This window comes from Cricetulus griseus, chromosome 9, assembly GCF_003668045.3.
Source record: "Cricetulus griseus strain 17A/GY chromosome 9, alternate assembly CriGri-PICRH-1.0, whole genome shotgun sequence".
In the NCBI taxonomy this organism is placed as follows: Eukaryota; Metazoa; Chordata; class Mammalia; order Rodentia; family Cricetidae; genus Cricetulus; species Cricetulus griseus.
The window spans coordinates 10,569,367-10,630,314 of record NC_048602.1 but is presented as its reverse complement, the minus strand read 5'-3'; the positions used below and the strand labels follow the sequence as shown (position 1 = coordinate 10,630,314).

Sequence of the window (60,948 nt, the reverse complement as noted above, 5' to 3'; positions counted from 1 at the left end):
CAGTGCTAGGAGAGGTAGAGCCAGGGAGATCAGATCATCCTCAGCTACATAGTGAGTTCAAGTCCATCAGGGAATACATGAGACTCGGTCTCAAAAAGAAAAGACTTGAAATGGGAATAATGATGGAGCCACCTGATAGAGTCATGAAAGTTAAGTGAGCTAGCACTGGGCTGAAAACTGTGACTCAGCTTTAGAATCCCTGCCTAGAATCCCCCAGTGAGGGGCTGGGGGTGTGGCTCAGTGATAGAACCCCTGCCTAGAATCCTCCAGTGAGGGGTTGAGGGTGTGGCTCAGTGATAGAGCCCCTGCCTAGAATCCCCCCAGTGAGGGGCTGGGGGTGTGGCTCAGTGGTAGAGCCCCTGCCTAGAGTCCCCCAGTGAGGGGCTGGGGGCGTGGCTCAGTGGTAGAGCCCCTGCCTAGAATCCTCCAGTGAGGGGTTGAGGGTGTGACTCAGTGGTGGAGCCCCTGCCTAGAATCCCCCCAGTGAGGGGCTGGGGGTGTGGCTCAGTGGTAGAGCCCCTGCCTAGAATCCCCCAGTGAGGGGCTGGGGGTGTGGCTCAGTGATAGAGCCCCTGCCTAGAATCCCCCAGTGAGGGGCTGGGGGCGTGGCTCAGTGGTAGAGCCCCTGCCTAGAGTCCCCCAGTGAGGGGCTGGGAGCATGGCTCAGTGGTAGAGCCCCTGCCTAGAGTCCCCCAGTGAGGGGCTCAAGTATGTAGCTTAGCAGTATTGTGTTTGTGTAGCCTGCTCAAGGTTCTGGGTTCCATTCTAGTACCACACCCCAAATATGAGCTGGTGCAGTATCTGGCTTATACTTAACCCTGTTTCTTTCTCGTGTCCAAGGCTTCTGTTGACTTGGGTGCACCTAGGTCACCTTTGCAGCCTCACGTCTCATCCTTCTGATTTTGTGTCCCTACCAGACCAATTCTCAGCTCCCAGCACCCAAGAGCCTTTGGAGCCTTGGGTCTTTGCACATGTCAACCTCTGTCCAAGACCTGTTGTCTTGCCTGTCCTTCATAAAGAAGCTCAGGAGTCACCCTTGCCCTGACCTTTGCTGACCCTGTGATCAGCATGCCTGCCCCCATGCCTGGAATTTTGCAGGCATCATTAAGTGTTGGGTGCCCAGGTCCTCAGTTGGGGGCTCTGCCTCTATGGCTCCTTTCTTGGGCTCCTGCAGCATGGAGTGAAAATATGTCCGACAATGGGCGTGTGAGGTAATGATGAGTGGATTTGGAGAAAAAAAACAGAGTTTCTTTGGCTGTGGGACCTTTTGAGATAGGGTCTTACATGTTGCACAGGCCAGCTTGGAACTTGTGATTTTCCTGCCTCAGTTTCCCAAGCGCTGGCATTACGGATGGTATGGATTCGACCCTGTCCAGCTCAGGGATGCGTCTGGCCCCTCCCGCCACGCAGTTCCGGCCTTTCCTTTGTTTCCCGTTTTGTTTTCTGCCTTACTTTCCGTCCAGACTAGCCCCTCTCCCTCTCCCCATCCATCACCGGGTTCCGCTGCTCCCCGGCCTGTCTCTGGTCATTCCCTACCAGTCTTCCATGATGTCCCCTTGTCTTCCAGCAGGTCAGCTCTCCACCCTGTAGTCTCCTTGGGTAACCCAGCAGGCATCGAAGTCGCCATGTTCAGCTGGCTGAAGAAGGGCGGAGCTCGGGGCCAGCAGCCTGAGGCCATCCGCACGGTGACCTCATCCCTCAAGGAGTTGTACCGCACAAAACTTTTGCCCCTGGAGGAACATTACCGCTTCGGGGCCTTCCATTCACCAGCCCTGGAGGATGCTGACTTCGACGGCAAACCCATGGTGCTGGTGGCCGGCCAGTATAGCACCGGCAAAACCAGCTTCATCCAGTACCTTCTGGAGCAGGAGGTCCCCGGCTCCCGAGTGGGACCAGAGCCCACCACCGACTGCTTCGTGGCTGTCATGCATGGCGAGACGGAGGGCACCGTGCCCGGCAATGCTCTCGTCGTGGACCCGGAGAAGCCCTTCCGCAAACTCAATCCTTTTGGAAACACTTTCCTCAACAGGTGGCGGCCCCCAGCCAGGAGGGGGGTGCGAGGGACATCTTCTATCCCGGAACGCTCCTGTCCGTCTCAGCTCTGGTCCTCTTCTTTCTGCCTACTTCTTCCCCTCCTCCCTGCGTCTGCTGCCTCCCCTATGGGAGCCTGGGTTCCAATTGTGCCTCGGCCACTGAATGCTGGGCAGCCTTAGTGGAGTGATTTAACCTCTCTGTGCCTCTCTGGAAAATGAAGGTAACCCAGGGTTATAGTGTTGACTTGGGTTAGCCCCAAACCCAGACCTGGCTTTTTAATAGATCCCATGATCCCTCTGAACTTCCTTCTTTCCGGGGCTTCTGCCCTCTGCACCTGCCTCTCTCTTTGTGGTACCCTTAGTGTCCCTTCTTATTCTGCCTTTTTTTACATTGACCTCTGACCCTCTGTCTCCACCCCCCCCCCCAGGTTTATGTGTGCCCAACTCCCCAACCAGGTTCTGGAGAGCATCAGCATCATTGACACACCGGGTATCCTGTCGGGTGCCAAACAGAGAGTGAGCCGGGGTGAGTGAGTGAAGCCTGGTGTGCCGGAGAGGCTGGGCCTGGACCCCTGTGTCTGAGGGAGGAGGCTGGGGCTGGGGGGCTCCAGAGTCTACAGGAGATGGGCTGGGCCTGCACCTCTGGGATTAACGGAGGAGGCTGGGGTCTGCTTTGGTTGTCCCGCTGCAGGCAAATGGAGCTAGAGGAGGCTGCCATTCCCTCCATTGGTGCTGGGGGGCGCGGGGGGCGAGCGGGGGGGGCACGGGGCGCGCGGGGGCGAGCGGGGGGGGCACGGTGACCAACCACAGGTGAACAAGCTAGAGCCACGTGTCTGGGCGTGCCGGGGGGGTTGGAAAAGGAGAGATGAAGAGGGCCAGAGACTGGGGATGGGGCACAGGAGCTGCTTCTTTGAGAGTTCCAGGAAGAGACAGGGCTGGGCCACAGGGAGGCCCTGGGCCCCATGCTTATTCCTCTGAGCTCCTGGCTTGGAGGCTGGGCCACAGATGGGGCTGAGAGGGAGAATCTGGGTGGGGGCCAAGGCCTGGGCCTGGAATTTATAAACAGCTGTGCAGGGGGAGCGGTGGGGGGTAAATTCCAACGGGGCCTCCAGTGAGCCCGTCCCTCCCACCCTGCCCAGCCTTTTAGCCCCACTCGTATCCTAGGCCCCTCCCCAACTTCTCCCCCACCCCATCATCTGGACCCACAGTCTTTCTGTCTGTCTGTCCCTGCCACCACCCCCATCCCTAGGCTTCCACCAGGGAACTGGGGCAAAGGAGGCAACAGTGTGGGGCAGAGGGGACCCAAGACCAGGCAGAAGGCGGGGCCAGGGCAGGGCTTTGGCTCCGACAGTGCCAGTGCCCCTGGCCGCTGTCCAGCAGAGCAGCCCCGAGGGAGAAACACAGGAGGCAGCTGCAGAAGTGATCACAGCTCTGCCAGCTGGAGGTGGGGGGGGGCAGGGGAGGGAGGAATTCCTGGTGCGCCTAGCCCATGGGCTGGGCCTAAAGGATGGAGGGAGCCCAGGGCCCCAGCTTCCGCAGGAGATGATGAGGGGTGGAGATGGGGATCCCCTTCCTCTGGCCCTGGAGACATAGGAGGTGGAGCCTGTTTGTCCAGGGGGATTTGTGAGTGTGGGGAGAACTGGCCAATCCCGGGGAAGTACTGAGGGCACATGTGTGTCTATCTGTGATGGGCTGTGCCAACAGGTGTGACATGGAGGCCATGACTCTGAAGTTGTATTAACTGGCTGAAGTGTGTGAGTGGCTGGCTCCGTGGGCTGTGTACCAATAATTGTGACTAGTTGTGATTTTATGTGATTCTGAGAGAAGGTGCGGGACAGGGGGGCATGGAGGGATCTTGTGAGGTTGTTTTATTGCAGTATTGGTGCCTTACACATAGTAGGCAGGCATGCCTTGTCCCCAGCCCCTCACTGGGGGATTCTAGGCAGGGGCTCTACCACTGAGCCACACCCCGAGCCCCTCACTGGGGGATTCTAGGCAGGGGCTCTACCACTGAGCCACGCCCCCAGCCCCTCACTGGGGGATTCTAGGCAGGGGCTCTACCACTGAGCCACACCCCCAGCCCCTCACTGGGGGATTCTAGGCAGGGGCTCTACCACTGAGCCACGCCCCCAGCCCCTCACTGGGGGATTCTAGGCAGGGGCTCTACCACTGAGCCACACCCCAGCCCCTCACTGGGGGATTCTAGGCAGGGGCTCTACCACTGAGCACACCCCCAGCCCCTCACTGGGGGATTCTAGGCTAGGGGCTCTACCACTGAGCCACCCCCAGCCCCTCACTGGGGGATTCTAGGCAGGGGCTCTATCACTGATCCACACCCCCAGCCCCTCACTGGGGGATTCTAGGCAGGGGCTCCACCACTGAGCCACGCCTCCAGCCCCTCACTGGAGGATTCTAGGCAGGGGCTCTACCATTGAGCTACACCTCTTTTGTGTGTTATTCTATGCAGGTGTGTGTGTGTGTGTGTGTAGGTTATGCTGTGCATCTTGAGAGGTGTATCATTACCAGAGAGAAGTCGTGTGGCGGGGCACGTCTGTCATCCCAGTGCTGGGAAGGCTGAGACCGGAGGATTGTGACCAGTTGGAGGCCAGCCTGGACATTACAGTAATGTCTCTGCCACGCAGCTTGTGTTCGGACAGGCCTCCGTGCTGGAGTGTGTACTGATTCCTGCATCTGTAACGCCGTGTGGGTCCTGGGCATCTCTGTGACCATGTGTGCCATGCATATCTGCGCAAGTCCCAGACTCTGACACACAAGTATGTGTCTGGGAGCCTGGGTCTGGCTGCAGGAGGCTCTGAGGCATCCAGCTGTATGGTGATGAGTGTGCAAATCTGAGTGTGCACTGGCCTAGGTGTGGATGCCTGGAGATACCTGCCCTGGTGTGACTGTTGCCTTTGCCATCTCCTTAACACACCCCCAGACTGGACTTTGCTAGTTTTTTTTCCTTGTTATTTTGACACAAAGTCTTTGTTCTATAGTTGAGGCTGGTCTGAAACTCACTCTGTATTCCAAATTGGCCCAGCTGGTGGCAATCCTCCGGCCTCAGCTGCTCTTGCACTGAGATGATGGGCATGCCAGGCCTTGTTCCCTGAAACTGTAATGGCTTAAGCCAGCTGCCTTGTATCTCTGTGTCTCAGTTTCCCTCCTGCGAATAGGGAGCAAACCGTAGGAACTTCTGAGAAGGGTTCAGTTGGCTGCATGGAGCAAATAGGTGCCTGGGAGATGGGTAACCGGGAATGTTATTCTTGGGGGAACATCCCGTCTCTGTGCCACGTCTCCATTCCCACACTGACTCAACCTCCCTGCCTCCCTCTCCCCTCCCTTTCTCCGTCCCCGCCCCCCCTTCCTTCTCAACCCCATGAGACAGACTTTCCAAATCCAGGCCAGGGTGTATGTAGATACAAGGGAGGGAGGAGAGGCCCAGCTGCTGCCCCTGCAGTGACCTAGTCCTTCCTTTGCCAGAACAATGTCCCTGCCCCTTTCCCTCCTATCAGCAAGGAGCAGGCTGCCTCCTGGGCCCATGTTAGCGTGAGGGTGCCAGGTGGACGGGCAGCTGCAGCTACTGAGGCGACTTCTCTCCTGTTGCCTGGAGCCTGTACAGCTTATGTGTCTCAGTTTCCTCAGCTGGAGAATGGGGGCATGAAACGGTGTTCTGTGGGATGAGTGAGTCAGTTATACTCCCGAGCTCAAGGCAGGACATCAGCGATGGCCCCTTATCCTGCCAGCTGCTGGCTCTATATTCCCTCCTCCAGAAAGTCCTCCTTGATCTATGCTTAAGCCGGGTCAGGCACCCCCACCCCCCACCCCACCGGGACTCTTCACAGTTTCCATGACCCCCATATTCTAACTTGACCACTCTGGGGACAGATTTGTCCCCAGGCTGTAAGGACAGAGCTGGGATTGCATCAGCCTTCCCTCCTGCTGGGAGCAGGCAGGTAGAGATGAGTTCCAAGTCACCCCTGTGTGTCTGGTGGCCCTGTGGCTAACATTTGTTGAACACTTGTTCTGCCCCTGGTTGGTGCCTTGTTTTTTTCTCTAATAGTTTTCTAATTGTGCTTCATGGGCCCCAGGATACATGCTGTCTTCAGCTTTTTCTATAGATGAGCTCAGTTGTCATCCTTTAGTTTGTCATGATTGTTGCTTTTTTTTTTTTTTTTTTTTTTTTTTGGTTTTTCGAGGCAGGGTTTCTCTGTGGCTTTGGAAACTGTCCTGGCATTCGCTCTGGAATTTAAATATATCTATTCAAAGGTTCAAAGGTTCAGGCATGATGCTGGCCTGCCCCTGTTACCTGGTGGAACAGGCAGTACCCTGGTCAGCCCAAGGTTCCATGGGAACTGAGTCTCAGAGGACCCCTTTAAAAGACAGATCCCTGCCCATTTGCGCTCTCTGCTTTCTCTCTACTCTGTCTCTCACCTCCGCGTTCTCTCTGCCTCTCTATGGTGACCGGCCATGGCGGTCAGCCATTTACCCTGTTCCTCTCCTCTTCTTAGTCTCCCTACTCTTCCGGGCCTTATAATAAACCTATAGTCAACATGTCTCATGTCTCAGCATTTCTCTTTTCTTCTTTTTAAACAACAAAAAAATAACATCTATGTCAAAACAAATCCCTAATGTCTGCCTAAGGAGTGAATGAAAAGGCCAATGATGTGGGAACCAGGAGGGGGGAGGGGTTGAGGGCTAGAGGGCGAGGTGGTGAAAAGGGGAGGGGGGCATGTTGCCTCATCCCAGAAAGCCAGATGGCTTGAGGGTCTGGGGCAAAATTTAGGTCCTGAAAAGTGACAGTTAACACACAGAGTAGCTCCGAGATATTTGGCGCACGCAGGATTTACACGGTTAGCAATGTGAACCTGCGTGCCATCCAGTGTCAGTCCACAAGAACGGTTGCTAAGGCGTGGGGTGTGGGAACCTGACTTGCTGTGCTCCTGTCCCCTGCCTGCTCCAGGCTACGACTTCCCAGCTGTCCTGCGCTGGTTTGCAGAGCGCGTGGACCTCATCATCCTGCTCTTTGACGCCCACAAGCTGGAGATTTCCGATGAGTTCTCAGAGGCCATCGGTGCCTTGCGTGGCCACGAGGACAAGATCCGCGTGGTACTCAACAAGGCGGACATGGTGGAGACGCAGCAGCTGATGCGTGTCTACGGGGCGCTCATGTGGGCGCTGGGCAAGGTGGTGGGCACGCCCGAGGTCCTGCGGGTCTACATCGGCTCCTTCTGGTCCCAGCCGCTCCTTGTGCCGGACAACAGGCATCTCTTCGAGCTGGAGGAACAAGACCTCTTCCGTGATATCCAAGGTCTACCACGCCATGCGGCCTTGCGCAAGCTCAATGACCTAGTGAAGAGGGCGCGGCTGGTGCGGGTGAGCAAGGCAGGCCGAAGGCCATGAGGACCTGGGGAAGCTGAGGGAGGATTGAAAGGGAGATCAGGAGATGGGGAGGGAAGTCTGGAGGCTGCAGGAGGCTGGGGAGGACTTTGGGAGGCTACGGAGGATTCATGGAGTCACAGGAGGCCTAAATTGATGAGGCCTTGAAGACGTGGGGCAGCCTTTTCTTTCTTCTCTACTTGTGCAGCTAGCTAGGCATCACCTAGCTCCCAGAATAGTTGATTCTCCTGATGGTTTGGTCTGGTGCAGCCTGGGATGAAGGAGGCCTGTGCGGAAGGTCCCTTTTCCACCATTGCCTCGAGTTCGCGTGTTTCCCTGTCTGTCTCCATCCTATCGCTGGCCTCCTCTCCTTCCTTCCATCTCACTGAACAAAAGCTGAGTCCTCTTGGTGGCTGTCTTAGTTACTTTTCTACAGCTGTGAAGAGACACCGTAACCGAGGCAACTTATAAAAGAAAAGTTATTGGTGCTCATGGTTCCAGAGGGTTAGAGTCCATGACCATCCTGGCAGGCAGGCAGGCAGGCAGGCAGGCAGGCAGGCAGGCAGGCAGGCAGGCAGGCATGGTGCTGGAGCAATAGCTGAGAGCTTATGCCCGGCACAAGGCACCAACAGAGCAAACTAGGAATGGTGTAGCCCTTTTAAACCTCAAAACCCACCCTTAATGGCAAACCTACTCCAACAAGGCCACACCTCTTAATCCTTCCCAAAGAGTTCTACAAACTGGGGACCGAGTAGTCAAATACACGAGTCTATGAGAGTCTCTCTCATCCAAATCACTCCCTTTGCACCAACCATTGCACTACATGCTGGCCACCTTAGGCCTACTTCAGGGCCTTTGTACTCACTGTTTGCTCTTCCTGGCAGCCTTCTCTTCCCCTGACTGCTCATATGGCTCACTCAGATGTCATCTTCTCAGGAAGGTGCCACTTTTTTTTTTTTTTTTTTTAAACAGGGTTTCTCTGTGTAACATCCCTGGCTGTCCTGGAACTTGCTTTGTAGACCAGGCTGGCCTTGAATTCACAGAGATCTGCCTGCCTCTGCCTCCCAAGTGCTTGGGTTAAAGGTGAACGAACACCTGGCAGATGCCTGCCTCTTTTTTTTTTTTTTTTTTTTTGAGACAGGGTTCCTCTGTTGCTTTGGAGGCTGTCCTGGAACTCGCTCTGTAGACCAGCCTGGCCTCAAACTCACAGAGATCGGCCTGCCTCTGCCTCCTGAGTGCTGGGATTAAAGGCGTGAGCCACCAATGCCTGGCTAGGTGGCTGCCTCTTAATGAACATACCTACTCCAGATGTACCCCTTACCCTGTTGTGACCCCTTCAGTGTCCAAACCTTGTGTGAGCCTGTCAGGGGCCCCCTGTTTACTCTCTCTGTACTCAACTCTGTACTCAAGCTCTGCAGAACCTGGCACCTTAGAATTCCTTCATTGAGTGTCCCTAGCTCCTGGGACTGAATTGCTCTGTAAATATTTATGGAATGAATGATACTCGGCAGAACTTCAGCTTGAACAAAGTCACCTCTGTGCCTAGCCTTCTGCTGGGACATGCTCCGGGTGCAGCCATGGCCAAGGCTGTTCTTGCTTTTTCCCAGTGGGGCTCCAGGTCTGAATGCCGGGAGGGGGGCAGTCTGAGGACACGCCTTTTGCTGGGGGAGAAGACAGACCCATCCCACAGCTGTGATAGCCAAGCCAGGTCCAGTCTCAGGGGCGGAGTCAGGAAGGCTTCTCAGAGGAGAGGGCATTAGGAGGGAACATGGTGAGACTCAAGACTGCCAATCCTATGGGCTACATCAAGGCTCTTGTGCTTTATTTTAAGGGCACCAGGGAGACATGGGAAGGTTTGGAGCAGGATGACAGGGTTGCGCTCAAGCTGCCTTCTGGAGAGCGGATTCAGTCAGGGCTAGGAAGGTCTGAGGGGGCTGGAGGACACGGCCTGTTTCAGGCTGGGCCTCGGAGAGGAAGAAGAGGGCAAGCAAGGGCTTTGCTTTCAGAGCCAGAGATGGAATGGAGCATTCACAGGGGAGGCCGCCAGGGTGGAGGTGGGGCAGGAAGCTGGCAGGAGCAGAGGCCACGAAGGTTCTAGGTGGTGGAGGCATCCGAGGTGTGTTTTAAAGGAGCTGGAGAGGAGTGAATCACCGCCTCCAAACCCACCGCAGGAATTCTCTTTAGAGGGGAGTACTGGGTACCCAAGGCACCTAGTCCAGGAGGCCAGGGCTGTCCTTTGGTCAGTGTGTCCCCATCAACCTCTTCCTTTCCCTGTTCTCTTCTCTTGTTCATACCCTTTTCCTAGTCTTCTCTGTCTTCCCGCCTCTCCCTCTCTCCTTCTCAGTACCCCCTGGCTCACCCTCACTCCTCGCTGGGAAGCAGAAGCCAAACCTGGGCCTCCGCGGCACAGGGACCAAGGGGCCGGGCCGGACACCTGGCGCCCTAGCCAGGCGGGAGGTGGCTCCGGAAACCCGGGACAAACCCCGGAGTCCGACCCGCTCCCCGGCCCAGCCCGAGCCGCCCCCTTATCTCTTCCTGCCACCTTTCCATACTTCCTCCCTGGAAAAGCCATCAACGCTACGGTCCTCGCAGACCTCGCCCCTCTCCTTTGGGCCACTCCCCTGGAGTAGCGGACAAGCCACGCCTCTCCCATTGCTCGCCCTCGCAGGCCATACCTCTTCACGCTGGTCGGTCCCCTCGCATGTCACGCCCCTTCTCATGGACCCTCCACAACAGGCACAGCAAGCCACAGTTGCTTTGGCCAGACAGGCCACACACCTCCCAGTAGACCATCCTCAGGCTACGCCCCTCCTTACTTGACCTCTCGGGTCAATGCCTCCCCACTAACTCACTCTGGCAGGCTACACCTCCTGCCCACTGGGCCATTCTCACTGTCTGAATCCCCGCAGGCCCTCCCTGGCGGGCACCCGTCGTTCCCTAGTGACCTGGTGTCTCAAATCCTACTCTTCCCCACTGACCATCCGTTTCGGACCCTCTCCTCCCTGCCTCTCCCGGCAAGCCCTGCTCTTCCTTAGTGGGTTTTCTCTGTTCAAGCCTGAATCTTCTCCATTGACTCCGGGTAGCAGGCGGTGACTTTCATCCTGATCGCACACCCCTACTCTGATTGGCCTCTCAAAACCGTAGGCTATGCTTCCCTCTGGTCCTGAAAACTCATGCTAAGTCTCCCAGTGCCTCAGTGCCCGGGATCCTCATCTTCAGGGTTGGCTCTGACCAAACTTCATTATGCCATCCACTTCGGGTGGGCACAATCCTCGCCCACACACCCCTCCCAAATGACCCAGACACGTTTGGTCCAGTCACCAATAACAGCGCACGTGGCTCTAACCGCCCTTGAATGCGCTCCTTCGGTGGCACAAGGCTGTTAAGGACTGTCAGAAAAATGTACTTGAAAAGGCCAAGAAGCTGCTCATTACGGGTTCTCCGTAAGCCACCCCGTTAGCTCCGTTTCCTATCTGTACAAGGAGGCAGTGTGTGGATGATTGCTCTGTCTCTGCCGTGGAGGTGTAAGCCACAGGAAGGGGTGATTCCAGAATGCTGTAGTGCTTGTGGCTGGGACCTGGGAAGAGTCGATTCTTTCGTTACTCTTGGTGCTTGTTTTATTTTATCGTGTGTGAGCATGATGTGTGTGCAAGCATTAACATGCTACATTGTTTTAAACTTTTTTTTGTTTTGTTTTGTTTTTTTGAGACAGGTTTTCTCTGCATAGCTTTGGAGGCTGTCCTGGCACTCGCACTGGAGACCAGGCTGGCCTCGAACTCCCAGAGATCCGCCTGCCTCTGTCTCCCGAGTGCTGGGATTAAAGGCGTGCACGCCAACGCCCAGCCACATGCCACATTCTATATAGTGAGGCCAGAGGACAGGGTAGGTCAGTTCTCTCCTTCCACCACGTGGGTCCCAGGGACCCAACTCAGGGTCGGCAGCCGCAAGTGCCTTTACCCCTGCCCAATCCCTATCACTGGCCTTATCTTTATCTCCATCTGAGCATGATATTCAATGATGGAGCTGCCTATAGACAGCGGTTATCATCCTACCCTCCTCATTTATTTCTCAATAATTCAAAGGTTCTCAAGTTCAGTGGTTTATCCCACAACGATTTCCTGAGTGACACCGAGCATATTGTCCCGGGACTACAGACAGAGGAAACAGACAAGGCTTGACCTGGCAGAGCTTGTAGTTTGAAGGAGGGAAACAGAATGGTCAGATAAAATAATTGATGACTCCAGCTCAGCTGTGAAGAAGACGGAAAGGCTAGAGATAACCAGATGGCAGTGATAAGGGCGCTTGGTTTTCAAGGATAGAGCTCCTGGTAGAGAGCATGGCCACGTGCAAAGGCCCTGGGTTGGGGGAAAGGTTGGTGTGCTGGTCACTAAGGAGTGCTAGTGAGCAGCATTTGGAAGGGAAAGATGGGAGAGTGTGAAGCTGTCCGTCAGAATTATGAAGGCATGGCTGGAGGGATGCTCAGCTGTTTTGGGGTTCTTTCTGTTTGTTTTATTTATTTATTTTTTTTTGAGACAGGGTTTCTCTGTGGCTTTGGAGACTGTCCTGGAACTAGCTCTTGTAGACCAGGCTGGTCTCGAACTCACAGAGATCCTCCTGCCTCTGCCTTCCGAGGGCTGGGATTAAAGGCGTGTGCCACCAATGCCCCGCTGATGCTCAGCAGTTAAGAGCTCTAGCTGCTCTTCTAGAGGATCCAGGTTTGGTTCCCAGCACCCACATGGCCGCTTACAACCATCTCTAACGCTATCGGTGGATCTGATGCCCTCTTCTGGCACTGTACACACGTGGTGCTCAGACACAAAACACCCGCACACATTTAAAAGTTTTAAAATGCAGACAACAAATTGAGGTCTTTCTACCGTCAGCCATTTGGGAGGTGGAGGCAGGGGGGCCTGCTAGTTTTGAGTCCAACTGGACTACATAAGGAACCAGAGTGTCCAGTTTCTGGCTTCCCGTGGGGGTGGGCAGAGCTTGGCCATCCCTTTCAAGAGCTAGGCACAGCTAAGGGCAACTCACTCTGGGCTGAGCCCAAGTGCCTTGGAGAGCGTGAGGCTGTGGAGCCCGGTAGGAATGTGACAGGAGATAGGCAAGTCCCAGCTCAGGGCTGGTATTTGGGTGAGGCCAGCTTGTGGGAGCTTAGAGCTGGGAGTGGCTGCCATGGCTTAGCAGAGAGGGGAAGCTTAGGTTGAACCCCACTGGATAATACGCTGGGGTTCACCTGCCTGTAACATATTAGAAAAGGAGGCTCCAGGCAGGCATGAGGGCTTACAGCTGCAATCTCAGCATTGAAGAGGCTGTAAGTCTGAATCCAGCCTGAGGTACACAGTGCAACCTTGTATCAAAAGCCTGGGAGAAAAGCTGTGCATAGTGGCTCACGCCTGTTATCCCAGCACTCAGGAGGCAGACCCAGGAGGATCAGGTGTTCCGGGCCAGTGTGAAAGGAATGCAGGTCCCCAGGCCCTGCCCAGCCCCGTCTCCTCCTGGTGTCCTTCTGCAGGTGCACGCTTACATCATCAGCTACCTGAAGAAAGAGATGCCCTCGGTGTTCGGGAAGGAAAACAAAAAGAAGCAGCTGATCCTCAAGCTGCCTGTCATCTTTGCCAAGATCCAGCTGGAGCATCACATCTCCCCTGGGGACTTCCCCGACTGCCAAAAGATGCAGGTGTGTGTGGCGGGGGCTACTCCCCACAGGGTGGCAGGGTCTCCAGTGGGGTTCCAAGAGGGAGCCTGGAAGGCTGGAGGGTCGAGTGGCATTTCCGTCCAGGGGAAACCTGGCTTTATGAGTTAGGGTAACTGAGCGGGAAGAAAACCCATAATAATAGCTAACAAGGAAGTTACTTTCTTTCCCTTTAGGGCCCTAGGTATACTCAGGGTGGAAGGGCAACTTTCTGCTTATGAAATCAGGGGCTCACAATATTTCTGTGTTCCATGCTTGCCCATGGCTGCAGGCACTCCAATCATTGTGTGTGCATTCCAGACAGCAAGAAGGTGTGTGTGTGTGTGTGTGTGTGTGTGTGTGTGTGTGTGTGTGTTGGGCAGATGGGGATGGCTCAGAGCTTAAGAGCACTTACTGCCCTTGCAGGGGTCCTGGGTTCCTTTCCTTGCGCCCACATGGCAGTTCATAACCACTTATAACTCCAATTCCAGGGGATCCAATGCCTTCTTCTGACCTCCACGGGCACACCCGTGGTACACACACTCACACACATAAAAATAACAATAAATATTTTAGCACAAGGAGAGAGAGAGAGAGAGAGGAACTAGGCAAGGTCTTGTAAGCCTGTAATCTGAGCAAAGTAGAGGCAGGAGGCTCAGGAACTCAAAGAAGCCTTAGCTCCAGAAGGAGTTCAAGGCAAACCTGGGCTACATATGACCCTGCCTTTATAAGGGGAGAGGGGCAGATGAGTACAGCCTCTCTCTTGAAGGATTTGGCCCAAGTATTTTACTTTGAAGGAAATGGCCCAAGCTGTGCTGCCAAACATGGTAGCCATTGACCATATTAAAGTTGAGTTACAGTCAGGTATATTGACTCATGACTGTTAATCCCAGCACTGGGGTGCGGAGAGGGGGGACTCGGCAAAGACAGAACAATCACAAGTTCAAGGCCAACCTAAGTTACATAGATGAGAGTTCTAGGCCAGCCTGAGCCGCATAGTCAGACGCTGTCTCAATAAAAAGGGTGGGAGACTGGAGAGGTGGCTAAGTGGTTAAAAACACCCACTGCTCTTTCAAGAGAACCAGGTTCAATTCCCAGCATCCCACAAAATGGCTCACAAGCATCTGTAACTCCAGTTCCAGGGGATACAATACTCTCTGTGAGCCTCTGTGGACTCCTACATGCATGTGGTGCATATGAACTCATGCAAACACACACACACACACAAACACAAAAGTAATGAATTAAAAACAGCACTCAAGAGGCAGAGGCAGGAAGATCTCTGAGTTCAAGGACCGCCTAGTCTACAGAGACTTTCAGGGCAGCCAGGGCTACACAGAGAAACCCTGTCTTGAAAAGACGGTAACAACAAAGCACAAACAAAAACAAAGCAACAACAACAACAACAACAAAACCCCCCAAACAAAAATGGAGTTATCGATTATGCTACTTTACATAACCACTTGTGGCTTGTGGGTTCCATATTAAACTTGGTAATTTTAGAAGTTGCACGTTCAACTTGTGCTTAAAGACAATTGGGTGGGATTAGTCACAAGGCCAGCTGGCTGTCCTGTATGCTAAGAAGTGTGGCCTTTCTTGGGGGCAGACAGGCTTCCAGATGACGTAGCATTCAGGAAGAAGGGAGAGCGGCTGGCTGGAGAGATGGCTCAATGGCTATGATCATTTTCTACCCCAAAGGAGTCGAGTTCAGGTCTCAGTACCCGTGTCAGTCCACTTACAACTACCTGTAACTCCAGCTCCAAAGAATCCAGTGTCTTCTGGCCTCTGTGGGCCTCTGTGAGCGCGCGCGCACACACACACCAAAATAAATAAATATTTATTTATTTATTTATTTATTTATTTATTTTGAGACAGGGTTTCTCTGTGTAGCCCTGGCTGACCTGGAACTCACTCTGTAGACCTGGCTAGCCTCAAACTCACAGAGATCCGAGGCCATCCTTTCTTACACAGTGAGTTAGAGGGTAGCCTGCGTTACACGAGACCCTAGCTCAAAGTGGAAAAAAAAAAGTAAAAGAGGACTGGGTTCATTAGTGATAGAGCCCCTGCCTAGAATCCCCCAGTGAGGGGCTGGGGGCGTGGCTCAGTGGTAGAGCCCCTGCCTAGAATCCCCCAGTGAGGGGCTGGGGGCGTGGCTCAGTGGTAGAGCCCCTGCCTAGAATCCCCCAGTGAGGGGCTGGGGGCGTGGCTCAGTGGTAGAGCCCCTGCCTAGAATCCCCCAGGGAGGGGCTGGGGGCGTGGCTCAGTGGTAGAGCCCCTGCCTAGAATCCCCCAGTACTGGGGGGCTGTGGGCGTGGCCTTGTGATGCTCCCCCTGACTTGGGAGCTCCTCCTGCCCCCTCCCAGGAGCTGTTGATGGCCCATGACTTCACCAAGTTCCACTCGCTGAAGCCGAAACTGCTGGAGGCTCTGGACGAGATGCTGACCCACGACATCGCCAAGCTCATGCCGCTGCTTCGGCAGGAGGAGCTGGAGAGCGTGGAGGCCGGCGTGCAGGGCGGTGCGTTTGAGGGCACCCACATGGGCCCCTTCGTGGAGCGGGGCCCTGACGAGGCGCTGGAGGACGGCGAGGAGGGCTCGGAAGACGACGCTGAGTGGGTGGTGACCAAGGACAAGTCCAAATACGACGAAATCTTCTACAACTTGGCGCCGGCCGACGGCAAGCTGAGCGGTTCTAAGGCCAAGACCTGGATGGTGGGCACCAAGCTTCCCAACTCCGTGCTGGGGCGCATCTGGAAACTGAGCGACGTCGACCGAGACGGCATGCTGGATGACGAGGAGTTCGCCCTGGCCAGCCACCTCATCGAGTCCAAGCTCGAGGGCCACGGGCTGCCCACCAACCTGCCCCGACGCCTGGTGCCGCCTTCCAAGCGACGCCACAAGGGCTCGGCTGAGTGAAGAACACAGCCGCCGTTGCCGGGCCTCCCTCCCACTTTGCCCTGCTGTGGCTCCCCAGCTCCAGTTGGCTACACTGGCTACACGCAGATCCCGGCTCTGGCCCACTCACCCTGCCTGCCCACCCTGCCTGGCTGTAAGGACTTTTTTTTGGGGGGGCGCCACTCCCCCACACCAGACATTTCAGTCAAAGCACTTATCGAGGACGGGGGTGGGGTGGGGGGGGAGTGACCAGTCTTCTCTGTCCCGTCCTTCACACCTCCACGCTCACAGACACCTGGGCTTGTATCATATAAACACACAGGGCATCCATCCACCCATCATTCACGTATAGCCTTTTCCCCCTGTATTATTATTATTTTTCTTCATTTTTGAAACAGTGTCTCAGATAGCCCAGGTTACCCTCGAACTTCCTATGTAGCTGGGGATGGGCTGCATGTTTCACCTTCCTGGTTTACGCAGTGCTGGGGTGCGAACCCGGGGCCTCCGGCATGCTAGGCGAGCACTATCAGCTGAGCTGTGTCCACAGCCCCATCGGGATATTTATTGAGCACTGACTGCATGCTGGGCCCTCGCGGAGGAACTGACTCTCAGGAGTGTGGCGTCGACACAGCCACGCAAACACTGATACCAGCAAGACCCCCCTCCCCCTTTGTCCCTTTTGATAGCTACTTTTTGCACTCAGCCATGCTAGGGCTCCCTACTCCCATTATGTCTTCAGGTCACAGGACCTTGGGGGCTCAGAGGTGTGTGTGTGTCTGGGGGGGCGAACCACACCTGACCTCCTCTTTCCTCAGATGGGACCCTCTTTCTTTCGCTTTCCTTCCCCACAAACCCTCAATTCTGACCACACCCTTTTCACAAAGATAGATAGAAAAAGCCCAACTTCCCAGCTCCTTCAAGAATGGTTTCCATCCTCTGCCCGGAGCCCCAAGCACCCTCTGCATGTGCGCGGGGGTTGGCGGGGGGTCATGGTAGCCCGTCCCTCTTTCCACCTTCAGGTCATATTTAAATAGAGTCCCCACCAAAGACAGAGCCCCCCCCCGCGGGGGGGGGAGCGGGCTTTTCGCGGTTGGTTATTCTGGGGGATTGGGAATTCTTGGTGCTATAGCCTTTCCTCCGCCCTAAAGGGACCCCCCCCCTCGCCTTGTGTCTTCACCACCCCTGGTGGGCAGGCATCATGGAGAAGATGTGTGTGTGGGGGGGGGCGCGGGCAGCTGGAAGGGGCTGGGAACCCAAGAGTGTCCCCTACAGGGTCAATAAAGCCGAGGCTGCTGCTTGTGACGCTGCTGTCAGGCTGTCTTGGGGGCAGGAGACCGCCCCCCCCCCGGGAAGAGATGGCCTGGGGGACCATTCTGGCTCACAGGGGCGGGTGCAGCCTGTGACTCAACACTGCGCTGACTCAGTCTCGGGCTGGGGGCCAGCCCTGCATATTTTCCGAAGAAAAGTTACTCGGGGGCCCTCCCCATCCCCGGGACATCCCTCCCTCCCGCCTCCTGCCTCGGGGCCTGGGAACCCGGTCCTGGGCGTGGACCAGTGCCAGTTTGGGAACAGCGAGCTTCCCCAAAGCGCCCTCCAGTGCGCACTGACAGGCACTAGAGCAGATCCTGTAGCCCCGGTGCCACCGGGGGCTCGGGGGTGGTGGTGGAGGGATTAGTGTCCGAGTGCACAGGACACACTCCGGCCCACACCCACCGCGCCCGGGACACGCTGGCCTGGAGAGCCTCTCGCCCACGCTTTGGCTCTGCGGCCAGGGACGCCCTCTGGCGCAGTCTGGCGGGAAGGTGGTTAGTGACTCAGTCCAGGCCATCGCCTCAACACCCCGTGCAAGGACTGAGTTGAGTTCCGCTGTGTGACCCTGGAGAGATGTGTTCCCTCCCCGTGCCTTTTTCCTTTTAAGAGGCTGGTGTAGTTAGTGGTCCTTTGCGAACCCAGCACATCGGCAGCAGGCCAGCCTGAGCCTGTCTTGGGGTGGGGGGCGGGGAGGTTGGATGGGAAAGCGAAAACCTTTGTAGACCTCTTTGGATGACTACCACTCCCCAGGGACTCCTGGGGGATGGGGTGGCCCAGGAGCTTTTGGGGGACGGGGTGGGTGGGGGTGGAGGCAGTGGCAGTAGCTGGCACTCAGATGCTTTACACTTTACACGTGTTGACTTTTATCTTCAGAATAACAGCATTATTGCTCCTGTACTATGCCCAAGAGCAATGACTCTGAGTCTCTTTCCTAAGCCTGTGAATAATGCAAGCAACTGATATTGCTTGAATATCACATTCTCTGTGTCCAGCTTAGACCTTCCTAAAGATCTTCCGTTTCCAACACGCTAGGATTGGAACTTTAAAAAAATTACCTTTTCAGCTGGGCGTTGATGGCGCATGCCTTTAATCCCACAACTCGGGAGGCAGAGGCAGGTGGATCTCTGTGAGTTCGAGGCCAGCCTGGTCTCCAGAGCAAGTGCCAGGATAGGCTCTAAAACTACACAGAGAAACCCTGTTTCCGGGGGGGGGAAAAAAAAAAAAAGAAGAAAAAATAACCTTTTATTTTCATTTATGTGTATGTATGTTTCTATACATGCACACACACACACACACACACACACACACACACGTGTGGTGTGTGTGTGTGTGTGTGTATGTGTGTGTGTGTGTGTGTGTGTGTGTGTGTGTGAGAATCCCGAAGAGTTGAAAATACAGGCAGCTGTGAGCCACCTTGGGAATCGAACCAGGGTCTTCTGGAAGAGCAGCCAGTGCTTTTAACAGCTGAATCGTCTTTCCAGGCCACATAGTCAGCTTCTTATATAAATTCAGGTCTTGACTGATTGCCCAGAAAGCCCTTTTACCCATTGGGCCATCTCCTGAGCCCTTGTTTTTCATTTCCAGGCAGTCTCTTAAGTCACTCATTCTGCAGTCCAGCATGGTCCATGAACTTGTGGTCCTCCTGCTTTGGCACCTCTTCAATAGACAGGGTTAGAGTCAGGAAGAACACTACACAACTTCGTCTTCTTTCTAAAGCATGTATGTAAGTGAATATGCCACAGCATGCCCTGTGAAAGGCGTGTAAACAACCTGCATGCAGAAGTTTGCCCTTTGCTTCCATCATCTGGGTTCTGGGGATTAAGCTCAGGGCACCAGGTTTGGTAGCAACAGCCTTTACCTACTGAGTCATCTTGGCAGCCCCACGCCCGGCATATTCTTTAATAAAAAAAATTAGAGAAAAATCAACCCAACTCCACCCTTCTAAAGAAAAATTGGCGGATTCCACCCTTATGGCAGTTACTGTTTAGAAAGGAGGGGTGTCCCTCAGTGGTGTAGGGGCTGATCCGTTGCCTCTGACTAACCCTTCACTCATCTCATGAAAAAAATTCTAATAAATCCAGTGTGTCACAAAACAACGAAGACATGAAAGGAAAGGAACTTTTGAAAGAATCGTGACGTAGCAGGAGCTGCAAAGGTCTGAGAGAAGGCAATGAGGAGTGAAAACGGTCAAGGCACGCATGAAATCTGCCAAATTAAAAACAAGTAGTTTGGGGGCTGGAGAGCTGGCTCAGTGGCTAAGAACACTGACTGTTCTTCCAGAAGACCTGGGTTCAATACCCAGCACCCACATGACAGCTTACAACTGTCGGTAATTCCAGTTCCAGGGGACTTGACACCCATGGCAAAAATACCAATGCACATAAAATAAAAATAAATCTAAAAAGTATTTTTTAAAAAGTAGTTTGACCAAATTCCAGGACACTGGGTAAGGTATATAGCTCAGAGTGAGAACCAACAATCTACATAACCTACTCTCCACCAGCTGGAAATTGCAGGTCCCAGCTGCAAACATAGGAGCTTGGTATGGTGGCATTAGTTAGAGGGTCAGGAATTCAACGTCATCTCCTACTACATGATGAGTTCTTAGCTTTCTTGAATTACACGTGACTCAGCCTTATAGAAAAACTGGGGCTGGAGAGATGGCTCAGAGGTTAAGAGCCCCGGCTGCTCTTCCAGAGTTCCTGAGTTCAATTCCCAGCAACCACATGGTGGCTCACAACCATCCGTTATGAGATCTGGTGCCCTCTTCTGGTGTGCAGATAGACATGGAAGCAGAATAATGTTGTATACATAATAAATAAAATCTTAAAAAAAAAAAATAGAGAGCACCCACTCTGCTCTTCCAGAGGATCGGGGTTCAATTCCCAGAACCCACATGACAGCTCACAAGTGTCTATAATTCCAAGATCTGACACCCTCATGCAGACATACACATATGCAGGCAGAACGCCTATGCGCATAAAACAAAAATGAATAAATTTTTTTAATTAAAAAACGAAGAAGAGGGTCTGGAGAGATTGCTCAGCAGTTACGAGCACTGGCTGCTTTTCCAAAGGATCTGGGTTCAATTCCCAGCAATCACGTAGCAGCTCAGAACTGTCTGTAATTCCTGTTCCAGGTGATCCATCACCCTCCACAGATACACATACATATATAAATATATATGTAAATACATATATATATGCAAGCAAAATATCAATGTACATAAAATACAAATAAATAATTTCTCCGGGCACTGGTGGTTCACAGAAAAAAAGAGAAAAGAAGAAAGAAGAAGAAAAGGAGGAGAAGAAAAGAAAGAAGAGAAGAAAAGGAGAAGAAAAGGAAGACGAGAAGAAAAGAAAGGAGCAAGGCGTTGGTGGCGCATGCCTTTAATCCCAGCACTCGGGAGGCAGAGGCAGGCGGATCTCTGTGAGTTCAAGGCCAGCGTGGTCTCCAGAGCGAGTGCCAGGACAGCCTCCAAAGCTACACAGAGAAACCCTGTCTCGAAAAACCAAAAAAAAAAAAGAAAAAGAAGAAGAAGAAGAAGAAGAAGAAGAAGAAGAAGAAGAAGAAGAAGAAGAAGAAGAAGAAGAAGAAGAAGAAGAAGAAGAAGAAGAAAGAAAGAAAGAAAGAAAGAAAGAAAGAAAGAAAGAAAGAAAGAAAGAAAGAAAGAAAGAAAGAAAGAAAGAAAGAAAGAAAAGACCTGGAAGAGAAACTATTTGCCCTTTACCAAGATGGCCGCAACAGGAAGCGCGTCATGCCGTACGTCAGGCGAGTCGCGCACACGCCAGACCGGATGTCCGAGTCTGAGCGGCCCAGCGTCTTCCTTTCAGAAGATGGCGGCGGGAAGTAAGAGCGGCGGCGAGAAGCGCGGCGCGAAAAGCCCCGCGGACTCTGGCTTCTTGGGGCTGCGGGCCAGCTCGGTGGACCCCGCTCTGAGGCGGCGGCGGCGGGGCCCCCGGAACAAGAAGCGCGGCTGGAGGCGGCTGGCGGAGGAGCCGCTGGGCATAGAGGTCGACCAGTTCCTGGAAGACGTGCGGCTGCAGGAGCGCGCCACCGGGTACGTGGGGCGGGACTTCCGCTAGCCGGGTTCCGCATCCGGGGATCTCGGGGTCGGAGACCTAGTAGTACCGTCCTTAACGCATAGGTATGCAATAATGCCAGCCAAGCTTAAATTTATTTAGTTTTTATTTTTAATTTTTGGAACGGGGCCGCACTAGGGATGGCCTGGCACTCTGCATATGTAATCCTATGTAGTCCTATCTAGTCCTATGTAGACATAGCAAGTGTATGTAAGCTGGCCTCTCCCCGAAGACCTTAACAAGTATACAGAAATTGCAACAAAATTTAAACTGATTTAGTTTTTATTTCATTTTTGGAACAGGGCCGCACCAGGCAGTCCTGGATGGCCTGGCACTCTGCATATGTAGTCATATGTAGTCCTATGTAGACATATGTAGACATAGCAAGTGTATGTAAGTTGGCCTCTCCCCGAAAACCTTAACAAGTATACAGAAATTGCAACAAAATTTAAACTGATTTAGTTTCTATTTAATTTTTGGAACAGGGCCGCACCAGGCAGTCCTGGATGGCCTGGCCCTCTGCAAATGTAGTCCTATGTAGACACAAGTGTATGTAAGCTGGCCTCGATGCCTCCCGAGTGCTAGGATTAAATAAAGCCTCGAGCCCCCACCCCAATCGAATTTCAAGTGAGTGGGAAAATAACAACCGTGCATCCCAGCGTGGTACGTTTTCTAATCCCACAAGATGTAATGGGAAAGCCCCAGACGTACTCTGGAAGGACCCCAGGGTTTGAGGAGGTGTTGGAATGGGCCAAAGAGTTAGAGGCTCCACCTTAGCCGTGTCCGTTGTCTTCCCGGCGTTCTGTTGGCTAGCGTTTGCATTTCTTATCTTCCAGTGGCTTGTTGGCCGAGGCCCCCAATGAAAAGCTCTTCTTCGTGGACACTGGATCCAAGAAAAAAGGTAAGGAGCGCTTTTGTGATCTTGGGTGAGTTTTGCATCACGTGGGGTCTGTACTGGTGATAGGATTTAAAAAGCCAGCATTTTAGGGGAACGTGGTGGCACATGCTTGTAGTTCCAGCACTTGGGAGGGAGAGGCAGATGGATGACCTCGGTTTAAGACCAGCCCGGCCTACATAGCAAGTTCAGGCTATAGAAAGAACACCACCACCACCAACAACAACAAAATTTTTTTTTTCTTTTTTTTGAGACAGAGTCTCACCATGTATACCAGATTGGTCTCAAACGTAGAGATCTGCTGGCCTCTGTCTCCTGAGTGCTGCTTATAAAGGTGTACTCTACCACAACAGGTTAGAAGGAACCAACTTAAATAGGATGGAGGGAAGGCTTGAGATTATTTCCCCCCCAAGCCCCCAGGGTTTCTCTGTAGCTTTGGATTCTGTTCTGGAACTAGCTTTTGTAGACCAGGCTGGTCTCGAACTCACAGAGATCCACCTGCGTTTGCCTCCCAAGCACTAGGATTAAAGGCGTGCGCCACCACCGCCCAGCTGACTTGAGATTATTTTAAGAAAGGCAACCTTGTTTGTTTTTTCTCAACACTGGAAATTGAATCCAGACCTCACACATGGCGAGGCAAATATCACTGAGCTATATCCCCCAGCCCTCTGCTCAAAAGAGCATGATGGTGGGTGTGGTAATCCCACCACTTTTGAGGCAGAAGGCAGGTAGATCTCTGAGTTCAGGGGCAGCCTGGTCTACATAGTGAGTTCCAGGACAGCCAGGACTGCACAGTGGGATCCTGTCTCAAAACAAAGAGAACAAGAGGATCTGCTTTAGCCAGTAAGTAGGAAACATGTCTTGACAAGCTGGCTTTACCCCGTTAGAATTTGGGTTTGGGCTTGCTGAGACACGGAAACCAGGGCAAGTTAGGGATTGCTTTGATGAGTAATTGGGGTTTTCACCAATGTGGCCGAAAAACACCGGTACTGAAAACAAGCCGGTGCCTGGTCAAGCAGGACAACCAATGGCTTTGCAGGGCAAGCTGGGAGCTTTGCCAGCAAACAGCGCCTTAACATTGACAACATGAGCCAGAAGATCCTGTTAATGAAAACAAGACTTTCTTGACAAGGTTAGGAGAAGCCAGGGAAACTGCCTGGGGGCACATGAACTTTTTCTTTTTTAAGCTAATTTTTACATTAGCAGATAAAGAAATGGGTTCCATCATGTTTCAATGTCACCATAGGTTATTCTCATTTATTCCCTTCCCTTCTACCCTCCCTATCTTCTTCTCTAGCTGGTTCACTTCTGATAGCCCCTCCTTTGTTTCCTCTGTTTAAAAAAAAAAAAGTTAGATTTATTTATGTGTCTGAGTGCTTTGCCTCCGAGTGTATATGCAACGTGTGTGCATGGTGCCCCCAGAGATCAATGAGAGCATTAGGGGCTGGAGAGATGACTCAGAGGTTAAGAGCACTGACTGCTCTTCCAGAGGTCCTGAGTTCAATTCCCAGCAACCACACGGTGGCTCACAGCCATCTGTAATGAGATCTGGTGTCCTCTTCTGGTGTACAGATATACATGGAAGCAGAATGTTGTATACCTAATAAATAAATAAAATCTGAGAGAGAGAGAGAGAGAGAGAGAGAGAGAGAGCGAGCATTAGATCTCCTGGAACTGGAGTTAGAGACAGAGACAGTTGTGAGCCGCCGTGGGAGTGCTGGGAACTGATACACACACACACACACACACCACACACACACACACACACACACACACACACACACACACACACACCTTCTGCAGACACTTAAGTATGTGTAACTGCTGGGCCATTTGTCTCTTCCCTGTCTCATGGTCTCCTTTCCAATTTTGTGACATCTGTGGGAGTTGTTTTGTTTTGGGTTGTTTGTTTGCACAAGGTCTCAGTATTCAGCCTTGTTGGCCTGGAACTTGCTGTGCAGACCAGGCAGGTCTTGGACTCACCAAAATATGCCTGTCTCTGTTGGAATAAAAGGCATATACCATGTAACTTTAAATCTACGTTCTAAGGCCGGGCATTGGTGGCACAAGTCTTTAATCCCAACACTCAGAGGCAGGCAGATCTCTGTGAGTTCAAGGCCAGCCTGGTCTCCAGAGCGAGTGCCAGGATAGCCTCCAAAGCTACAAGAGAAACCCTGTCTCGAAAAACCCAAAGGATTCATTTAAAAAAAAAAAAAAATCTAGGTTCTACACATAAGGGAAAACAATGTTTATCTGAGTCTGGCTTATTTTTGCTCAACTTAGTGATTTCTAGGTCTTGTTTTTGTTTTAAAACAAGATCTTATTCTGTGCCCAGCCTAGCTAAAGGGTTCTGTGTAGGTTAGGCTGGCCTGGAACTCACATCTTTTTGTCTCAGCCTCCCAAGTGCTTGGATTACAGGTAGCCAACAGGCCAAGCTACAGACATTATTTATTTATTTATTTATTTTGAGGTAGAATTTCTCTGTGTAACAACTCTGGCTGTCCTGGAACTTTCTTTGTGACCAGGCTGGCCTCGAACTCAACAGAGTTCTGCCTGACTGCCTCCTGAGTGCTGGGATGAAAGACTTGACCCACCACCGCCAGGATCAAGCTACAAAGTTTTATCCCTAAAGAAAGTTAGCATTCAGTTTTTGTGTTTACATTTGTTCCGTGTGTTTACATGCACATGCCATAGCACACATTTTGTCAGAGGATAACATGTAGGAGTCATTTGTACCCTGTGGGTTCCTGGGGTTGAGCCCAGCTTGTCAGCCTTGGCAGCAAGAGCCTTTGCCATTGAGCCAGCTTAGAGTCCATCACTCAGCTTCATGGCATCTTGCTGCTGCCGTTATTATTACTGTTTGCAGTGCTACATCCCATCCCCTGTTAACTTGTGGAATTAGGTTCTCTCTGTTTATCTCAGACTGGCCAAGGACTCAATCCTCCTGCCTCAGCCTCCAGGGCTTAGTATTTCAGGTGTAACTACCGTACTCAGCCTCCTTAGTGTGCTGTGCAGTAGAATTCTTGCTTTACCTGGTGGCCTTTGGAGGTAGAAAGCCGAGTGCTGAGAGATGGCTACAGCAGGTCCTTCTTGAGTCTTGGTATCCTTCCCTCGTCCCTGTTAGTTCTGAGGTCCTTTCCCTCTGTGTCTCTGAGTCCCTCCAGGTGGGTCCCCTCAAGGCCTGCCTCTTGCTGGCCTAGGTCATAGGTGGATCAGATCTGGGCCTCTGGGGTCTTCCCCTGCAGGTGAGCGTGATGAGTTTGGAACCCTTGGGGTGTGTGCTGGATAGATAGCCTGGGTTGCAGGCTGTCTGGTCCTCGTTGACCTGAAGTTGGGGATTGGTTGATGAAGATGGGGAGGCCTAAGGTGAGGACTCTCCTCTGCTGCAGAACCAAACAAGAGGACCTGGGTCCAGAAGAAGTCTCAGCGTCTCCAGAAACCCCTTCGGGTTGACCTTGCCCTTGAGAATCCTTCTAAGGTCCCTGCTCCCAAAGAGTGAGTTCCTTTGGCCCTGGGCCCTGAAGACTTTTGCGGAAAGGTGGGGAGATAGAGGCAGTTGGGAGGGCAGATTAAGGTATAGCTGGATCTCTGGAGAGTGTCTTAGAGGATTCAGCCTGGCACCAAGGCATCAGGGTAGCCTGGACTTGGTAGGGGCTGTTGGGTAGAGAGGCTCCAGCGTGTAGGAGATACAGGCTTAGTGTCAGCCCCAGGAGAGGAGAGGAGAGGCCAGCAGGCCAGGCTGCCCTGACGTGGAGTGTGGGGAGGTGTGATGTTCTGGATGCTCAGATCCACCCGCAGTAGGGACGTGAGGTGTGTGTGGAGCCAGTTCACAAGGAGCCTACTCTCCCCTTATCCAGCATCCTCGCACACCAGGTCCCCAATGCCAAGAAGCTCAGGCGAAAGGAGCAGCTATGGGAGAAACTGGCGAAGCAGGGTGAGCTGCCCAGGGAGGTGCGCAAGGCACAGGCCCGGCTCCTCAGCCCTCCTGCACCAAAGGCCAAACGCGGGCTACAGGACATCATTGAGCGGCCCTTCTATGACCTCTGGAACCCAAACAGTGAGTGTTCTCATTTGCAGATGGGCGGGACTGCCATGGGCAGTTGTCCATGTTATAACTGTCCAAGAAGGGCATGTGCCACGGGTGTTAGTTAGTGTGACAGTCTTCCAACAGGCGTCTCAGGTCCTCAATCCATCCTTTCCTGCTTGTGGGGGCTTCCCCCTCAGCCCTCAGTCTCCGCCCACTTCCCAGATCTCATCCAGGAGTGGTGTGAGGCCACGGGGTCTGAGCCCCTGCTTCTCTTGCCTGGATTTGGGTGTCAGCTTCAGCAGTGTGGAGGACTGGAAGGGCCCCTGAGAAAGCCCGCTGCAGTTGCTCTCTTTTTCCCTCAGACCCTCTGGACAAGCCGTTGGCCGGTCAGGATGCATTTTTTCTGGAGCAGACCAAGAAGAAAGGAGTGAGGGTAAGTTTGCACAGGCAGGCAGCGAGATAGGGAAGGCAGTTCCCTGGGGTCTCCATCCCCGCCTCTGAGCCAGTCACCCTAGTGGCCCATGTCCCCGTCCTAGCTCCCATGGTGACTCACCTTGGGAAGGTGACCTCACCTCAGTGCCTCCATTCCTTCCTCTAACTGCAGAGTGGGTGACAGCTTGCTTAGGACGGCTGGGGCGGTGTGGGTTACAGAAGAAATGCCTGAAAACTGCGGGGTACACAGTGCTGGCACTGGGTTGGCAGTTGGATTGTGGCCATCATCTTGAGCTCTGGACCCTGGCTTCTGAGAGCCAGGTGCTGTGGAGTTCTCTGCACTGTTGGGGTGATAAAGTGTTGCTCCCCATGGGGCCAGAAGAAACCTCGTCCTTTATATCCATGTGTCCTGTGTCTCCAGGGAGGCCAGGAGCCATCACTGGAGCAAAGCTCCTGGGGCTGGAGACTGGAGGAGCAAGCCAGCCATAGTCAGAGCAGGGCCAGAGAACCCTGCAGCCGAGAGTGTGCAGTGTTTCCTGAGCCGGCGTGTGTGTACAGGAGGCAGGGTCCTAAGACAGTAGCCCCAGAACTCACAGGATCAGGTGTGGGGGCGTCTGGGCTACTAGGGGACCACTCAGTATAGGGCCTATACCAGGGAGGAGACTAGTTGCAGTCTGGAAGATCTTGGGTGGCTATGGATTTTCTGTTCCTTGTGTCCTCTGGGGACTTTTGGAGCACATGGACATCAGAATTGTCACCAATAGCTTGCTGTGACAGACAGCAGAAGGCCCATAGCACCACCAAAGGTGCTGGGGCTTGTGAGGGCATCCAGACCCGGCGTGGCACATGCGTTTGCAAATGCCGCCCCCCTCTCCCTCAGTGGTTTGTGGCTTGTCATAGGAGAGGCCTGCAAAGCCCTGTCTGTGGGGAGCTTGCTCACCCCGAGGACAGGCGTCCCCTTTGCAGGGTGCGAGGTGCTGTAGATGATTGGTCAGCTTGTAGCCTCCACCGTGGCACCCCACGTGGGAGAGCTACGTCTCTGGCTCCTGTGGGATAGGCTGACGGGGCCTTTGCTCCCAGGCCCCCGCCAGAGATCTGGGAGGGGAGGAAGTCTGGTGTCTGTTCTTACATGGTGGAAGGCTGAGTGCAGAAGACAGTGCAGGGTGAAGCCTTCAGGACCTCATCAGGCCCTGCCTCTTAATGGTCTCACGCTGGTCTTGAAGATTCGGTGTAGGCATTTTAGGGGTACACTGACTGTTCGAGGCATGGAGCTCATCCTCCCTGGTCTTGTCTTCCTCCAGCGGCCACCACGCCTCCATGTCAAGCCCTCCCAGGTGCCTGCAGTAGAGGTGACCCCTGCGGGAGCCTCCTACAACCCAACCTTTGAAGATCACCAGGTAGGTGTGCAGTGGGTGTCCGGCCTAAAACTAGGTGCAGGTGCAGGTGTCACTTTAGAGTCCTGGTTCCTGTCAGCCCTCCCCCGCAGTCCCTCTCACCTAGCTCAGGCCCCGCTTTGCTCCCCTCCCTGGACCTTGCCTGTTCAGGGACCACCATCCAACCAGAACGCAGCTTGCTGGGAGGGTGAGAAGGGCTCAGCTGTGTCCGCTGGGTGTGTGTAGAGGGTACAGCTCTGAGGTGGGACCACTGCTGAGACCCAGACAGGGTGAGGAGGGCATTCCTGACACTAGACTCTCCCCGAATTCTCACCCCTGCCCAGGCCCTGCTTCTAAAGGCCCACGAGGTGGAGGTGCAGCGTGAGAAAGACTCAGAAAAGCTGGAGCGACAGCTGGCCCTGCCCACCGTAGAGCAAGCTGCCACCCAGGTGAGCCCTGTGCACCGTTTGTCCCTACCCGTAACCCCACCTGCCCCAGCCTGCTGATCGCCGTGCTCCCTAGGAGTCCATGTTTCGGGAGATGTGTGAGGGCCTGCTGGAGGAGTCTGACGGTGAGGACCAGCCAGACTGTGTGGAGCCGCCGGCGGCTGACGATGGGGCCGATGAGACCTCACCCACTGGCCCTGCTGGTGTGGAGAAGAGGACGGAGAAGAAGACAGAGCAGCAGCGGCGGCGGGAGAAGGCTGCTCGCAAGCTGGTGAGTGAGTGAGAGTGTGTGTGTGTGTGTGTGTGTGTGTGTGGAGTGTGTGTGTGGAGTGTGTGTGTGTGTGTGTGTGTGTGTGTGTGTGTGTGTGTGTGTGTGTGGAGTGTGTGTGTGTGTGTGTGGAGTGTGTGTGTGTGTGTGTGGAGTGTGTGTGTGTGGAGTGTGTGTGTGTGGAGTGAGTGTGTGTGTGTGCGCGCGCACGCGTGCGTGCATGCCCCTGCCCTGAAGGCCTTTGCTGCCCGAGAGCCCTTCCCATGCAGCACAGGCCACTCAGCACCACCTCACAGGCTAGGAGTGCTGCCAGGCCGTGGAGATTCAGGGCCCTGGGACAGAGGTGGATGATAAGGCAAAGAGCTGTCGAGTGACCTGATAACCAATGCCATCAAAAGAGAGGTCGTCATGGCTTTGTGGGGCCCTGGGTGGGGAAGGCACTAGGTTGAGTGGGCCTCTTACTCTGTGTCCCCAGCGGGTGCAGCAGGCTGCACTGAGGGCAGCTCGGCTTCAGCATCAGGAGCTCTTCAGGCTGCGTGGGATCAAGGCCCAGGTGGCCCGGAGGCTCATGGAGCTGGCACGGCGGAAGGAGCAGCGGCGCCTGCGGCGACTGGCAGAGGCTAACAAGCCCCGCAGGCTGGGGCGGCTCAAGTGAGGCCTGGGCTAAGCTTCCAGGAAATAGGGGTCTCCGGGCTACATTGTGGCCCCATCAGAGCCAACCCCAAGTGTCGTCTGCCCTGTGTCCTGTAGGTACCAGGACCCTGACATTGATGTGCAGCTCAGCTCCGAGTTGTCTGACTCACTCAGGACCCTGAAGGTACTTTCCATGAGGGTGGCAGGGTGCTGTGGGGACCCTGTGCCCAGTGATGATAACCATCCTTGCTCCCCGTGCCCTCTGGGGCTGTGGGCGACACCATGGGTGCCCTGGGCTGGGCCAGTTGGGCCATTGCCTGGGGTCTGAGGGCACAGGGTAGTGGGGGTGTTGTAGTGTGAGCCTCTGACCCTCAGAAGGCCATTTGTCAGGGCCTATCTCCTGTCAGCCCTAGTGGGTCTCCTCAGCTGTGAACATCTGGAGCCCGGCCTGGCCTGGCCTGCACTGGGGCTCCCCTAGGCTTTGTCCTCTGAGCCCAGCCAGAATAGCCCACATTGACTCCAGTGCAATACTGAGCTCCCTGTGGACCCCAGCGCGGTCCAGGGCCTGGCTTCCTTCTCCCAGGCCCTGCTAAAGTCTCTCTGCCCCCTGTCCCACAGCCAGAAGGTAACATACTCCGAGACAGGTTCAAGAGCTTCCAGAAGAGGAATATGATCGAGCCCCGGGAACGAGCCAAGTAAGACCTGCTGCAGTGGGAGGGCTGGGAGGGCCGAGACCGCTGGCTGAGGTGAGGGATGCCCACCGCGCCTGCCTCTCCTCAGGTTCAAGCGCAAGTACAAAGTGAAGATGGTGGAGAAGCGCTCCTTCCGGGAGATGCAGTGAGTGTGGCCGTCCGTGAGGCCGTCCGTGCGGCTGACCGCACCCTGTGAGCTGGGGTCTTAGGCCTGCTCACCCACAGCAGCCTGCCTTCCCTTTGAAAGCTGCCAGGCCCAGGGCCCTTCCCAAACCCTGTGATTGGAATCTAGAGGAGTGGAGAGGAAGCCCAGGGGGCTCAAGTCCCACACCAGAAGGGACATCGAGTGCGCCCCTGCACTCATCCACCTCAGCTCTGCCCTCTGTCCTGTCTCCTCAGGCTGTAGCTGTGCAGAGCTGGAGCCCCACCCCTCAATAAAGTGCTGTGACCAGCCCTGGGCTCATGTTCCTTTCTTCTTTCAAGCAGCATCTCCTCCTAAAGTCCACTCAGCCTGTCTCTGCTCCTCCTCTGTGGCCCAAGACTTAGGTAGCACAGACCCTCTGTGGCAGAGCCAGCCACCAGTGCTGAGTGTGCCGAGACCATGGCTCTACTGGGGCTCTACCACTGAGCCATACCCCCACCCCCTCACTGGGGGGATTCTAGGCAGGGGCTCCACCACTGAACCACAACCCAGCCCCTCACTGGGGGATTCTAGGCAGAGGCTCCACCACTCACTGAGCCACGCCCCCAGCCCCTCACTGTTGAAACCACTACACTGAGCTGCACCCTCATATTCCCCTCCAGGGAAGCTCTTTTGTGAGTAATCGCAGGGTTTCCTCTTCAGTTCCTTCTGATCTTTGCTCACTGCGGTCTCCCTTAATGTCCTATTGTAAATTGTAGCCCCCTCCCACCCCCCAGCACTGTAGTCCCTTTCCTTGTGGCATTTGTCACCCTTGGCATTCTTGCCTCTTCTGTTTCTATTGTTTCTGTGTTTTTGTTTGTTTAGAGGGGTCTCATGTGGTCTCTCACTGTTTCACTGAGGGGCACTCTGAACTGATCCTCCTCTTCTGGGGTAGCAGGCAAGCTCACCTTGCCTTGCTGGTACACATAACAGATCATTAATCTCAGCAGTATCTGAGGTCCTGTATCCGAAAGTCAAACACGTGAGACAATGGAGTCTGTTAGGCCCCTGCCAAGGAAGAAGGCTAAATGACTCTTTAGTACCCCTCATGTCCTTTCCAACAAGTCCAAGGCTAATCTAAGCTTTTTAGGGGATCAGAGAGGGCTCCCTCTTCACTTCCTGTTTATAAACGCCTTTGGCAAGGAACCAACTTTACATCCTTAAAGGGAAAAAAAAAATGCAGCTGGACTGGTGCTTTAGTCGTTGAGAGCTTGCTGCTTTTGCAGACCTGGGTTCAGTCCCCCCAGTCCGCACATCAGGTCCTTAAAACCACCTATAAAGTCAGGTTCAGGGGATCCAATGGCGTCTTCCATCAGCGTGCAGGAGGATAGAGCACATACATTCAGGCACACACATATAACAAATCAATTTTCAATTTCTAGTGTTTTGGTTTCATTTTTGTTCTGACACATCTCATATAGACGAGGCTGGCCTGACACTCTGCTGGAACCAAAGGTGTGTGCAACCACAGCTGGCCCGAAATTTTTTTTATTTTTAAAGATTTGTGTATGTCAAGTGTTTTCCCTGCATGTCTGTCTGTGCAACTCGTGCATGGTGCCCACAGAGGCCAGAAGCTGGTAGTGGATCCCCTGGAACTGGAATTACAGATGGTTGTGAGTCAGTTTTTGGTACTGGGAATTAAGCCCAGGTACTCTGGAAGCCCTTAAACACTGAGCTGTCCCTCCAGCCCTAAAACAGGGTTGAGATTCTGATTTGTTATGTTTTTGCTTTTTTGATACAGGGTCTCATGTAGCCCAGGCTGACTGGGAACTCTTAAGTGGCCAAGGGTGCCCTTGAACTCCTGTCCCCCACCTTTCATGTTCCTTACCTGAGACAGGACCTCACAATAGCCTTGTTTGGCCTTGAGCTCGTGATTCCTGTGCCTCTTGCTCATGAATGCTAATAGGCCTTGCCTGGCGGCTCCTCCAATTTATTTTTGTGTATATTTAATTTCTTGAGGTTTTCATACATGTATACAGTGTATTTTGATCATATTCACACTCACTCCTAGGAACTCCTGTCTCCTGCTCTAGAGTGGAAGGGGTTTGGAACCAGTATGAAAATGTCAAGTGCACTGGCAAGTGATGGCGCACGCCTTTAATCCCAGCACTCAGGAGGCAGGTGGATCTCTGAGTTCGAGACCAGTCTGGTCTACAAAGCGAGTTCCAGGACAGGCTCCAAAGCTACACACAGAATCCCTGTCTCAAAAAAAGAAGAAAGGAGGAAAAAATGTCAAGTGTCCCTGGCCTCCAAGTTACAGATAAACAAATCCAGCTGTCCTCTGGGCCAGCCTAGAAAGGTGTCTCTAGGGAACACACACGCTCACCTCCCCATGCACCCATGCAGCAAACAGTCCTATCCTGTGTGTCCTGGGGTCTGCTGCTTGCTGCATTGTGGCCCCCTGAGGGTGGGTGAAGGGTAAGAGAATCCAACCAGAACTTCCCAGTGACCAGTGTCTCTAGAACTTTGATTCTCCTTGAACTTGAGAGGACCCTGCAACTAGAGTCACCCATAGCATCATATGGGTGCTGTAAATCGAACCTGGGTTTTCTGGAGGAGTAGCCAGTGCTCTTAACTGCTGAACCATTGTTCCACACGTTTGTTCTAAGTTACTTTTCTTTAATGTTTTGTGTGTGTTCTCATGGAAGCCAGACAGGGCCTTGAGATTTTCTGGAGCCACCAGAACTGATTCCGATCAGGAAACTGAACCACTAAGTCAACTCCAATGTCTCAATTTTAGGTTGAGTTGGGGTCTCAAGTAGCCCAGGCTAGCCTTGAATTTCCTAGGTTACAGCAGAGAGCCTTGACCTGGTCCTCCTAACTACCTTCTGAGTGCCAGGATTATGGATGGACACTACCGTGCCTGGTGTTACGTAGTACTAGGTTTTGAACCCAGGGCTTTGCACATCCTAAGCAATCACTGTACCAACAGGCACAGCCCCAGCTCTGAGACTTAGTCTAAAAAGAAGGTTGGTTCAGTACAGAAAAATTGGAAACACTGGGAGAAAAACTACAATGAATTTGCTGGAATCCTGCTGCCCCTGCAACTTGGCAAGGAGTTTGTTGATCGCATGCCAGAGTGGATGTCCCACCCAGCACCAGAACACAAAAACCCCTGGCCCGTACACACTTCCTCCCATTCTCGAAGTGCCAGGCCATAAGCTTACTCCCAGATTCCCCTGTTTCCTCACAGCCCCCAGGAGTGAGATCAGTATGAGGAAAGGACTTTTTTTTTTTAACCCCATTGTTGTATCAGCCATCAGCAAACGCCTGGAGAGAATGGCCCAGTCCTACATCACTTTTTGAAGACAGGGTCATCCAGTGACAAGGGCACTATCCTATACTGTGCTGGAAACACAGAAAGGCTTATGTCACCTGCAGGAAGGAGGTCGGTCACACAGCCCTGCAACAAACCCAGGATCTGAAGTTGGAATGTGGGCCGGCAGCCTGGAATTTGGTTAACCAGGCTCCCATCCTCCCAGGTTGCTCCTGATGGCAATGCCAGATGGGACACGGGCCATTTACTGCGTGTGGGACACACGCATTTCCTGAAGCCTCACTGAGGCTCCCAAGTGCGCCTTGAGGGGCCAGGCTGCACACTTGGTGACCTGCTGACCAAGACCACCTCACCCAACCCGTGCCATCAGCCACCCCAGTGGCCTTCTCTGGCCCTGACTTCCCTCCCCGAAGTGAGTTCCTAGACTCTGTCAGAGTAGACACCAGAGGCCAGGACTTGAGACCTCTTAGATACTCGGGAAGTATAAAAAGTATGTGCTCCAGCAACTGCCATCTGTCCCCACCCACACAGAAAGCACTGTTTTCCAGTCTACAGAACATCCTTTCTAGGATGGTAGGGGGAGGAATGACAGGAATAGCTTTCAGGACAGGCTTTATGGGGGGCGTGGGTGGAACCTGACCAGGGTCTCTGCCCTTCACCTATTTATAAAGTGCTAGTCTTTTTTTTTTTTTTTTTTTTTTCTTAAGTGGAGATCTTATCCTGGAGAAATTGATCCAAAGAAAGGTCATTTTAAAAAAATAATAAATAAGAAGCCGAGTGGTGGTGGCACACACCTTAATTACGGAGGCAATCTGGATCACTCTAGAGGCAAAAGCAGGTATATCTCCAAGTTCCAGGCCAGCATGGTCAACAGAGCAAGTTCAGAGAAACACTGTCTCAAAAAACAAAAAGCGAAATCTAAAACCACTAAGCATTTCTGCCTGATAAGAAATCAGCCTGAGAGGAGTGTAACATTCGTGACAGAACTCAGGTCTACCACAAAGAGCCACAAAAAAAAAAAAAAAAAAAAAAAAAACCACCCCTGGAAGAAATACAGCTAGCCAGTAGCCACAGGGAGAAATTTTTTGTCCTGGCTGCTCCAGGGTTTATGGAGATCTTCCTGCCTCTGCCTCCTGTTTGCTGGGATTGAAGGTGTGGGCCACCACTGCCCAACCAGAAACAATTCTCGATTTCTTTGGCAAGCAAAGGGAAGACTTATGGTGGCTACCTTCTGAAGAAACAGGTGGGCTGGAAAGTCAGTATAGCCTATGGAGAGAACAAGTTAGCTACAGTACCTGCTAGAAGTTGCCACTGTGAGGGTCTGGGGCGTGGCTCAGTGGTAGAACCCTTGCCTAGAATCCCCCAGTGAGGGGTTGGGGGCGTGGCTCAGTGGTAGAGCCCCTGCCTAGAATTCCCCAGTGAGGGGCTGGGGGCGTGGCTCAGTGGTAGATCCAGGTGCTGGCGACTGAAACTGAGCCCTCTGAAAGAGCAGCCATCTATCATGCCAACCTTTAATTATTTCTTTTGGTTTATGGTTTTAGAGGTTCAGTCAGTTCAACAGAGTGGGGAGGGCATGGCTGAAGAGTAGTTCACTCAAGGGGTCCCAGAAGCAGAGAGAGTAAAAGGAAGGAATCAGGGCAAGATGTATGCTAAGGACAAACCTTGGTGACAGTTTCTCCAGCTGGGCCCCACCCTCTGCCTTTGGCCACCTCCTAGAAAGCAGTCATATAATGAGCCCATTGAGTCACCAGTGATGCATCGGGCCAGAGCCCTTGGAATCTGATCCTCTCTGGAAACCCCTCACGGCAGTGTGCTGTGCTTGTTTTGCTTGCCATGAGCAGGGATAGGGGTCAGAGGACAACTTCTGCAGGAGTAGGTTCTCGTCTTCCACCACTCAAGTCCTGGGGTTTGAACTCAGGTCCTCAGGCTTTGCAGCAAGCACCTTTACCCATTGAGCCTTCTCACCTGCCTGTCGTTTATATTAACATCAGAAAATTTAAAACTCTTGCCACGTGAGACACCAAAGGTCAACTATCTTAGGGTCCCATTTGTGTCCATGTTCAGATTGGGCTAATTTCACAGACATGGAAGTTATGGGTGGGGACATGCCTCCTTTCACATTTCCTCTGATCCCAACAGCCACAGTAACTGATCCTGTTCTCACTGGAGCACAGGTGGAGTAAGGGTCAGAGTTTATTTTTAGCAGGAGAGAAATAGAAAGTACATAGCCCAGAGCCAGAGAGGACCAAGCAAAGCATCTGGACTCGGCAGTCTTTGTCCAGGACTTCCCTCCCGTGGGACAGTCGGGGTGGTCTCCTTCCTGGTGTAGGCAGAGGCTTTCTTAGAAGCCTCCTTACCCACAGTTCAGCCTGTTACAGATGTGTTAGAGACAGGCATGTTATATACAAGTGTTGCTATAGCCCTAGGGAGGCCCAGGAGCTCATGGTCTAACCTGGGCCACATAAGAAGACCCTGTTTCTTTTCTTTCTTTCTTTCTTTTTCTTTCTTTCTTTTTTCTTTTTCTTTCTTTCTTTCTTTCTTTCTTTTTTTTTTTTTTTTTTTTTTTTTTTTTTTTTTTTTTTTTTTGGTGGCTTTGGAGCCTATCCTGGAACTTACTTTGTAGACCAGGCTGGCCTCGAACTCACAGAGATCCGCCTGCCTCTGCCTCCCGAGTGCTGGGATTAAAGGCGTGCGCCACCAACTTCCGGCTGAAGACCCTGTTTCTAAATAATCAGTCTAATCAATTAATCAGAGCGAGAGAAGAAAGATCATGAAATACAGGAAGACATTCTGGATGAGGAGCTTAGGGGGAAGGGCAACCATGTCTTGTGTAAGGTCCTCAGGAGACTGCCAGACCGGCTTTGATGTGCTTCCCAGAATCCTGTCCTTTCTCTGATCTGTCTGATCAGCTTGGCTATCTCAGACTCCAGCTGATCTTCAGTGTTCCCGACCTTGCTTTTTTTTTTTTTTAAGATTTTTTTTTTTTGTATGAGTGCTCTGTTTGCTTGTATGTCTGCATGGCAGAAGAGGGCATCAGACAAAACACGGTATCAGATCTCATTACAGGTGTCTGTGAGCCACCATGTGGTTGCTGGGAATTGAACGCAAGTCCTCTGGAAGAGCATCCAGTGCTCAAAACCGCTGAGCCGTCTCTCCAGGCCCTGGACCTTGCTTAAAAAAAAAAAAAAATGGCAGGGCTTGGTGGCACCTGTCTTTAATCCCAGCACTTGAGGGGCAGAGGCAGGTGGGTATCTGTGAGTTTCAGGACAGCCAGAGGTACATAGTGATATGGTCTCAAATAAAAAAGCATATTATCAGCTGGGCGCACGCCTTTAATCCCAGCACTCAGGAGACAGAGGCAGGTGGATCTCTGTGAGTTCGAGACCAGCCTGGTCTACAAGAGCTAGTTCCAGGACAGCCTCCAAAGCCACAGAGGAACCCTGTCTCGAAAAAAACCAAAATAAATAAATAAATAAATAATGAAAAATAAAGCAAAGCATATTATTGTTCTCTCTCTCTCTCTCTCTCTGTCTCTCTCTGTCTCTCTCTGTCTCTGTCTCTCTCTCTCTCTCTCTCTCTCTCTCTCTCTCTCTCTCTCTCTCTCTCTCTCTCTCTCTGTGTGTGTGTGTGTGTGTTGCTGGAACACAGCAAGCACTCTCATGGAGCCACCAATCCAGCTCCTGACCTTGCTGTTTGAATGAACCCTAATAAAGGAGCTGGAGAGATCGCTTAGTGGTTAAGAGCACTGGCTGCTCTTCTAGGGGACCCTAGAGTCCACACTGTGACTCACAATTCTCTAACTTCATTTTCAGGGGATCTGCTTCCCCCTTCTGGCCATCACTGGGCACTGTATGCGTGTGGTAGACATATGTACATGCGGGCAAAAAATACACATAAAAATAACTTCAGAAAGTGATTTCAACTAAGAAAAAAAATGGGGGAGGGGGAACCCGGGTATGGTGGCGCAGGCCTTTAATCTCGGCACTTGGGAAGAGGAGCCAGGCTGATCTCTGTGAGTTCGAGGCCAACCTGGACTACAAGGTGAGTTCCAGGACAGCTAGAGCTGTTGTTACACAGAGAAACCCTGTCTCAAAAAACAAAAACAAACAGACAAAAAGAATTATTTCCATGTGGCCTTAGCAGGTAGAGGAGGGAACTGTAGCAGGTAGTGGCGGATGACCTCAGAGATAAGGGACCTGATCACCGCAGAGATTTGTGGCCCTTCCTGAGGACAGCCAGTGGAGAGAGTGCAAGCTGTGACCAGTATGAGCTGGCGCCCTCTGGTGGCTGTGTGAGGAAGGACCAAGCTGTAGGAATGAAGGCTTATTTTTATTTTAACATTGGAAAACTTTTAATGATTTATTTTATTATGATTAATTATGCATATATGTGGATATGTAGCTGGGAGAGCAAGTTTCCCACCTAGCAGAGATGTCAGAGACCCCTGGAGTTGGAGTTACAGCAGAAGTGGTTCTGGCAACTGAAGGAAGGTTCTCTGCAAGAGGGAGCAAGTGCTCTTAACCACTGAGCCTTCTCTCCAGTCCTTCCTTGTTTTTTGTGTCTTTGAAACAGAATTTCACTATGTAGCCCAGGCTGGTCTGGAGCTCACAGAGTTCTGCCTGCTTCTCTGCTTCTTGAGTGCTGGGCTTAAAGATGTGTGCCACCATGCCCAGCTTATGAGACTCTGTCTTTAAAAAGAAAAAAAATTCCTGGGTGGTGGTGGCAAACACCTTTAATCCCAGTACTGAGGCAGAGGCAGGTGGATCTCTGTGACTTCAAGGCCAGCCTGGTCTACAGAGCGAGTTCCAGGACAGCCAGGGGTATGCAGAGAAACCCTGTCTTGAGAAACCATTAAATAAATAGCTAATACAAATAAATATAATGAAACAAATAAATAGAAAAAGAACAGAGAATTAAATGTCTTTAATAACACCTATTATATGATTTGCGTATGTATGTACTCGTTGAGTGTGCATGCATATGTGTTTATGTGTGTGTTTTGTGTGTATAGATCAGAGGTCAATGTCAGATGTCTTTTCCATTACTCTCCACCATATGTTTTTTGGTAGTGCTGGAGATTGAACCCAGGACCAGTTGCATGCTGGGCAAGTGCTCTGCTACTCTGCTACTTTGCAGCCCGCCCCCCAATCTTTTTTTTTTTTTTTTTTGAGAGAGAGGGTCTCTCACTGAACCTAGAGTTCTATATTTGCTGAAGCTGGGTGGCCAGCCAGCTCCAGGGTTCTCTGCTGGCCCTGCCTCTCCAGTGCTGAGCTTACGGGTACCACACCAAGCTTAGCTTTTGTGTCAGCGCTTGGGGGGTCTAACTCAGGACCCTCATGCTTAGATGGAGTAAGCACTTTTCCCACTGAGTCATGAGTCATCTCTCTAGCCCCTTTGAATATGATTTTGGGGCTTAGGAAGTTAAATTGCTCAAAGGATATAAATTACAACTGACCACACTCAAAGATTAAGATACCAAATTAAGTTTAAAGACAAATGAGCCTTTTTTTTTTTTTTTTTTTTTTTTGAGACAGGGTTTCTCTGCATTAGCTTTGGAGCCTATCCTGGCACTCGCTCTGGAGACCAGGTCTGGAACTCACAGAGATCCACCTGCCTCTGTCTCCCGAGTGCTGGGGTTAAAGGCGTGCGCCACCAACGCCTGGCTTAAATGAGCCATTTTTTATCTTGAAGAATTCCCTAGATGGGAGGTGATGGTATACATCCTTTACTCTTAACCACCGAGACAGCTCTTTAGCCTGCAAATAATTCTTCTATAAGCCACACAGCTCCAAGGGTGGCCAGTGACCAGCAGAAGTGACACCAGAGGCAAGGGGCAGAGTTTTCCCTCCAGTCCTGGGTATAACCAGCCCTCCAGCTACGTTGATCTCAGATTTTGGGCCTCCAGGAGTGTGAGATGAGGCACGTGGGTAGTTTAAACCCCTGGGGTTAAAGGACTTTGTAAAGACAAGTAAATGGGTCCAGCTTTGTTGTACACAAGGCAGACTTTTCCAGAAGGAATTGTTTTCCCTCCATGTTGCAGCTGATTCTTGGAGGAAAAGCAGGAGTCGGGGTGAGAGGGTTAAACCAGCACGTGCAAAGGCTCAGAGACAGGAATGTGGCTGAGGTCCCTTGCTAGAACCTCAGTGGTCCCTGTCACTGGGACATTGGGAGAAAGAGCCAGAGAGGTCCTACAGGCCCGAGTACCATGGGATGGGTCATGCTAAGGTTTGGGATGTTGAGAACCACAGTAGAATGTGAGCTATGAAACATCCACACCCGACTATGCCCATTGTTCTCCAAGACTGGCTCATTATTCCTTTCCAGACTGATCACAGGTCCACGCTCTGCAGACAGAGAGGACCGGACACTGCACTTAGCCTGCCAGAGATGCCCGGGGAGGACAGAGCAAGGCTTCTGGTTATCTTCATTAAGTTCTCTCAGGCACACACGCCAGATTCTGGCTCTAATTCTTTTCAGGAGTCCAAGTGCATCCATCCATCCTTTTAAGGAAGTATACTTCTCTTATGGCTTTTGTCTCTCAATCCTCCAATCCTCCTTGCCAGCTCACTCCTGTGAGGTCAAGGGGGAAATGAATGATTCAAATTTCATCCTTCTGTGGGAGAATCAAAGCCCACCATCTGCACGCAGGCTAGGTTACTGATAGTGCACAAAGGGGGCTAGGTGGGAAGGAAACTGGCATTTCCTTATTTGGCCCCTCGTTGGCCATTGGTGGGGTTACTAGTGACATCAGTTAAAGAATGTCAGGTGAGATAAATATCTCTCCTGGTGAGTCGTCTTTGGCAGGTGTGGGGTAGTGGGGGGTAAGGGGGGAATGCTCGGGTGTGGAGGGACAAGAAACTAGAGAGCAATACATTATTTTTATTTTTTATTTTTTTCCGAGACAGGGTTTCTCTGTAGCTTTGGAGCCTGTCCTCGAACTCACAGAGATCCACCTGCCTCTGCCTCCCGAGTGCTGGGATTAAAGGCCTGCGCCACCACCGCCCTGCTCAATACATAATTTCTGTGTAAATGAGTATCTCCTGAGAGCCAATCTGCCCAGCATCCATTAGGGGAAACTGAGGCTCAGGAGTCCTAAACCCTTAAGTCAGATTGTCCATTTTCACTTTTGGAGATGGTCTCTCTATGAAGCCCTGTCTGCCCTGGAACTGCTATGTAGCCCAGGCTGTCCACGAACCCACAGAGATTTCTCGGCTACTGGAATTAAAGGCAACACTGGCTTTTTTGTTGTTGTTGTCTCCTTTAGACAACTCTTCATGCAGCCTAGACTAGTAAGGGTAAATCCTCCAGTCTCCTCTTCCCAAATGCTGGGATTACAGGCTTGTGCCAGCTCCTGCAGATTATGAGTGTTTTGCTAGGTTCTCGGAGCCCAGAGACTAACCCAAGGAGTCAACACTCTGATGCAAAAGCAAACGGTTTGCCAGCTAGGATCTCACTCACTGCATGGCGGGCAAATGAGATGCCAACCAGCCAAAAAGAGAAGCTTTTAAAGGGGCAGACCATAAAAGGTTGAAGGCCACAAATTACAGAGTTTCCATGGTTACTTCAGGTCATACAAAGTACAATGTAAAGCAATATATATATATATATATATATATATTATATATATATATATTTGGTTTTTCGAGACAGAGTTTCTCTGTGTAGCTTTGGAGCCTATCCTGGCACTCACTTTGTAGACCATGCTGGCCTCGAACTCACAGGGACCGGCCTGCCTCTGCCTCCCGAGTGCTGGGATTAAAGGCATGTGCCACCAACGCCCGGCTAGTAGCTATATATTTTTAAGTGAGATACATTTGACTGAGATAAGACAGGGCATGGGCTTGCAGGGTTACAGGGTCACAGGGTCTGTCAGTTATCCCCAGGGCTGGGGGATCTTTATGACCAGCAATCAGCAAAGGAATGTTAACAGGAGTGGTGGACAATTATCTCCCTTTCTCTGAGAGCAGGGGATGAGGCGCCAGCCACGGCACTCCTGATTTAAGGAGTTAAATTTTCCTTTACCATTAGACGTTCCCTTTTCAGGGTCTAAGTTCTTAAACTTTTATTAGTTTTAACTTTTGGTTCCTCAATGTGATCCCAGGGATCTGCCCCAGGATTTCACACATGCTAGGAGCTACATACAGCCCAAGCCCCATTCCATCACTTTCCATGTACCCTTCAGCTGGGAGGTGGCAGGAAGGCGGCGCAAATGGAGGCTGTACCCTTTTTTGGGGGGGTCGGCTGGGCTGTGATGAGACAGCTGGGCCTCAAGTGCACGCTGGGACTCCTAGCTTCACTTTTTCAGACCCAGGATCCGTCTACTCTGAATCAATCAGGGCTGGAGACCCACCCCAATTGTCTGTCGTCCCCCCACTCCGTCCCCTACCCCCCCCAGGAGGATGGGGCGCATGCGTCGTGTGCCTCAATTTCCCTGCGCCGCCCCTCCCAGCCACTATGTAACCGAAACGCGGGCGAAACTCGGGCTCAACCTCGGAAACACGGGTCCCCAGGTCTGAACCATTCTAGCCAGGAGGGGGGACAGCGAGGGGAGCGCCGGTGGCTGGCCCCAGAGACGCCGTCTATGGAGACAACTCGGATATATCAAGGGGACCGCGTGAGTTTGTCAGTGTGTGGGGTCGCGTCCGTGGCCACAGACCCGGCCGCGTTCCGAAGCCTCGGTCCCCGCGCTGCCCCGCTCTCCCCGCCCCGCGCGCACTTGGTTTGATCCGCTCCCGGAGGGCTTCGGGCTGTGCGCACGGCCGCACCCGCAGACCTCGACGTCCTCATTGCTCGTGGGTCGGGTCCTCGCACGGTGCGGGGATGCGATCTGCAGTGATGGCCCTCGCTGTCCGAGTCGTGTATTGGTAACTTCCAGCGGCCGCGGTCCCCTCTTTCCCTGCTCCCCGGCCTTTGTGCCGGGGACCCCCCCCCCTTTCCCCTGCTCCCCCGCTCCCCGGCCTTTTGTAGGCCGAGTACGGCGATGGCATCGCAGACCCGTCCCTAGCGGGGGACTTGCAAGCCGGTGGGGACGGAAATAACCGAGCTTCGAGTCAGATGTCCCGCATCTAACAGCCGGGGCGCCTCACCCCGTGGAAGTGGAAACCGACCCAGCGCCGAGGGGAGGGGAAGGGAGGGGTAGCATCGGGTTTCTCTGGGGGGAACCTTCGCTTCCCAGCAGACCGTTTCCCTTCCCCCTCTCGAGCAGCACCGGGTTAGGGAGGGCCGGGGGGTGGGGGTGGGGGAGGCTGTCCTGCCGGGCGTAGGGAAGACTCATAGCCCGCCCGGTGCGGTGGTGGGACGGCACATATTCGTTCTTGGGAGCTCTGAGGACGCCCTGCATCCTCATCGTGGTTGCTCGCCCCTCCCTCCCAGTGTGGCCCTGAAAAAAGGGCGACTTGAGCCCTTGAGAGGTGGTTCCAAGTCAGCATGGTCCGCTTAGCCAGTTCCAGGCAGCCAGGGCTACACAGTGAGACCCTGTCTCCTCCCTCTCCCCCCGCAGAAAGGAAGGAAGGAAGGAAGGAAGGAAGGAAGGAAGGGTCGATAGTAGACGTGAGGTTGTAGCTCAGTGGTAGAATGTTTGCCTGAAATGCACCACCAGGCCCTGGGATCCGTTCCTGGCAAATTAACGCCCCTCCCCACCTCCAAAAACCAAAGCCATCTCTTCTTGCTGGCCTCTGATGTGGGGTGGGTGCTGGTGCTGTTAACCCGACTCCTTTTCTGGCCCAGTTCCCCTTCTGTTACTGCGAAGGGGGGGTGATGGTGGTAGTTAACCTGCCAGCCACTGTAACTGTGCCCGTCCCCCCCCAGAGGCCTGGTCTAGAAAAGCCAAGCCATTTTCTCTTGATGGCTTTTTCCTCTGCGGCTTACTCAGCCAGCATGCTGTAAATGATTAATAAGTGCTGCTGGACTTATTAATTAATTAATTAATTAATTAAAGCCCCCCACCCATGCAGCCCTTTGAGGCAAGGGGGTATTATATCTCCAGTTTGCAGGGGAGGAAACCCAGGCCGGGAATGAGGCAGGGCTAGCTTGATGTCCTACTGCAGATGACATTATAACTTGAATCTGGGTTCCTTGGTCCTCTCGAGCACCCCCCACCCCCAACCCAGGGCTCTGATCAGCCCCCGACTTTCAGGATGCCTCCCATGAGGTCACTGCACCAGATTCCAGGCCTGAAATAGCCTGCAGTTGGGAAGGTTGTGGGGGCTGGAGAGCTTGTGTTTCATACTGGGTGCTGGGGAGAGTTGGGATTCCTGAGTGACAGCCAGGCGGGGGCACGAGTGGGTGAGTGGGTGGGATTCTACTGAGGCAGCTTTTGTCCTAAATCACTTCCCTCTGTTTCCCTCCCCGTTGTCATTCTGTGTCATCCTTGTGACCTCTCTGCCGTCCCTCCCACCGCCTCCCCTCCTCCCCTCCTCCCCTCTGCTCTCTTGCCTGGCGTGGTTGGCTTTCTCCATCTCTACACTGTCGCCCGTGTCCCTGCGCCCCCCTCCCCCCATCTCGCTTCTGTTGCCTGCCTCACTTGGGCACCTGTGCCGTTTGTCTTGGATCCTTGCTGCCCTGGTGGACTGCGGCAACCCTGGATTCACCTACCAGTGGAGCTTGAGGCTACAAGCCCAAGGTGAGTGACGTTTCTTAGGAGTGTCTTGAAGTAGGTCAGGGTGGGTATAACCCTGGGGAGGATTTGTTGGGCCTGGCTATGCCCCTAACAACCCCCTCCTCCCATATCCTGTTTTCAGTATCTCCAGCTCAAGGAGAAGCTAGAACGGGAGTTCCCTGGATGCCTGGACATTGTGAGTATTGGAATGGGGACGGAATCCCGTGGGTACCTTTTCTGTCGTTTGGGACTGGGAGGCGGTGGGGATGGATTAGGCCAGTCCTCTCCCTGGGACATGGTGGGGAGGGTATCCCTGAGAGGACATCTCAGCCCCCTCTATCTCCTTCTTTTCCTCAGTGTGGTGAGGGGACTCCCCAGGTCACTGGGTTCTTTGAAGTGACAGTAGCCGGGAAGTTGGTTCACTCCAAGAAGGTAAATCTGCACCCTGTCTTGCAGGGGGTCACATGGCTTAGGGCCTCGGTTGGTGTGTGGGGCCTAGCTCAACTTTCTCCTCTTTTCTCCTCAGAGAGGTGATGGCTATGTAGACACAGAAAGCAAGTTTCGGAAACTGGTGACCGCCATTAAAGCTGCCCTGGCTCAGTGCCAGTGAACCCTGGAGGCAGGGGTAAGGAGGCTGGCTGCTGGGAGCCGGGTGCCATCTTGGGGTGTTGTATTCTTCCCTGTGTATGGACTCTCAAGAGTGGAGAGTGGGAAGTGTGGCTGCATTCTCAAGGGTCCCTGGAGCCAGGAGGGCTAGGAATCGTACCTAAAGGGTTGCAGCGTGGTACTGTAGAGGTGATGAGGACAAGGGGCTTGCCTTAAGTGGTCTTTTTTTTTTTTTTTTTTCTCGAGACAGGGTTTCTCTGTGTAGCTTTGGAGCCTATCCTGGCACTTGCTCTGGAGACCAGGCTGGCCTCGAACTCACAGAGAGCCACCTGCCTCTGCCTCCTGAGTGCTGGGATTAAAGGCGAGCACCACCAACGCCTGGCTTTAAGTGGCCTTGTTGATTCTGGAATGGAGGATGGTAAAGGCTTGTGGTTGAGGATGTGACAGGGCTTGCCTACCCTGTAGGGAGCTCAGACTTACAGCTTCTTTCAACACTCTGTAACTGGGTGAGTGACTGGAGTGACTTAGCCCCAGGGAAGGCACAAATGAGAACTTCCAAGGCTGAGGCAGAAGGATTGCCATGACTTGGGAGCCAACCTGGACCTCATGAGTCCATGTCTCAACAAAAAAACGAAACAATGGAACTGGAGAGATGTCGCAGCGGTTAAGGGTACTGGCTGCTCTTGCAGAGGACCTGGGTTCAGTTCCCGGAAGTGACAAGGTGGGTCCTAATTACCCGTAACTCCAGTTCCAGAGAATCTGATACCCTCTTCTGGTCTCTGAGGGCACTGTACACACATGGTGCACAGATATACATACAGATAAACACTTCATACTCATAAAAAAATAAAATAAAACATAAAGTAAAAGACTGGGCAGGCGTTGGTGACGAATGCCTTTAGTCCCAATACTCGGGAGGCTTATTCTTAATTATGAGTTCCTGGCCTTAGCCTGGCTTGTTTTTAACCAGCTTCTCTTCCTCCTCTCCTTGTTCTATCTTCTCATCTTGTTTCTCCTTCTGTGTATCCTTTCTGCTTGGCAGCCCTACCTATCCTTGTTCCTGCCTCCCTATTTGCCGTTCAGCTCTATTAGGGACCATCAGGTGTTTTAGACAGGCAAAGATCACAGCTTCGCTGGGTGTTGGTGACGCACGCCTTTAATCCCAGCACTTGGGAGGCAGAGGCAGGTGGATCTCTGTGAGTTTGAGACCAACCTGGTCTATAAGAGCTAGTTACCAGGACAGCCTCCAAAGCCACAGAGAAACCCTGTCTCAAACTACGCCCCCCCCCCCAAAAAAAAAGAATAAATCTAACAATAACAAAATGCTACAAAAGAGCCCTGGCAGTTCAGTCCTGGATCATCTTTGTTCCTTTGACAGAAAAGTTTCTGATGCATTTGGTCACATAATAGGGTGGCCCAGGGACTAGTGTCTACCCAGTGTGCTCTGGAATACAGTCCTGATCCCTAGTCACAGCACATTCTCCGTTTGATTTTATTTATATATTTATTTTGTTTTTTGTGTTTTTGAGGCAGTTAATAGCCCTGACTGTCCTGGAACATGATTTATAGACCCTGCTAACCTTGAACTCTCTCTGTAGTGCTGGGATTAAAGGTGTTAAAGGACCTGACACCCATGGCATATATCGATGCATACAAAATAAAAATTAATGTAATTTGAAAAAGAATGCAAGCTGGGCGGTGGTAGCGCATGCCTTTATTCTCAGCACCTGGAGGCAGAGGCAGGTGGATCTCTGTGAATTTTAGACTGGCCTGGTCTCCAGAGCGAGTGCCAGGACAGGCTCCAAAGCCACAAAGAAACCCTGTCTCGAAAAACCAAAAAAAAAGAAAGAAAGAAAGAAAGAAAGGAACAATAGGTATTAACCACCACTACCAGATCTATTTTTTGTACTGGGATTTGAATACTCTGCGATTGGGGGATTCTAGGCAGGGGCTCTACCACTGAGCTACCTTTATTTATTTATTTATTTATTTATTTATTGTTGTTTTGATTTTTCGAGACAGGGTTTCTCTGTGTAACAGCCCTGAGTGGTCTCAGACTCACAGAGATCCACCTGCCTCTGCCTCCCGAGTGCAGGGATTAAATATGTCTGATTGCCTGGTCTGGCTTGAACTTATCAAGGTGCCTAGGCTTTGTTTTGAATTCTGCTTTTTTTTTTTTTTTTGCCACTTGTTCTACCTTGGTTTTAGTCCTGTACCTTGGTCTAGACCTAGGTATGACAGCTGGGCATTGGTGGTGCACGCCTTTAATTCTAGCACTTGGGAGGCAAAGACAGGCGGATCTCTTGAGTTTGAGGCCAGCCTGGTCTACAGAGGGAGTTCCAGAATAGCGAAAGCTGTTAACACAGAGAAACCCTGTCTCAAAAACAAAACAAAACCCAGCTGGGTATCACATCCCATACCCCTTGGACTAGACGCCCACTCCCAGCATGCTTTACACCAGGAATCTAGTTACAGTTTCAGCTCAGCCACACGGTGGCTCATTTGTCAAAGCGGCACTTGAGAGGCCGGAGGATTGCCAGGACTGCAGGAATGTGCACCACACCTGGCTTTGCTTGGCCTTTTATAGCCCACCCCTCCCCCCCACCTTGCAAGCTGACCATTTCATGTCTCTCTCTCTCTCCACAGTCCTGGGACCTCCTGACAGCCGCCTTATGACAGGAAGGACTGAAATGTGTCAAAGACCTGTGGTTTTTCCTCGATGTTCCTGCGGCCACCAAGTGAGGCCAGATGTCTCCCACCTATTTACCTGCCTCGGTTTCCCTTCTCCGCAGCTCAGACTGCAAGAAGATAAGCAGCCATCTTGCCAGCTGTTCCCAGTTGAATAAAAGTTAGACGAGGCAACTTGAGGGTGACGTGGTCAATTTTGGTCATAGGCCATCCAGCAGGGCACACTGTGTCTGCAGTCTTGAAGCAGGGAAATAGGGCTGGGGAGATGGCCCAGCAGGCAAAGGGGCTTGCTGCCTAGACTGACGGCTGAGTTCCGTCCTTGGGACCCATGAGGTGGAAGGAGAGAAGTAACCCTCCCAATTTGTCCTCGACCACCATTGCCTGCCTTGGCAAACACTCCTGAGAGTGCCCGCGCGCAGACACACAAAGTAAAAATGTAATAAGCAGGGTGAGCCTCATGCTCGGCTCACATAGTTGGAAGAGCCCCTGTTCAGGGAATGGTTCCACGTATAGTCAGCTGGAGAGCCATCTCTCAGTGGTTAAGAGGACTGGCTTCTCTTATCTAGAGGACCCTGGGTTCAGTTCCCAACACCCACATGGTGACCCACAGCCGTCTGTAACGCCAGGCACACACACACGACGCACATACATACACTCGGGCAAGACACCCAATCCAGCTGGGCGTTGGTAGCGCACATCTTTCATCCCAGCACTCGGGAAGCAGAGGCAAGCAGACCTCTGTGAGTTCGAGGCCAGCCTGCTCTACAGAGCGAGTGCCAGTATAGGCTCCAAAGCTACACAGGGAAACGCTGTCTTGAAAAAATAAAACAAGAATTTCTGCCTGGGGAGTGGAGGGGGGGATGGCTAGGGGCAGGTGGGATGTTGGGGGGGGTGGAGAGGGAGAAGGGAATGACGTCTGAAGCAAGCTTGTTCCTAATTTGAACTAATAAAAAAAGGGGGGGCGCTGGTAAGATGGTTCAGGGCTGCAAAGCCCCAGACCCAACATAAACTTGGAGAGAGCTGATGCCACAAAGTTGTCCTCTGACCTCCATGTGTGCCCTGGTTCCTATGAGCCCTACACCCCAATCTCTCTGTCTCTGTCTCCCCCCTCCCCCCCGCCTCTCTCTCTCTCTCTCTCTCTCACACACACACACACACACACACAGGATAAGCAAATAAAAATATTTTAAAAGGAGTACTCTGACCTTTGGGTTCCGTCCTCAGCACTGCAAATAATAAAACACTGCCAAATCTAAAAAGTAAAACCAAGGGACTCTCTGGCCCTCTGCCTCCGTCTGTAGCATCTCTTTTTTTCTCTGAGCTCATCTCAGGGTTTGTCAGGTCATATAGGCGTTTTACGAAAGCTGCCTGTCCCTATTCTCTCTGGTAGCCCAACATGCGTCTGCCGACACCAGACCTAATTCTGTCCTCCTCAATCCCTCGCTTCCTGCTGAGGCCCGTCTGGATTTAGAGGATTGTCGAGTTAGCTAAATGGGACCAGACAGGGTCAGAGAACCAGCTGTGGGGAGAGCGCTAGGGGCAGGGATAGCCAGTAGGGGGCGGCAGAGACTCTAGAACCTCAGGGAGACAGTACAGAGGCCGGGCCTCTTTCTGGATATCACTGCGCAAAGGGACGTTTGAACTCACAGAGACTTAAAAGCAGCAAGCACAGGGCCTACATGGGTCTGCTCCAGGTCCTCTGCTTATATATTATAGCTACCAGCTTAGTTTTTTGTTTGTTTTTGTTTTGTTGCTGTTGTTTTGTTTTCTTTTTCCTTTTTTTTTTTTTTAGATTTATTATGTGTACAGTGTTCTGTCTGCATGTAAGACTGCAGGCCAGATCTGGAGGGCACCAGATCTCATTACGGATGGTTGTGAGCCACCATGTGGTTGAACTCAGGACCTTTGGAAGAATAAGCAGTGCTCTTAACCACTGAGCAATCTCTCCAGCCCTGTTTTGTTTTTTCAGACAGGGTTTCTCTGTAGCTTTGGAGGCTGTCCTGGGACTTGCTCTGTGGACCAGGCTGGCTTCCTAGTTTAGTATTTTTATGGGACTCCTGAGTGTGTGAGCGAGTGGGTCACTGATTCTTGCACCAGCCTTTGGGAATGCATCCTCCTGTTGGGTTGCCGTACCCAACTGCAATATGAGAGTTTTTGCTTTATCTTATTATAGTTTATTTTGTCATGTTTGGTTATCTTTTAGAAGCCTGTTCGTTTTTTAATGAGAGACAGAAAAGGAGTGGATTATGAGGGGAGAGGTGGGAAGGAACTGGGAACGTGAGTTCGAGGCCAGCCTGGTCTCCAGAGCGAGTGCCAGGACAGGCTCCAAAGCTACACAGAGAAACCCTGTCTCGAAAAACAAAACAAAACAAAAGCCAGGGTGGTAGTGGTGGTGTATGCCTTTAATCCTATCATCACTGGAGAGGCAGTGGTACACAGGTCTCGGTGAGGTCGAAGACAGACGGGGCTGGCTACACAGAGAAACCCTGTATCAATAAAACAAAACAAATAAAATAAGCACAAAAATTGCTTTAAACTGGGTGTGATGGCCCGGGCAAGCCTTTAATGCCAGCAATGGGAAGACATGCAGTCTGACATCTGTAAATTCAGGGTTAGTTGGTTTACATAACTACCAAACTAGCCAGTAATACACAGGGAGAACCTGTCTGGAAAAAAACTACAAGCCCAAGTGTGGTCCAGGGCAGCTTGGTACACACCTGCCATGCCAGGCTCAATAGCCTGAGTTTCATTTACCCTAAAGCAACACCAACTCCAGGGAAGACCACAAACTCGGACCACCCAGGAAAGGGCCATCCAAGGGGAAAATACCTAACACTGTAGACAGGATCACCAGATGTCCCTTAGCCCAGACACACCCATCCCCATTCACCACGACACCAACCTCTACTATGATAAAAACCCCACCCCAACTGAGCTCATCTCCAGGCTCTCTGATAGTGCCAAGGTCTTGGACACACAGAGACTCCAAGTTCGAACTTGAATAAAGACTCTTCATGTACATATGGGATTCAGTCTCCTTGTTGGTTTTTTGGTGGACTCACAGATCTGGGCATAAAAGTGGTAGCACACACCTTTAATCCTAGTACTCAGGAGGCACAGGCAGGTGGGCCTCTGTGAGTTCAAGGCCAGCCTGGTCTACACAGTAAGTTCTAGGTCAGCCACGGCTATACTGATAGATTCTGTTTCAAACAAACAAAAAATTAAAAAAAAAACTGTAAACAAACAAAGGCAAAACAAGCAAGGCTTGTTTTGTTCCCAGCACATGAGAGGCAGAGGCAAAACAAGTTTGAGGCTAGCCTTGGCTAGCCTGGAGCTCACTGAGATTTGCCTCGTTTATATATATATATATAAATCTATTTTTATATGTATGTTTTTATTTTCGTGTGTGTGTGTGTGTGTGTGTGTGTGTGTGTGTGTGTGTGTGTGTTTGAGAGAGGGTTTCTTTGTGTAGCCATGACTATCCTGGAACTTGCTCTGCAGACCAGGCTGGCCTTGAACTCACAGAGGCCCTCTGCCTCTGCCTCCCAAGTGCTAGGATTAAAGGCCACCACCCCTCGGCTCTGCAGCACTTTCTTGAGAGCAGAAGAGAGCCTGAGCCCACCTCCTGCTCACTGCTACTTAAAGAGGCTGGGAAGATGGAAGGACGCGGCTGGGGAAGGGCTGTCACACCATCTGTTGCTGTGTCCCTGTGGCCCCTTTTCAGTTCTCCCACCTGGCTGAGATTCTGCAGACACTGGCCGGGTGTCTAAGAGGATTGGGCTAGGTGATGAGTTGGGCTAGGTCAAGGCCAAGGAAACATGCTACCTAGCCATCACCCAGCTAGAGGCTAAAGAGAAAGGAGGAAGGCCAGAACTGGGCATCCAAATGGCTCAGTGAGGCCGAGTGTGAGGATTCACGCCTGAACTCCCGGCACAAGCTAGGCTGAAGCAGGATTGCCTTGACTCCAACAGTAGCCTGAGTTGCTTAGCAGACCCCCATTTCTAGACGAATTTAACTTGTCATCTTACTACTCCCCGCAGCCGTACCCCCACACTCACCGTTTACCCAGTGAGCAGTTTTGCAGGCTACAAGGAACCAAAAGGTCCACGGTGGTAGCAACAGCCTTTAGCCACAAGGTGGGAGGGCAGCCCCCAATTTATCACACTTAGCTCTTGAAGCCCGGGACAGCTGCAGAGCCCGGAGGACAGCTCCTGTCAGGGCCTACTGGGCAGAGCTGGCTTCTGGTCTTGCTCCAGTTGATGTTAACGAAGCAGGGGGCGTCCGTGGGTTTGTAATCACCCACGCTCCTCCATGCTCTCCAGCTCTTCGTTGAGCAGCGGGTGTGGACTTCTTGGCTGAGGATGTACACCTGGTGTTTGAAGACAGACACCTGCTCCTTTCCTTCCACCCAGTCCTGGGACCTAGCGGTGCAGCAGCAGACACATAACCCAGAAACCTGTGTGCGCTGTGAATCTGAGGCCCAGCCAGCTTGATTTTTCACCACCGCCTGGTGAGAGCCGCCTGTGCATAGTTGACCCGCTGGAGCTGGGTGATTTCCACCTCTTTGTGGGCTACGTAGAGCATGGTGAGAGAGGTAAGAAGGGCTGTCTTTTCATAATTTCTTTTTAAACATTTATTGTTTTCGCTGGGCGTTGGTGGCGCACGACTTTAATCCCAGCACTCGGGAGGCAGAGGCAGGTGGATCTCTGTGAGTTCCAGACCAGCCTGGTCTACAAGAGCTAGTTCCAGAATAGGCTCCAAAGCCACAGAGAAACCCTGTCTTGAAAAACAAACAAACAAACAAACAAACAAAAAAACAAAACGAACAAAACAAAATTGTTTTCGAGACAGGGTTTCTTGACTGGAGCTTGCTATGCAGACCAGGCTGGCCTCGAACTCAGAGATCCACCTGTCTCTGCTTCCCCAGTGCTGGGATTAAAGGTGTGCACCACCAACACCTGGTCTAAAATATTTTTAAAGGAATTTTAACCTTTATTTATTTTGAAGATTTATTTATTTAGTTATTATGTATAGTGTTCTATCTGCATGTATGCCTGCAGGCCAGAAGAGGGCACCAGATCTCATTATGGATGGTTGTGAGCCACCATGTGGTTGCTGGGAATTGAACTCAGAACCTCTGGAAGAGCAGCCAGTGCTCTTAACCTCTGAGGCATCTCTCCAGCCCCTAAAATATTCTTTTTAATGACTGTGGTTTCCTTTCCCTCTTCTCCTTCCAGTTCCTCCCCCTAACTCCTCTCCCCCAGAACCACTCTTCCTCCTCCTCCCCCTTCAGAAAGAGGCAGGCCTCCCAGGGATATCAGCCAAACACGACATAACAAGTTATAATAAAATTAAGCACATCCTATTAAGGCTGGGTGAGGCAACCTGTAGGAGAAAAAGGTAGGAATGACCCTCTCTTAATCAGGCATAATGGTGCCTGCCAGTAATCCCAGCACCCAGGAGGCAATGGCAAAAGATCTCTGAGTTCAAGGCCAACCTGGTCGACAGAGTGAGTTCCCAGGCTACACAGAGAAACCCTGTCTGGAAGAAAAAAAAAAAAAAAAAAAAAAAAAAAAAAAAAAGAAAGAAACAAAATAAAAAAGAATTCAAGGTCATCTGGTTGTATGAGAACCTTCCTCAAAACAAATACCCAACCAACAACAACCAAAAAAGTATTGGGGGCTTGACGTTTGGCTCAGTAGTTTAGCATGTACTACTTTTCTTTCTTTTTTTTTTTTTTTTTTTGGTTTTTTTGAGACTGGGTTTCTCTGGCTTTGGAGGCTGTCCTGGAGCTAGCTCTTGTAGAACACGCTGGCCTCGAACTCACAGAGATTCACCTGCCTCTGCCTCCCGAGTGCTGGGATTAAAGGCGTGTGCCACCGATGCCCAGCAGTATGTACTACTTTTGCAGAGGACTCAAATTCAGTTCCCAGAACCTTTATTAGGCAATTCACAAAGGCCTGTAACCTCAGCTCCAGGAATGCAGCATTGTCTTCTGAAGATACTTGTGTGTACACACTCGCACACACTGGAGGACTATGGCCCACACCTTTTATAGCAGCATACGCTCTGGAGGAAGACAGGCAGATCTCTGTGAATTCCGGGGCAGCCTGGTCTACAGAGACCCTCTCCCACTCAAAAGCAAAACCACCAAGCTTTCTGGACCTCATTTGTTTCTCCATTTGTCCGATAAGTCTCCTTGACAATTGCATGTTTTTCTGTATTGTCCCTGCCAGGGGACCTTTTAATAAGCAGCCTTGTCACATTGTATCTGTGCCCAACCCCCACAGCCTGTCCCATGTTCCTCCAAATCCCCACTAATGCGCCCTGTTTTGCTGAGGCCATATGGCTTAAGAGGATTGGGTCTTTGCTGAAGCAAACCAGGCTGGTAAAGAAAACCAACCAGCTGTGGAGACTCCGGCTAGGATAGCCACTCTGGAGAGTGGAGAAAGGGAGCAGAGAGGGACCAGAGAAACCAGGAATTCAGACTAGACCAGAGGCTGAGCCAGTGGTGAAAGGGAAAAAACCTGAAGTTACTCTCTGCCCCCCTCAAAAATGATGCAACACAGCCAGGCATTGGTGGCACACGCCTTTAATCCCAGCACTCGGGAGGCAGAGGCAGGTGGATCTTTGTGAGTTCGAGGTCAGCCTGGTCTCCAGAGCGAGTGCCAGGATAGGCTCCAAAGCTACTCAGAGAAACCCTGTCTCGAAAAACAAAACAAACGAAAAAAAAAAAAAGTGCTGCAACACATGATCCCCCCAAAATCTGTATGGAACCATAGGGCCCAGTTTTTGTCACTCTCTGGGAAACTTTCTGTATGTACACCCTGTGAAGGCATGGTTTCAGTTGAGGATGGTTGTGAGCCACCATGTGGGTGCCGGGGATCCAAACCCGGGTATTCAGCAAGAACAGTTTCCCCGGCTTCAGGACTCCACATTCTTCTATTCCCACAGAGACAGGGATTCGGGAAACAGCCACATAGGGAAAATAAAAACATAGCTCCCTGCCGGGAGGTGGTGGTACATACACCTTCAACCCAGCACTCCTGAGGGCTGATCTGAGTTCGAGGCCAGCCTGATCTACAGAGCAAGTTTCAAACCAGGCTCCAACACTACACAGAGAAACCCTGTCTCCAAAAACAAAAGGACAAAAAAACCGATGAAAGAGGTTGTAAGGAAATGTGAGGAAAGCGGAGGCCAAGCTCAGTGGAGCACTGGCTGCTCTTGCAGAGGACCTAGGTTTGATCCCCAGATCCCACATGGCAGCTCACAATCATCCATAATTCAAAAGTCCCCGATCTGATGCCCTCTTGTAGCCTCTGCAGACACTGATGTAAGTTGTACACACACATACACGAAGGCCAAATATCCAGACATTGAAAAAGAGGGGCTGGGCTGGAGAGGTGGCTCAGAGGTTAAGAGCACCGGCTGCTCTTCCAGAGATCCTGAGTTCAATTCCCAGCAACCACATGGTGGCTCACAACCATCCGTTATGAGATCTGGTGCCCTCTTCTGGTGTGCAGATATACATGGAAGCAGAATTGTATTCATAATAAATAAAATCTTTAAAAAAAATAAAATAAAAAGAGGGGCAGAGCCGGTTGTGGTGGTGCACACGGGTAGGATTTGCTGAAGGAGGCAGAGGCAGGAGGCTCAAGAGTTCAAGGCCAGCCTTGGCTACACGTTGCCGGGCTTTGGTAGCACACGCCTTTAACCCCAGCACTCGGGAGACAGAGGCAGGCAGATCTCTGTGAGTTCGAGACCAGCCTGTTCTACAAGAGCTAGTTCCAGGACAGCCTCCAAAAGCCACAGAGAAACCCTGTCTCCAAAAACCAAAAAAAAAAAAAAAAAAAAAAGATGGGCAGAGAATGTAGGAGGACGATATTATGATTTGAAACTTCTTATTTATCTTTTGGAGACAGGATCTTATTATATTATAGCTCAGGCTGGCCTTGAACTCGAGTGATCAGTCTGCCTCTGCCAGAGTGCTGGGACTAAAGGCCTTCATGACTGTACTCCTCTTTTGGTAGTATGTTTAATCCCACCCCCAGGCTTACATCTGAGAGTTAAAGAACATCCATGTAAGCAATCTACAAGACAGGAACCCAAAACACCAGCCTAAGATACCCGCCCCCAATCTGTAATCCATTCTAGGCTATTAAAACCCTGGACTAGGCTATGGAATAAGGTGCAATTTTTTTTTTTACAATAAAAAAGCTATTTTAATTTCTGTGAGTAGCTTTATTATCAACCCATCATGGATGGGCATGAAAGCCCAAGAACCCCTCCCCCAAAAAGCAAGCTGAATAACCAACGCTAGGTCAAGGTGGTGCATGAGCTGTCCTCAAAGGAGTACAAACAAAAACAAAACTGAATGTTACATGAAAAAAATCCCAGAGGAATAGAAAAAAGCCCCTAACAGTGGAATCACAATAATTATCACATAGCCTGGCACCTGGGAGGTTAAAGCTACAAGTCCCAGGGCAGAAACAAAACATCCACAGTACAAAATAAGAACCCCCAAAATGTGCAAGGTAGGAGGCTGTCATCCCCCAATGCCAGAGTGAGTTGTGAGCCTTGGATAGACATTGAGATTCTTCAAGGCTCTCAACAGTTTCAGGGAGCCCGGTGTTTTGGGAGGACTCCTCAGGGTCCTGACCAGTTGCCCTTGCCAATCTTGTTGCCATGAGGAACCTGCTCATAGGGACGAGAACAGTGCTCCTTTCCTCCGCTCCTAGCTCCTAGATATAGCTGGCACCTAGTCACTGTGACTCATTTCTTTACGGGGGGCCTTGGACAACCGCTTCCTCTTCTTGAACCTCTTGCATTTCATCTTGTTGGGTCTGAAAAATGAACCAAAGAGAATAAAGAGAGAGATGCCAAAGTAGGCCCTTGTTCTCAGCTTCCGAAGATGGGCTGGGCAAGTGGGGAGAGCTCTACCCTATGACCTCAATAAGACCAGAAAGGAGTGGGGAGAACATTAAGTCAGTTACCTGGGGACTTAGCAAGTTTGAGGCTTTGATTCTTTTTTTTTTTTTTTTTTTTTGTTAAGGGACGATGTTGGAGGAAGGGGAGACCCAGTCCTAGATGCTGTAGTCAAGAACTGATTGAGCCTCTTCTGGCTGGGTAGCTCAGGGTGATCTTGAACTTCTGCTTTACCGCCACCTCTCAAGTTTGAGGGTTTTTTTTGTTTTGTTTGGTTTGGTTTTTTGAGGCAGGGTTTCCCTGTGGCTTTTAGAGGCTGTCCTGGAACTAGCTCTTGTAGACCAGGCTGGTCTCGAACTCACAGAGATCTGCCTGCCTCTGCCTCCCGAGTGCTGGGATTAAAGGCGTGCGCCACCAACGCCCGGCTTCAAGTTTGAGTTTTTGTTTGTTCCCTGTGTAGCCCTGGTTGTCCCGGAACTCACTCTATAGATCAGGCTGGCCTGGAACTCAGAGGTCCCCCTGCCTCTGCCTGACTTTTTGTTTTCTTTTGGAAACAGTAGCCCAGACTAACCTTCAATTATGTAGGCCAGCAAGGATGACCTTTGAACTCTTGGTTGACAGCCTCCCGCTGTCAGTACTGAGATGATGGGCATTGAGTAACAGTTGAAGGGTGCACATTTATTTATTTATTTATTTTTATTTATTTATTTTAAATAGAGTCACTACATAAGCCTTAGCCGATCGGGGACTTGTTATGTCTCCAAACCAATTAGAGATCTGTCTGCCTCTAATAAGAAAGATGTGCTCACACCTTCAATCCCAGAACTTGGGAGACAGAGGCAGACAGATTTCTGTGAGTTCCTACATTGTTCCAGGACAGTCAAGGATACAGAGAAACTATCTTGAATCCCTAGACCCCAAAAGATGTGGGGGCCAGACCATGGTGGCACAGGCCTTTAATATCCCAGGGGGGAAGGAGTGTGGGCTTGGCTGGGTGGCTCCAGAGCTAGCTCTACAATGATTCATGCTACACAAAGACACACACACAAAAAAAGAATAAGGGGCACCCAGGGTAGCCCCACACCCCCACCTAGGGTTTGACGACTGCTATATCCATCAAGCAGGCAGGGGAATCTCACCTGAATGTCTGTCTGTGCCATCTTGAATCTGCAAGCCAGGGACTGGTAAATTGACTGCATCTTGGCTTCATAGGTTATCAGCTCTTCCAAATTAGGGTATTGATCCCAGTAGGCTGAGAGACAAGAGATCAATCAGAGAAACCCTTTCTGTCCTTCCCAGGTGAGTACTAAATTGCTAGTCCCTAAGGGAGCCTGCTGTTAATGTTAGTAACTTGAGTGTGATTTTGGGAACCCCATGGTGAAGGACCCCAAGACTGGCCTCACACCACATACATGAGCATTATTAAAACAAACAAACAAACAAAACAGCACTTGGGAGGCAGGGGCAGGTGGGCCTCTGTTGAGTTCCAGGCTAGCCTGGCCTACAGAGTGAATCCCAGGACAGCCTCCAAAGCTACAGGGAAGCCGTGTGTGTGTGTGTGTGTGTGTGTGTGTGTGTGTGTGTGTGTGTGTGTGTGTGTGTGTGTGAGTAGGCTGGTGACATGTGACAGAAGACCTTGATCCCAAAGAGCTGGGGATGGTCTGAGTCATTCAGCTCCAGTGTTCACTTTCTCCTCCCCTGAGGACCACCTAACCTCCCTGCAGAACCACCCGTGCTCCAGAGCCCTGAGAAATGTCCCACCCTGACTCCATTTTCCAGCCCCAGGCACATCATCCAGATCTAGGCTTCTGCAACCAGCACCCTGAAATGAGCTGAACACATCTGTACTGGCAGTAACTCCAGCTGAGGTATCAGGACATTTCAACAATTACAAAAGTTGTCTGGGTGTGGCGGCCCCAGGCTACAATCTCAGTGGTCAGCTGTTGGAAGAACTGGAGACTTGAGGCTCCAGCGTCACCCTCTGGTCCACTTAATGGTGTCTCAAAAAAGTTCACACTTCTACACTCCTCCCCCAATAAAAAACTCTTAACAAAATGAGATGCAGGCTCTGGGAAACTTACTACACAGGTACGAAGCTGCTAACCAGGCCTGCTCCGCCACACTTCCCCCTTTGCCTTAGTTGACCAGTTGGGATCCCAGAGCCTTGCAGACACCAAAAGACCAAGTGCTCATTTCAGTTCCATAAATGCCATTTCACTCCTCATTCCAGTTCAATGAGCAGGTCCCAGTTTGAATGACTCTGGGCCTCTTCTGTGAGCCTAGATCTGGGAAGCTTGAATCCCAGGATCACAGTCCTGCCCACCCCTCAGTATCCAAGTAACATCTGAGGGTCCAGACTCATGCGACTCCAGGATGTCCCACCTCTGCTCTGGGCCCACCTGTAGCCCCTCCCACTCATGATGAAAGGCCTACATGCCTCCTGCCCCCATCCAGGGCATTGTCTTTCTGGGTTCTACAGTCCTTCTAGAACATAAACTTCAACCAAAGGAAATGAGAAAAACACTCTGCCTTGGCCCCATCCCCTCAAGCTTCTACAGAGCAAGGATTGCCCTAGTTTAACTCAGTATCATAACAGGACCTGGGCCTCTAACCAGCCCTTTCCTTATCTTCCTTTCCTCCAAGACCAGACACCAACCCAGAGTTCCATGTCCCTGAATGCCACTCTCTTCATAACCCTGTCCCTGGGTTTTCCTTAGGTGTCTGGACTAGAGGTCAGGAAGCTGCTCTACTTGATAGGTCCTCAGCAAGGTTTGTCCCCTGGCTATGGGCTGATGGAGATCCTGGGGACAGGTGCAGCTGTCTCCTGGTGATGGCAAAACCGCCTCCTTTTTCCTTTACTTTGTTTACTTTTGGAGATAGGATGTCTGGCTGCCCTGGTACTCAATATGTATGCCAGGTTGGCTTCCAAATCCCCAGATAACTGTCTTCCTCTCACCTTAAAGGGGCGCACTTACTTTTCAGAGAGGGTCTGTCTACATAGCCCTGGCAAGTGTCCTGGACTTTATTTACTATGTAGTCCAGGCTGCCTCCCCAACTCTGAGAGATCTTCATGTCTCTAACTCAAAGGCTTTCTATCTCAGCTTCTAAGAATTATGCAAGTGGCTGAGTCTGACCTTGAACAGCTGAACTTCCAAGTGCAGAGATTACAGGCATGCACTATGACATAGTCACTATGTCTAGCCACTGCCTTCAATCTTTGGAGTGTGTGCTACTAAAGGTGGAACCCTGAACTTTGAATGTGCTAGGCCACAACCCCAGGTTTTTTCTCGATCCAGGGGTTTCACCAGTCACTCTGGCTGACCTGAACTTGTTGTGTAGACCAGGTGACCTTGAACTCATATCCAAGTGCCTGTAGGTTCTGGATTTAAAGGCATGTGCCACCAAACCCAGCTTTATCTATTTTTTGGGAGCAGCTTGCTTAGGAGACCAGGCTGAGCTGTGTGTTGGTGGCCAATGCCTTTTTATCCCAGCACTTGGGAATCAGAGGCAGTCTGATCTCTGTGAATTCAAGACCAGCCTGGTCTACAAAAGCTCCTTCCAGTATAGCCTCCAAAGCCAGAGAGACCATGTCTCAAAAAACAAAACAAAAAAGAGGTCAGGCTGAAGAGTTTAAGAGTACAAAATCTAGACTGGAAGGGCTCTTGCATCTCCACAAACAAGTATAAATTATAGTCAGTAATTTATTGAAATATCCAGGGACTGAGCTCATGGAATCAACCCATGTCCCAATGAACTAAAATTCCCAGGCAGAAAAAACAAACAAGCAAACCCATGTCATCTATATCTAAGACTATACAAGGATCCAGGTATGGTCCCCAAGCCTTTTTAAAGTTTTTAAAATGTTTACCTTGTATACAGTGTTCTGCCTGCACACCAGAGGAGGGAAGCAGATCTCATGACAAGTGGTTATGAGCCACTTGACAAGTGGTTACTGGGACTTGAACTCAAGACCTTTGAATGAACCACTGCACTTAACCTCTAAGCCATCTCTCCAGGCTGGTACCCCACACCTTTAATCAATCCTAGCACTGGGAGGGCACACAGGTGAGTCTCTTGAATTTGAAAATTCTAGCAACAGCCAGTGTTATGTAAAGACCCTGTCTCAATAAAGCTTTTCAGATTGTGGAAAAGCCAAATTATCTTGGGCTATCTTTAAGCCATGTAGTAGCCGTTCACTGCACACCTGACATCCCATTCTACAATTAGGCAGGTAGTAACCTTTCCCAATGTATTAACATAAGGCTAACTTCTACCCAACCCCAAGGAATGTCATCTTTGGGCTGGGTATGGTGGAGTGCACCTTCATTATTTATTCCATCACGATTTATCAATAAATTCAGTGTGCCACGCCCAGATCTAAAACCAGAAACAGGTTTTTTTGCTTTTGTTTTTCTTGACAGGGTTTTTGTGTAGCTTTGGAGCCTATCCTGGCACTCGCTCTGGAGACCAAGTTGGCCTCGAACTCACAGAGATCTGCCTGCCTCTGCCTCCCGAGTGCTGGGATTAAAAGCATG

At 51.6% G+C, this 60,948-nt stretch overlaps 3 protein-coding genes and 1 non-coding gene across 4 annotated transcripts; all 4 read left to right on the top strand.

Annotated features, from left to right (window-relative positions):
* Positions 1–1,544: 1,544 nt before the first annotated feature.
* On the top strand, positions 1,545–17,279 carry LOC100764187 (EH domain-containing protein 2). Its single transcript, XM_027431063.2, has 5 exons — positions 1,545–2,029; positions 2,462–2,559; positions 6,994–7,406; positions 12,925–13,089; positions 15,447–17,279. Exons 1-5 carry the CDS (start codon positions 1,626–1,628, stop codon positions 15,996–15,998), a joined length of 1,632 nt encoding a protein of 543 aa, XP_027286864.1. The 5' UTR covers positions 1,545–1,625; the 3' UTR covers positions 15,999–17,279.
* Positions 17,280–21,107: 3,828 nt separating this feature from the next.
* Nop53 (NOP53 ribosome biogenesis factor) lies at positions 21,108–30,597 on the top strand. Its single transcript, XM_027431064.2, has 12 exons — positions 21,108–21,351; positions 22,210–22,274; positions 25,658–25,763; positions 26,126–26,325; positions 26,658–26,728; positions 28,029–28,124; positions 28,445–28,549; positions 28,623–28,817; positions 29,290–29,465; positions 29,565–29,631; positions 30,066–30,142; positions 30,228–30,597. Exons 1-12 carry the CDS (start codon positions 21,128–21,130, stop codon positions 30,286–30,288), a joined length of 1,443 nt encoding a protein of 480 aa, XP_027286865.1. The 5' UTR covers positions 21,108–21,127; the 3' UTR covers positions 30,289–30,597.
* Positions 29,672–29,780, top strand: LOC113837330. Its single transcript, XR_003487946.1, has one exon. It is a non-coding gene; the product is annotated as a small nucleolar RNA SNORD23 (small nucleolar RNA).
* An 11,723-nt stretch (positions 30,598–42,320) lies between the features above and the next one.
* Selenow (selenoprotein W) lies at positions 42,321–47,663 on the top strand. The gene is given in 6 exon segments (NM_001256880.1): positions 42,321–42,461; positions 44,194–44,218; positions 44,337–44,390; positions 44,552–44,626; positions 44,721–44,819; positions 47,447–47,663. Coding segments are annotated over 5 exon segments (282 nt in total). The 5' UTR covers positions 42,321–42,417; the 3' UTR covers positions 44,805–44,819; positions 47,447–47,663.
* Positions 47,664–60,948: the final 13,285 nt, after the last annotated feature.

Coding starts and splice junctions, on each gene's coding strand:
- LOC100764187 (XM_027431063.2), top strand. CDS start 1,626: ATGTTCAGCTGGCTGAAGAAGGGCGGAGCTCGGGGCCAGCAGCCTGAG. Junction 2,560..6,993: donor CAAACAGAGAGTGAGCCGGG/GTGAGTGAGTGA, acceptor TGCCTGCTCCAG/GCTACGACTTCCCAGCTGTC. Junction 13,090..15,446: donor CCGACTGCCAAAAGATGCAG/GTGTGTGTGGCG, acceptor GCCCCCTCCCAG/GAGCTGTTGATGGCCCATGA.
- Nop53 (XM_027431064.2), top strand. CDS start 21,128: ATGGCGGCGGGAAGTAAGAGCGGCGGCGAGAAGCGCGGCGCGAAAAGC. Junction 28,125..28,444: donor CAACCTTTGAAGATCACCAG/GTAGGTGTGCAG, acceptor ACCCCTGCCCAG/GCCCTGCTTCTAAAGGCCCA. Junction 30,143..30,227: donor GAGCCCCGGGAACGAGCCAA/GTAAGACCTGCT, acceptor GCCTCTCCTCAG/GTTCAAGCGCAAGTACAAAG.